Consider the following 71,007-nt stretch of genomic DNA (forward strand, 5'->3'; position numbering starts at 1 on the left):
CTAAGGGTGCCATTTTTTCAGGAGCCTCAACTATACCTTCTCATCCCTGAGTGTTACATCCCTGGCCAGCTCTTCTTTGTAAAGATGAAGTCCCACAGGGCACTTCACCTCACGGGTTTCTCAGTCACCCTTATCAGGCAGATGTTCCAAATGTGCTCCAAAACCTGCCTGCATGGCTTGCACCTCACTGTATTGCTTTTAATGCTTGCATGCAGCTGGTTCATCTTGACTGGGGCGTCTCTCACAAGAGAACAGTACGAGGAGTTGCAGGGCACTGCCAATACCCCTCCTGGAGGAACTGTGGCTTCTTGGGGGTCTGGTACTGATAAAGCCGTAGGTCTGGACCCAGAGGGGAAGCAGCCCTTTGGGAGGGAGCTGCAGGAACGCATTTAGCTCTGCCTGGGGATGGACAATGAGTCATCTGGGAGCTGAGGGGTCAACGGGAGAAGGGCGAACATCATAGGACACCACTGCGGTGGGTGGATGTCTGCTACAGATCTCCTGATCAGGAAGAGGAAGTAGATGAGGCCTTCTTCAGACACCTCCTCTCTGCTGACATCCCACCTGATCCGTGCAGCAGTCAAGTCTCATTGCCAGCCCTTCCCACCCTGGGAGCTTGGGAGGTATTGTACAGTAGTCATGCTCTTGGCATTGCTCATCCCCATAGAATACTACCCCAGGAAGAGTCCTGAGCAATGTGAGAGGGACAGGATCTCCCATCCCAGGGTCTGGAGGTCAGCAATTTGCCCTTTCTCTTAACATAACACATCCATGTTCACACAGAATCTCTTCCTTTCAATGGCATTTGTCTACCGGTCATAATTTTCTCCAGTTTTCTGCTGTAACCAGCCCCTGGGGAGCTTTTGTCAGTAGCATCCTCAGTGGGAGCCATTAACAGTGCAGGAAACTTTGGAGTTTGTATCTGATACTGACTCCTTGAAACGTTTCATCACCTACCTCTCAGTGCCTGAGGTTCATGGAGTTGGCACCAAACCCTCCTGAGGGGTCATTAAAGTGCCTTGGGCTGTTGCTGTGGTGCTGAGCTGGGCCGGGCTCCTGGGCCGGAGGGAGCTCCTGGCAAGTGGGCAGCGCTGCAGAGAGACAGCTCTGCCCAGGAGCAGCTCCTCTGCAAAGCGCAGCAGGGCTGGGGGCACTGCCTGCAGGCACCCAGGGCAGAGCAGCGAGGCACACACAGCTTCAAGGCAGCCTGGGCTGGGAGGCTGCTGAGAGCTCCGAGGAGGAGAAAGCGTCAGGGCCCTGGCCACAGTAAGTCTGGGGGTGCAGGGCAATGCAGCTGCAGCTCGGGGAGGGATCTGGGGAAGGCGGCAGAGCCACCAGGAATCTGCCTCCTGCCTAGAGGAGGAGGAGGAGGAGGAGGAGGAGGATCTGCTCCCGAGCAGGGCTTCCCTGGTTGCCCCCTGCGAGGGCCAGGGCATGAGGGCTGCCTTCTGGCGGGGCCGGCTGCAGGGGTGTGCAGCCGGGTGTGCAGGCAGGGGTGCCCAGGGCTGTCCTTCCCAGCAGGGTCCCTGCACCCCAGGGGGCTGTGTGCTGGGGCAGGGACTCTGCCACCTGCCAGGGTCAGCACTCAGCCTGCCCGGGGAGCTCCCCATGGCACTGTGGGGAGAAGGAGAGACCCCCACCAGGGCAGGCTCCTTCTGCTCTCCAGAGGCTACTGCTTGGATCACGGATGCTCACAGCTCCAGATTACGTCTAGGACATTGGCATTTCAGGAGGAAGTTCAAAGCAGGGACCACCTTAAAAATGTGGTCTTTTCTAGGCTCTATGATCTCATGTTTCTTCTAAGAAAAAGTAGAAGGAGGTTGTGAAATTTTAATATGTCACTGAGACCTCTGAACTGTTAAACTGGGGGATCAGCGGATTTGTCAGAAACTTCATAAAGTGCATTCACCCACTCCTCTACTTACATACACAACACCGTCACCTTTGTTTGAAGGTTCTGGTTTTTCCTTCTGTTCTCCTTTGAATCTGGAAGTAGGGAATGCGCCTGGGCAGTGCCTTATTGCCAGTAGGGGTCTGCAGGGCAGAGCTGAGCACACAGAGGGTGGGGTGGGGGGGCTGGAAACACTGTCAGGGCAGTGACATGGGGACACAGAAATGGCTTCTAGCAGAAAACAACTCGAGGGAGCAGAGAGCCAGCACTTCCTCCAGTATTTTCTGGACTCTGTACTAGGGAGGAAGGAGCCATTTTTTGTGAAAGATGAGAATTTCTGCCCCTTCAAATAATGTCTCCTCAGCAACATCACTAATCTGAGCTCATAATAAGGAATGGAATATATTTTCCCCAAAGAAAGAGAAATAATTTTGAGGAGACTTTTTGGGAAACAGCATAAGATTGAATAAAAGAAGTCTGTCTTAACTTGTCAATGTCTTCTAGTTCAACCTCCCTGACTGCAGTGAACAAATGTCCAACGGCAGCTCCATCACTGAGTTCCTCCTCCTGGCATTTGCAGACAGACGGGAGCTGCAGCTCCTGCACTTCTGGCTCTTCCTGGGCATCTACCTGGCTGCCCTCCTGGGCAACGGCCTCATCATCACCGCCATCGCCTGCAACCACCACCTCCACACCCCCATGTATTTCTTCCTCCTCAACCTCTCCCTCCTCGACCTGGGCTCCATCTCCACCATTCTCCCCAAAGCCATGGCAAATTCCCTCTGGGACACCAGGGGCATTTCCTATGCAGGCTGTGCTGCCCAGATCTTTTTATTTATTTTCTTCATTGCAGCAGAGTTTTCTCTTCTCACCATCATGGCCTATGACCGCTACGTTGCCATCTGCCAACCCCTGCACTACGGGACCCTCCTGGGCAGCAGAGCTTGTGTCCACATGGCAGCAGCTGCCTGGGGCACTGGGTTGCTCAATTCTCTCCTGCACACTGCCAACACATTTTCCCTACCCCTCTGCCAAAGCAATGCTGTGGACCAGTTCTTCTGTGAAATCCCCAAGATCCTCAAGCTCTCCTGCTCTGACTCCTACCACAGGGAAGCTGAGCTTCTTGTGTTTAGTGCCTGTTTAGCACTTGGATGTTTTGTTTTCATAGTGCTGTCTTATGTGGAGATCTTCAGGGCCGTGCTGAGGATCCCTTCTAAGCAGGGACAGCACAAATCTTTTTCTACGTGCCTCCCTCACCTGACCGTGGTCTTCCTGTTAATCAGCACTTCATTTTTTGCTTACCTGAAACCCCCCTCCATCTCCTCCCCATCCCTGGACCTGGTGGTGTCCGTTCTGTACTCGGTGGTGCCTCCAGCAGTGAACCCCCTCATCTACAGCATGAGGAACCAGGAGATCAAGGATGCACTCAAGAAACTGATTCAGTCAATTGGCTTTCATCAGAAATGAGCTGCCCATGTCTCTTCAGAAGACGTTTGCAACACTTATTTAAAACCTTGTCTCCTCAAAATAATTTCAAATTTTTCTCTGAATACTTCTTTGTATTCAGCATTTTGTCTGTGAAAATCTCGTTTCTTCCAAACTGTCTGCATCCACTCCTCTTCCTCAGAGACATGAACCAGCCTCTCTGACCCAGAGCCCTTTCTACATGTGTCTGGTAGGACAGTACAGCTGGCCTCCCATGCCGCACATCTGTAATAAACAGGTTTTCTCTGTGCTGATATCTGGAGGTTGGTCTGTTCTTCCCAAGCTGAGGTCAGGAAAAGGCTGAAGGAGTTGCCCCTCTGAGCGTGCTGCTGTGCTGGGGTTCTCCAGGGGTTCAGGGCAGGAGGGCATGGGGGGATGTGTTAGGGAATAGGCCTGTGCTGCCCCTTCACGTGGGGGTGCCCAGTGCAATGGAAATGATGGCTGATCCATGGGGATCTCCCTGGGACCATCTCCCCATGGCTTTCAGCCACCACTGCCCTGCAGAGCAGCACCGCCAGCTCAGGGCCGTGCCTGAGGTGACATCCCGCGACAAGAGCAGACCTATTTCTGGAGGCACCAGTTTGGGCAGCTTTTCTCTGGCTGGCACAGCAGGAGCTGCCTGGGGAGCCCCCAGTGCAGGAGTCTTGTGCTGGGGAGAGGGACGGGCACAGAGGGGCTGCCAGCACTGGGCAATCAGGATCTCTTGGAGAGAAGAGCAGCAGAGAGAGGGAGACGCTGGCCTGCGTCTGCTCATGGCATGGCTGGCGCCAGCCCTGGGGCTGATGGGGAGGCTGAGAGCCCTCTGTGCCCCAGGAGCTGCTGTGACCTTCCGAGGGGCTGGGGCTGTGGGGTGAGTGCCCAGAGCTCTGCAGCACCCTGCGCTGGGCAATGTCATGGGGACAGCCAAGACTGGGCTGTTGTGCTGGGATGGGCTGGGGAGGGTGTGGTGGGCATGGGGAGTTCTGGGAAGGTGCTGGGCTGGGTTGTAAACTGTCTGGGAGAGAAAACGCCATTGCACAGCTTATACTTAGTGAGCATGCAGTGAGAGCACTCGTGCTAGTGGTTGCAATTATGAATAGCAGTTATCTACACAAAGCGGATAAGCAGTCACTTCTTTATTCCAGCACTCAGGAACATGGGGGATAGATCCACCAAAGACATGTTCACCAACAGGTACAAGGCACAATACATTTATACACTTTTTTAGCAGAGTCATGGTTACTGTTGTGATTTGAGCCTGGTCGGCAGCCAACCACCCCACAGCTGCTCACCCACCCTTCCCGCCAACCTGGGAATGGGGGAGGGAATTGGAGAGGGAAAGGGAGACTCACAGGTTGAGATAGAAACAGTTTAATAATGCTAATAAAACAAAAACAGTGTCAGTAATAGAAAATATAAACAAGCAATGCACAATGCAATTGCTCACCACCTGCTGACCAATACCCAGCCCGTTCCTGGCTAGCGATCCCGAAATACCAAGATCCTGCAATCACAATCATGGAAGCGAGACGGAGAGAATCCCTTCCCGACTGCCCCTCCTCTATATAGTGAGCATGACGTTCCATGATATGAAATATGTCATTGGCCAATTTGGGTCTGGTGCTCTGGCTGTGCTCCCTCCCTGCTTCTTGTGCACTCGTACACGGGCAGGACTTGGGGAGTTGGAGAGTCCTTGAAATCTCAGCAGCAGCTGAAAACATCAGTGTGCTATCAGCATTCTTCTCATACCAAACCCAATGCTGAATCTAAAACACAGCACTATTCTAGTTACCAAAAGGAAATATTAACTCTATTCCAGCCCAAATCAGGACAGTTACATAGCATCAACAAAATTCATAAAGTTTAATTTAACCTCTATAATGATTGGCTTTCAGTTACCTCACCTTACCTCTATTTCTATTCTACAGAAATCATTGGTCATCTTTAGTGATTGACTGGAATAGAATGAGGGGAGGGTAATGATTAGCATATTCATGTTATTCCTGGAAATAATTGTCATATGCTAATGTCTCTAATGCATACGTAGTTATGTTGGATGGGGGTGCTCTAGTAGTCATCGATATTCTTCATCACTGTGTCTGATGATTGAATTCCATCCCTGTGCATGCTTATTTCTTCTTTGGCTGATCTTCCCAACCAAAACCAGCATCTTCTGGTACTTATTGTTTTGACTCAAGGTCCATAACCAGTACCCATTGTTTTAATTCACAGTCCATAACGATTCTCACAGTGATCAAGGCACACGCCATACTAGCTACCTATTCCTAAGGGCCTTAACATGCTTTATATTCTCATAGCTGCTATAAGTCCATTTTAAAATCAAAATCATATTCTAAACTAAAATCAAAATACTAATCTAGGATTCAAGCTATTTTATTAGGGTAACTGCAACATTTCCCTCTTTTGAAAAGCTTGATAATCGTACTCAATACTTTCACATATTCAAATTGTGGTCTCATTGAGTGCCAAATTGTCATATGATGGTGGATCTTTTAATGACTTGTCTCGTTGCTTCGCCTCTGCTTTTCAATTAAACTCTGCTCTATGGGTCAATTCATGTTTCAAACAATTGTATGTCAGACCAAGCCCTACGAACACCATTGGTCACCAGTGTCAGTCCTGATAATGATTTATTTTTCCTTCATCCATGTGTCCACCATCATACACTATAAAATTTACAGGAAAAAAAAAAAAAAAAAAAAAAAAAAAAAGAATCAGATACTTAATCATGCTTCAGAGTCAATTGTTAAGGTTTCTGGATCTCCAGTTTGTAGACGATGGCTTCTTCATTCTGATATAATGGATCCAGGCATCTGATTCAGCAATCTTGATTGTGGTGAATGTAGTTAGCAGCACTTGGCAAGGTCCCTTCCACTTCTCTTGTAGGGGCTCCGCTGTACAGGTCTTTATGTAGACATAGTCCCCAGGTTGGCAGTCTTATACGGGATTCCACACCACCACACTCCAGAGTCTAACTAAACTTTTTCCAAGGGAAAGTAAGTAATTATACACTTTTATTTTCTTGGTACATGCATATTTGTATTGGTTTCCAGTGTCTCATATGGTTTTCCGTAAAGTAATTCATAGGGGCTGGCTGACATCTCACTCCTCAGCTGTATTCTAATATGCAGTAATGCCAGTGGGAGTGCTCGAGGCCATTTCAAGTTAGCCTCTTGACATCTTTTGCTAATTTGTCTCTTGAAAGTCTAATTCACTCTTTCTACTTTTCCACTGGATTGTGGTCTCCAGGGAGCATGCAAAACCCAGGTCATCCCTAGAGCTTTGCTCATGTCCCGAACCACAGTTCCTATAAAATGCGGACTCCTATCTGATGTTATTCCTATAGGCACCGTGAAATTTTGGGATTATTTCTTATAAAAGCCACTTAACTGTTTCCTTAGCTTGATTTGTGTGACTGGGAAGGGCTTCTGGCCATCCATAAAAAAGTATCCACCCCATCCAGAACATACCGATAACCTTTGCATTTGGGTAATTCTGTAAAACCAATCTGCCAGTAGTCACCAGGTTCTACTCCTGTTTTAATTTACCCATTTGAACCCTTTTTTGTACCACCGGATTAATTCTTTAAACATACTTTGCACTTTGCAGCAACTGATTTAGCCATTTCTAACATCCTTACTGTTACTATGTGCCTCTTCAGGAATGTCACCAGGGCTTCTACACCCCAATGGCATTCCTGATGTTTTACCTGTTAGTATTGCCCTCATAATTAATGGGGGCACAACCACCTGACCTTCAGAGGTTGTCCACCATCCCTCTGGATTTTCTCTTAGAAGAAGCACTTAGGAACTGAGCTAATTTCTCATCTTCTTTTGAATATGTTGCTGGTTCCTTAGGGAGAATTACAGTTCTAGTAGGAATTACTGCCATTTGTAACCATCACTGTTTAGCTGCATTATTAGCAGCTGGGTCTGCCAATCTATTTCCTTCTGCTACTATTGTATTTCTGGATTGATGTGCTTTACAGATCATGACTGCTATTTGGGCCGGTTCTTGAACCGCCAGTAACAATTGTAAGATTTCCTTTTGATGCTTAATATTTGCCCCCTGGGAGGACAATAGTCCTCGTTCTTTCCATAGAGCTCCATGGACATGGACTACTCTAAAAGCATATTTTGAATCTGTCCATATATTCACTTTCTTTCCTTTGTTTAGTTCCAGAGCTCATGTCGAGACAATCAATTCTGCCTTCTGTGCTGACATAGCGTTGGGCAGTGCATTTGTCTCTGTCACAGTATTTTCAGTATCCTGCGTAGTGAATTCCATTCTGTACAAAGCTACTGCCATCCCTGACCAGGGTCACTCACATTCAGGGTTTTCAAGAGGGACATCCTTCAGGTCTTCTCGGCTGGAATACATGTGCTCAATAGTCGTTATGCAGTCATGCTCGGGTCCTTCTTCTTCCTGTGAAGCACTCAGAAAAACTGCAGGCTTTACAAGGTTAGTTGTTTTTAGGACCACATCATCTTGTTCCGTAAGGATTACCTGATATTTCATCATTCTGCTGGGGATAACCAATACCCCCCTTTTTGTTCCAGCACTGTAACAGCCATATGTGGAATACAAACCGTGAGGATTCTTCCCAAGGTGAGCTTTCTGGCTTTTTGTATCAGTATTCCTGTTGCCGCTACTGCCTGCTGGCAGGAAGGCCATCCTTCGCTCACCGTATCCAGTTCTTTAGAAAAGTACCCCACAGGTCTCTTCCAGCTTCCCATCCTCTGGGTCAGGGCTCCCAGGGCAAGGTGCTGTCCTTCATGGACAAACAACTGGAAGTCTTTAGTTAAATCAGGCAATCCTAAAGCTGGTGCTGACATTAGACCTTGCTTAAGTGTATGAAAGGCCTCTTCTTGTTGTCGGCCCCACATGAAAGGAACAGACCTCTGGGCCTCATATAACGGTTTGGCTACCAAGCCAATATTCATAATTCAGAGATGGCACCACCCAGCCATTCCCAAAAATGCTCTTAATTCCTGCACAGTTCAGGGCTCAGGAATGGCACCGATTGTTTCCTTTCAATCAGTCCCCAACTTCCTCTGTCCCTTTGAAATCTCAAAGCCTAAATATATTACAGTTTGGCTTGATATCTGTGCTTTCTTCTTAGACATCTTATAGCCATTAATTCCCAAAAAGTTTAAGAGTTCAATGGTTAGCTGAATACAGGTCGACTTTTTTTCAGTATCTACCAAAATGTCATCCATGTACTGTAAGAGCAAGTGTTCTGCTCATGTGGTCAGTGTTTTTTTCCTTTGTCCATGGAAAAATAGGAGAGAGCACAACCTCACAGCAAGTGCAGACAGCCCTTCTCTGGGGTCTGGCAGGGTCTGCACCAGGAGAGAGGCCGGGCAGGGCTGGCCGGTCTCCCCATACAGGCACTGAGACCAGAAGGAGGATGGAGATGGTTTAGCAGCAACGCTCACCCATAAACCCAGGTGAGCAGCCAGTGCTGGAAATGACCAGCGAGATAGGCTGGGGGGTGCTGCAGAGCTCTGGGCACTCACCCCACAGCCCCAGCCCCTCGGAAGGTCACAGCAGCTCCTAGGGCACAGAGGGCTCTCAGCCTCCCCATCAGCCCCAGGGCTGGTGCCAGCCATGCCATGAGCAGACGCAGGCCAGCATCTCCTCTCTCTCTGCTGCTCTTCTCTCCAAGAGATCCTGATTGCCCAGTGCTGGCAGCCCCTCTGTGCCCGTCCCTCTCCCCAGCACAAGACTCCTGCACTGGGGGCTCCCCAGGCAGCTCCTGCTGTGCCAGCCAGAGAAAAGCTGCCCAAACTGGTGCCTCCAGAAATAGGTCTGCTCTTGTCGCGGGATGTCACCTCAGGCACGGCCCTGAGCTGGCGGTGCTGCTCTGCAGGGCAGTGGTGGCTGAAAGCCATGGGGAGATGGTCCCAGGGAGATCCCCATGGATCAGCCATCATTGCCATTGCACTGGGCACCCCCACGTGAAGGGGCAGCACAGGCCTATTCCCTAACACATCCCCACATGCCCTCCTGCCCCGAACCCCTGGAGAACCCCAGCACAGCAGCACGCTCAGAGGGGCAATTCCTTCAGCATGTTCCTGACCTCAGCTTTGGAATAAGAGACCAACCTCCAGACATCGGCACTGAGACAAGCCTCTTTTATTGTGGATATGCAACATGGGAGGCCAGCTGTACTGTCTTACCAGACACATGTAGAAAGTGTCCCTGGGTCAGAGATGCTGGTTCATGTCTCTGAGAAAGAGGAGTGGATAGAGACATTTTGGAACAAACAAGAGTTTCACAAATAAAATGCTTACTGCACAGAAGGTTTAAGATAAGAGTTGCAAATCACTTCTGAAGAGACATGGGCATCTTATCCCTGCTGAGACAATTGACTGAATCAGCTTCTTCAGTGCGTCTTTCATCTCCTGGTTCCTCATGCTGTAGATGAGGGGGTTCACTGCTGGAGGCACCACCGCGTACAGAAATGACACCACCAGGTCCAGGGATGGGGAAGAAATGGAGGGGGGTTTCAGGTAAGCAAAAAATGAAGTGCTGATTAACAGAAAGACCACGGTGAGGTGAGGGAGGCACGTGGAAAAGGCTTTGTGCCGTCCCTGCTCAGAGGGGATCCTCAGCACAGCCCTGAAGATCTGCACATAAGACATCAGAATGAAAACAAAACACCCAAATGCTAAATAGGCACTAACCACAAGGAGCACAACTTCTCTGAGGTGGGAGTCTGAGCAGGAGAGCTTGAGGATCTGGGGGATTTCACAGAAGAACTGGTCCACAGCATTGTCTTGGCAGAGTGGTAGGGAAAATGTGTTGGCAGTGTGCAGGAGAGAATAGAGCAACGCAGTGCCCCAGGCAGCTGCTGCCATGTGGACACAAGCTCTGTTGCCCAGGAGGGTCCCATAGTGCAGGGGTTGGCAGATGGCAACGTAGCGGTCATAGGCCATGATGGTGAGAAGGGAAAATTGTGCTGTTATCAAGAAGACAAAGAAAAAGACCTGTGCAGCACATCCCAAGTAGGAGATGTCCCTGGTGTCCCAGAGGGCATTGGCCATGGCTTTGGGGAGAGTGGTGGAGATGGAGCCCAGGTCGAGGAGGGAGAGGTTGAGGAGGAAGAAGTACATGGGGGTGTGGAGGTGGTGGTCACAGGCGATGGCGGTGATGATGAGGCCGTTGCCCAGGAGGGCAGCCAGGTAGATGCCCAGGAAGAGCCAGAAGTGCAGGAGCTGCAGCTCCCGTCTGTCTGTAAATTCCATGAGCAGGAACTCAGTGATGGAGCTGCTGTTGGACATTTGTTCACTGCAGGCAGGGAGATTGAACTAGAAGACATTGACAAGTTAGGACAGACTTCTTTTATTCAATCTTATGCTGTTTACCAAAAAGTCTCCTCAAAATTATTTCTCTTTCTTTGGGGAAAATATATTCAATTCCTTTACATGAGCTCAGATTTGTGATGTTTCAGAGGGGTCAATCTTTGAAGGGATAGAAATCCTCATCTTTCACATTTCTCTCAGACTGAACACAGGGGAGACCTGAGGGACAAAAAGGCTCCCTGTGCCCTAGAACAGAGTCAAGAGAATGCTGGAGCAAGTCCTGGCTCTCTGCTCCCTGGAGCTGTTTTCTGCCAGGAGCCATTTCTGTGTCCCCATGTCAGCACCCTGACAGTGCTTCCAGCCCCCACCCCACCCTCTGTGTGCTCAGCTCTGCCCTGCAGACCCCTCCTGGAAATAGGGCACTGCCCAGGCTCCTTCCCTACTTCCAGATACAAAGGAGAACAGCAGGACAAAACCAGAACCCTCAAAGGTGATGCTGGTGTGTCTGTAAGTAGAGGAGTAGGTGAAGGCACTTCATAAAGTCTCTGGCAAATGTGTTGATCCCTCAGTTTAACACTTCAGGAGTCTCAGTGACATATTAAAATTTCACCGCCCCTTTCTATGTTTTCTTAGAAGAAACATGAGATCATAGAGCCTAGAAAGGTTCACATTTTTAAGGTGGCCCCTGCTTTGAACTTCCTCTTGAAATGCCAATGTCCTAGAGGTGATCTGGAGCTGTGAGCATCCCTGATCCACGCAGCAGCCTCTGGAGAGCAGAAGGAGCCTGCCCTGGCGGGGGTCTCTCCTTCCCCCCACAGTTTCTCCCCGCAGCACCGTGGGGAGCTCCGCGGGCAGGCTGAGTGCTGACCCTGGCAGGTGGCAGAGTCCCTGCCCCAGCACACAGCCCCCTGGGGTGCAGGGACCCTGCTGGGAAGGACAGCCCTGGGCACCCCTGCCTGCACACTGTGTCTTCACAGCTATTCAAAATTGCCTAAAAAGAGCCCCCTCCTTGCAGATCCCATAATCTGTGGGCTGTTCCAGCTTCAGGAGATGCCTCCAGGAACTACAGACACATCACCCTGCACCCAGAGACTTACTGTGTCAAGGGCTGCAAAGATTTCTCCTCCTTTGAACTCTCAGTCATCCTCCCAGTCCTGACCACCTTTAAACTCTTAATCTCCCTCGCTCATCTCCCTGAGATACCCCAGGAGTACCCTTCATCCTGCTGCGCTTTGCAGAGGAGCTGCTCCTGGGCAGAGCTGTCTCTCTGCAGCACTGCCCGCTTGCCATCAGCTCCCTCTGTCCCAGCAGCTGGGACCAGCTCAGCAGCAGAGGACCAGTCCAAGGCATTTTAATGATCCCTCAGGTGGGCTTGGTGCCCAGTCCATGACCCTGAGAGAAAGCTGATGAAACCTCTCAAGAAGGCAAAGTCAGATGTAAATGCCCAAGTTTCTTGGAGCATTAATGGGTCCCCCAGAGGGACTTTACTGCCAGAGCAAACCTGGGGGCTGGTTAGAGCAGAAAACTGGAGGCAGAGTCAATGTAAAGGTGGCTCTGATGCTGAATAAGCCTGGATGCATTTTATCAAGCCAAAGGGCAGCCCTGGCCCCAGCCCCTGGGAAAGGAGATGCTGTCCTACACCCACGGCTCAGGGCTCTTCCTGGGGCAGAGTTTTGTGGGGATGTGCAATGCCAAGGGCAGGATTGTGGTTGGACACCTGCCAGGCTCTTGGGTGGAGATAAGGGGGCCAAGAGGCCCCAGTGCTGTAAGGATTAGGTGTCTCCTGGTAGGCCTTGGTGACACAGCCAACAGCCAGAGCCAACAGGAGGAAGAGCTCAGCTCTGTTTGGGGCTTTCAACCTTGTCAGCTCCCTTGGCCAACTCCACCACAGGCTCTCCTATGGTGGCCTACGCCTGCACTTGTTTTCTTGAAGTCTCCGGACATCCACCGTGCTTACCAGCCTTGCTCTCACTTGACCATCTTCCTACCCTTACTGATATCTCTCCATCCTCACAGGCTGATGGTTGGAATGCAAAGCTTTGGCTAATCCAGACTCTTTCTGGGTGGCCTATTGTACTGCACTTGGAGGGACGCTTCATGTAACTCAACGTAACACAAAATCCTCACATCCAGTCTCAACTTCCAAAACTTCACTTTGTGCCATTCTTTCTTTCTTATGTTGTTTCTCAATTTAGGGAAAAACCTCCACCATCTCTGAAACCACACTTCATCCAGTCTCAGGATAGTCTGGGTGGCCATGCTCATCCTAGTGCAGACCTGTATGCAGGTGGCCTTGTTTGTGGCCAGCATGCACCGCTGTCTTGTATGGTGTCCCTCATAGTGCCCAGGCCCTTCTCCTCAGGGTCCCTGCTCAGCTACTCAGGTCCAAGCCTGCCGCGAGAAATGAGATTATTCTTCCTCCTAATGCAGGACTGGACACTTCTCCTTGTAAACTTCAAGAGGTTTCTGTTGGCCAGAATCCCAGAGTTTCTCAGGTTTCCCTGGGCTGAAGCTCCACTTGGTCAGCTGTTAGTGACTCTGTGCAGATAGCTCACCTTGATGGTGGTGGTGTCTCTCACATAATAACAGCCCGAGGAGCTGCAGGGCTCTACAGCCCCAGGTAGGAATTACCATCAACACACTCTTCAAAACACCAAATGAGATCACAAAACAAGCAAAGCCAGGGTCAGTGGAGAAAGGGTAAATAAGGGTTGGGCTGTTTGTATGTTAGACCGTGTTAGTGGAAAATATATACCTGTATAGAGATTGAAACAATAAGGATCTCTCCAGAAGCTGGTTTTAGGTCCTCCAGCTGTCTGGGACCTGGATCCAGAATTCCCTCATCCCCCCAGTTCCTCCATACACAGACAAGCACACGCACACTCTCTCTAGCACAGAATCACAGAACCGCTGAGCCTGGAATGCAGTCAGCTTCCACCTCCTCTGTCCTTCCTCTTCATGCTTGGTTTCTGTCAGGAGCTCCTTTTTTATCCATGCCATCCTCCTGACACCTTTTCTTGACTTCCTGCATGTCTGTGTGGACGGTTCTGGAGTGTGAAGTGGAGAACATTAACCATCAATTCTCTGCACCCTTTCATCTTCAGGGCTGTATCCCATGGGATTCTTCCAAGCAGATCCTTCAGCAGGTCAAAGCCTGCTCTCCTGACGTCCTGCCCCTTGCTTTCTTCCCTTCTCTCAGCATCCTACACTCTACTTTCTCACCCTTGATTGTTACAGCCCTGAGCAGCTCTTCCTAGTTTGCAAGTATCAAGTCCTGCTGCAGGGCCCCTCACCTCACTGGCTCCTCAGTCACCCTTGTCAGGAAGATGTCACCAGTGAGCTCCAAAATCCTCCTGGGTGGCTTGCACCTCTTCAGCAGTGGCAATTGGGACAGTTTCAGTCTGCCATGAGGTCCAGGGCCTGCAGGCATGAAGCTCCTTCCAATTGTCTAAAGAAGGCCTCATCTACCTGATCAAGAGGTCTGGAGCAGAAATCCACCCATCCTCCCACAGTGCTGCCCATGTTGTTCTGCCCTCTGATCCTGGCCTATCAGCTCTCAGCTAACTCACTGTCAGTCCCCAGGCAGAGCTCCATGCATTCCTGCTGCTCTCTCACACCAAGGACAACCTCCCCTCCAGGTCCAGACCTGTGGCCTTATCAGTACCTGACTGCAAGAGCCCACATTTTCTCCAGGTGCTGCTTTGGGCCACTTTCTCCCTTGAGCAACCAACTCACAGATACTCTGGGCTCACCAGGGTCTAGTCCAGACATAGGGTCTCTAAATACATGGCTCCCAGGACTCTCCTACTTGCTGGTTAATTTGGTTTGATGTGCATTAGTGGTTCCACCCACTGACATACCCACCAATATGACACACACACAGCTTGATCTCTCCAGTTGCTGACCCTGAAGGTGCATGAGCCCCTTTGACTCGTGCTTCCCACTCCAGGGATGGGCCCTTGGATCTCTATCCGTACCAAGAGCAGACATCTCCTCACCCCAGAAAGTTGTGGAGGATGGAAATTCATAAGAAGACAGGACAGACTTTCAGTTGCATGGTGTGCATAAACAATTATGCTGACCAGCCACACATGACCAGCTCCTTTCATCCCCTTTTCCCCCTGTTTTCCGATGCTTCTTTCTCCCCAAATCACCTTGGTCCTTCCCTTTCCCTGCCTTTGGTTCTTTCCTAGGCATGCCACAGCAAGCCTGGCACAATCCCCAGTGCTCTCTCTGGCATCCCATAAGGACTCTCAGACCCCCAGAGGCAGAAACCCCCACCCTCGGTCGGCAAGGTCACCCTGGGAGGCTCCTCCGATTGACCCACTTGTTAAATGTCACACCCAGATATTTTGTACCTCTCTGTGAACGAGTATTTTTCACTTTGGGTTTTAAATTGTTTCTCTGAAAACAGGGTGATTCCTGTCCTAAGAAATGGAAATTATTTATGTTTGTGGAAGTGTTGGAGATTAGGTCAGATAAATATGTCCATGGAGGTTATATGTGAAACGGAGCACAGTTTGTCTGACCATGACCAAGTCCTGATGACATCGACTCCACGAGGCATTTACTGGCACTGATCACACATGATAAGGACCGTAACATGCATGAAAATACAACAGGCATGGGGAAAGGAGACTGGAGAAATGTGGAAGCTGCTCGATGAGCCCCAGGGCAGGGGGTCTCCTGCTGTCCTGGGCAGCAGGGCTAGTGGGGAGGCAGAGGCGGGACAAAGGCAGCCAGGGCTGAGGGTCACTTGCAGCATGAATGCAGGACAGACAGAGAGTGCCTGGCCTCTGTTTCCTCATGCCCTTTGGACCAGCTGAAGTAGTGGGGACACTGGGGAGGCTGCCATCCCTCTCTGGGTTTTTTCCTCAGTTTTTGCTTAGGTCTTTCTGGTGCTGGTTATTTCTCTCTCTTATCAGTCCCAGGCAGCCCTTTTCACTGAGGGCTACTACATCCACCTCTCCCCTCATCCAAAGGGCCCATCATCTCATTGTAAATGGTATTCAGGTTGGTCAGGCACAATTTGCCCTTGTTCAGTTTTTACTGGCAGTTCCAAATCTCATTCTTGTCCTTCAGGTGCTTGGAAATAGCTTCCAGGAGGATTTGCTCCATCACCTTCCCAGGGACAGATGTGAGGTCGAGCAGCCTGTAGCTCCCTCATCTTCCTTTTTGCTCTTCATGAAGATGGGTGGCATGTTTGACTTTTCCCGGGTGTCAGGAACCTCCCTGACTGCCACGGCCTTTACAGGGTGACAGAAGCAGCCACACACTGACCTTGGCCACCACCCTCAGCACCCTTGGCTGAAACTCACCTCATAGAGGACCCAGAGAAGCATGTATGGCCAACCAGCTTGCTGAAAGTCTCTCCACATGTTCCTGGTCACTAGGCCCACTGCCACACTGAGTTTTGAGATTTGGGCCCACATATTTTTTTTTTTTTAGCCTTGCTGTGGCTGCCAACACCCTTACTGAAGCCTCTTTTGCTACCTTCTTCATCCCTTGTTAGTTCCAGCTTCAGCTCAGCTCTGCTTTTCCTAGCTCCATCCCTGAACACACAGACAAGGTCTTTGTGCTCCCCCAAGGGGATCCTGAACCCCTTCAGCCCTCTGTGCATCTCTACCCTGTCCCACAGGCAGGCTGGTGGCAAGAGGGTGGCATCTGGGGACAGCACAGCAGTGCTGGGAGCAGGAGCACCAAAAAGGAAAGGGGGGGTGTGAGCCATGCCCTGGGCTGCACACAGGGGCACGGGGGGGCTGGTGCCTCGGTGGTTGGCCAGGCTGTATGGGCTTGGGGTGGATGCCAGCTTGAGAGTAGGAGCACTGGCATTTCCATGGAATTCCAGTGAAAATGTGGCTGCAGCGAAAGCAAGTGGGCAGGTTCAGGCACAGGCAACTGCAGTGGCAAGGGTGCACAAGAAAGTGTGCTGGCCTCCTGCCATGGTTGCTCAACTTCATCCATAAAATTCCACGTGGGTTTTGCATTTCAACAGGGTTGGCCTTGAAGTTGAAACAGTTGTCCAAGGCCCCTTTGTTCTACAGGGCAGTTTCCCAAGGAATCCAGCCCAGGAACTTCCTGAACAAGCCAAAAATTTCTCCCTTGTACTCCAAGGCTCTGATTCTGGGGTTTGTCCTGCGCACCTCTCTTGGGAGTTTAAACCCCACCATCTCCTGGTCACTGCAGCCATGTGACACCGACCCTCAGTGGAAAAGCTCACGTGCCCATGGTTACAAGTTCTTGGTGCTCTGTCTCAAATATTTTCTCCAGAATGACACGACAGGCCACATCAAGCCTCTCATCTTGCTGCACCCATTTCTGGAGGAACAGAGAAGTGACAGGGTTTGACTGTCCCATTTTCAGTGCTGAGGCAGGATTTGGGGAAGTGCGGTGCTTCCCCTTGCATCAGCTCCTTCATCTCACTGAGAGGTGGGGCTACAACATCTGCTGGGCAGCCAGCCCAGGTTCTGGATGCCACCAGTCTTCTCTGGGGACATGCTTCTTTTAGCCACCAGCCGTTGCTGGGTCCTGCTCCACCTGCTGCCAACCCAAGGGCAGCTTCATCGCCCTTCTGGCCTTTGGCAACTTCTGCTCCACGTGGCTTCATGCCCCTCCGGGCAGCTCTTCTTGCCTGACTGAGAGCCACTCACAGGTGACCAATAGCCTCCATAACAGTGGCTGTAGGGGAGAGGGAAGGTGGGCATGAAGGGTTGCACTGGCCTTTCACCACCAGGAATTGTCTCCTTTGTATCAGCCCTTAGGAAGCCCTGCCAAAGCATCTCCCAAATTCAGTGCTGGCAGGAGGATCTCCTATAGACACCTCTGGTCTGAGCCTCCTCCAGACGCCTGCACCCCTGGGCTGGATGCTCTGCCTGGCACGGGAGGATCAGGCCACTCTCCTTGTACCCACACCATCTCCACCTTGGGAAAGAAACACCTTAAAGATTTGAAGACACGCTTCAGGCCTGCCCATTGCTCCCACCCCCCACTTCTCTGTATATCCAGAATGACCTGAGGGGTGCTTGGGCTCCTCTTTAAGAGGACACAACCGGAGTCTTCACATTTGTCTCAGGACAACAAATGGCACCATCCAGACCCCAAACTCACCTGCTGCAGGTCCTGTACTGCATGGTGGTGACTGGTGTCAGGACCAACTGCCACTCCCAGCTGTACTACTCAAGGCTGTGGTCACAGATTCTTGTGCCCCCCCTCACTGGCAGCATGGGAAACTGAACAATCCTTGACTTAGGATAAGCCCTGCTCAGCAACAACTAAAACATCCCTGTGTTCTCAACATTGTTCTCACCCTAAACCCAAAGCACAGCACTGCTCCAGCTGCTAGGAAGAAAATTAACTCTGTCCCAGCTGAAATCAGGACTTTGCAGATTGCCTTTCTTGGTAAGCCTGGCTCCTTGCAACCCTTTTTGTCAAATAGGGAAGTTCTTCTGGGCCCCACTGCCCTCTGCATCTGACATGCACACCAGCTGGTTGGGTCATTTGGCCTCTGTGACCAGATGCCGTGGATCATGCTCATTATCCAGGCTGTTTGCAAGCATCATATTCCTTCCTCTTGTTCTTTGCAGTCACGTGAACTAGGATCGGAAATGTCAGGCTGTGCTCTGCCTGTTGTGACAAACTACTCAGCCCTCATCACCATCTACCTTCAACCAAAAAGACTTTTCAGCGTACACAATATTCTTGTCGGGGTGGTTTCTGCATCCGTGCCTCCACTGTCTGCTGGCAGGAGCTTGCTGCAAATCTTAGAAAGCAGCAAATGCTACTTCTTGTCGCTCCTATCCCCAAACTTGACCTTGTCATTGACCAATAAGGTGTGGTACTGACCTTCTGAGGCACATAGATTTAGGTCAACCTCACTGCTCATTGTCTTCCTGTGAAGTTCAGCGTGACTGAGGATGAGCTAACTCATCATTACAGTGGTGCTTTCCACCTTCGTCATCACTTCCATTAAATGAGCATTTCTTTTTCTTACCCATACTGCCATACATCCACTCAAGTTATTGTCTTCTCAGAGGAACCATCTGCACACGTGCCTTAAATGCTGATGTGCTGGAGCTTCAGTGCACAGGGACCTTGAGATACTTGGGTCTTTGGCCAGCAGAAACTTCAAGTTGTACAAGGAGAAGGGGCAAAGTGGGACTGGACCAGCAGAGGAGTGAGTCTGAGGAGAAGGCCCTGGGCACTGTGAGTGATGCCATATGTGCCGCTGGTAAAGGCTCACCATGAATAGAGCCAGCTCCTGCATACGGAGCTGCACTGTAGCATGACCATCGAGACACGGGGAGTTACCATCCCCCTCGACTCAGCACTGGTGTGGCCACACCTGTAACATTCTCTGGGGCTTCCCATTCTGAGGAGCAGGAAGGAATGGGAGAGTGCCTAGAGGATGTCTGCAAAGGTGGGTTTAGAGGGCATGAAGCACATGAAGTGTGTGGAGTGGCTGAGGGACCTGGGCTTCCTTGTCCTGATGGTGTGGAAGGTCAGTGCGGGAGTAAAAGAGTAGCTTGAAATTAGGAGTTTTGGGTATTTTCAGAGATTTTGGACCTTTTCTTTGTAGTGGGAAACCACCTGAGAAAGGAAAAGCATCACAAAGTGCAGTTTGGGAGGTTGAGACTGGACAGGAGGAGAAAGAAATGTCCCTTGAAGGGTAGTGCTGTGATGCCAGAGGTCACCCAGAGCCCATATCAGTGCAGTGCTTTGTGTTCCAAGGGACAGGCAGGGAGGAAGGAGAGATCTCAGGAAAGGCAGGGAGATGCCATAGGTTGGGTGTCCACAGCCTGGGGGTCTCTGTCCCCTTGGTTATGGCAGTTGTCTCTGCTACCAAGGCCTGGAAGGAGACATGATAATCGCATGGAACTGGAGCCTCGTGGCTTCCTTGCAGCCCCCCAGGGAGGCTGGGAGCTGTGGTACCACTGTCCTCCACTCAGCATTGCCCACCCCACAGTGCCCCAGGAAGAGCCCTGAGCCAGTGTGAGGGATGGGATTCCCCTTCTTGGGGCTGACCACTTGCCATGATAAAATATATCAAGTTTTACTCAGCATCAGCTCCCCTTGCACAGTGCCTTTGCCTACCTGTACTCACAGCCTCCAATTTTCTTCTCTAACTAATCCATGGGGACACCTGGTCTGTAATGGGCCTCAGAGGGGCCAATTAACACTCCAAGACACTTTGGCTTTTGCTTCTGACTGTAACCCCTTCAGAGTTTGGTTCAGCTCCTCTCAGTATCTGAGGTTCAAACACCAAATACACCACAAGGCTTCATCAAAGTGCAGAAAAACCAAAGGAGCCACATCTCTTCCATCATTTATTTCAGGACTTCCAGGCTTGTACAGCTAATTGGAGAGGCTTCAGGAGTCAACTTAAGTGGAAGATTTTAATGACAACTTCATAAAAAAACACTTTTTTTTTTTTTTTTTATTCTGAAGGGGTTTTTCATCCTTTTTTAATTTTACAGAAGTGATAGAAGCTTTCTCCAATTCAGAGGGTCTTCTAAGGAGGACAGGAAATGTAGCAACAGCGGTCTCCTCAAGGTCCCCCACTGTATGGGCAACTTTCCTCCCCACCTCCCCAGACCCACCATTTCCCTCAGGGGCTGCCTGGGACTTGCATTCTTCTACATCAGACTTCCTCACTGATGTTCACAGCTGAATGTTACAGCTCCTTTGCACCAATTCCCACCTGATTTACCCTGAGACTTGACTGTAAATAGTCACAGGAATCTTATTAATTTTGAAGAGATGGAAGTAAAACATGATACGAATTATTAAAAAAAAAACAATCAACATTGAAGTCCTCAACTGTATGCCAAGTCCAAGCCTCCACTAAGGTCTACCTTCCTCAAGCGATGACCATAAAATAAATATGCTGGACAAATAGATAGGAAATTATAAATATATGCACAATTAGCGAGTTGACTAAAGAGAGAGTTTGGCAGTTTAAATCCACTTTTCCACCTTCTTGGCCAAATTTCAAGCCCAAAGCCTTGTCACCAGCTCGTGCCTCTAGTGATCTCCCTGCCCATCTTCCTGTGCCTCCTTAGCCCATGCCCACCTCTAGCAAATGAATTTGGGGTGTTGTGGGCAACATTTTACAGTCAACTGAAAAATCATTTGTCAATGTTCAAAGCATTTCTGGGGTATAACTGAGAAAGAAATGAACTTGTGTTACATCATGTAGTTGTTAACATCATTATATTTAGCAAAATCCATCCTTGAAGACAGTCTGTTCTAAAATCCCCCCTGCAACCGGACAGAAATTAAGATGCAAGAATAAACTAATTATAGTTGCTGCACTCTAACAAGCTCCCAGGGGAATGTTTCTGAGTCTGGAGAGCTATGGGAGGAATAAAGAGTCTTTGGGGTTTAGTGGGGTGTGCTGAGGGGTTGGGTGAGGAAGCTCCCTCAGGAGATTGACATGAGCCTCTCTGGGGGCTGATTAGAGCAGAAGAACAGAGGCAAGCGACTTCAGGGTGACAAAGAAAGGAGACAGAGACATCCTGTGTCATGTAGCCCCTTGGATGTGCCCTGCCAAGGGGCTCAGTGCTAATTCCCAGCCCATTTGAATGGTGATGCCTTTGGTCATCAGCAGCTGAGGTTTTCCCCCGGTCACTCTGAGGACAAATACACGCCGAGTGCCACATCCTTGCCCCTCAGGCCTGGCACTTCGCAGCTCCCCCTAAACCTTTGCCTATACCCTAACACCTAACCCTGAAAGGTGAGCTCTCATCCTTAGCCCTGCCCTGATCACTGAAGCTGAAACCCTCACCAGATGCCTGAAATCTAAGCCCTACCTACCTCCCTAATCCTTTCCCTCAACACCCCTCATCTTCAACCTCTCTCCTAAGACTAGCTCATGTTTTCTGGCAGATAGAAGGAGAGCACGGATTGTGAGGTTCTGGAGGGAAAGGTCAGGGAGATGAGAGGTTGGGGGCAGCCAGGTGGAAGAGGAAGGCAAAGGGGAAATGGCTGGTGTGTAGGTTGTCAAAGCTGGGTCCCCTCGGAGAGTCGGCCGTGTAACGACAATCACACCGATGCGGCTACATGTCATCCCCCTTTATTGCCCAAATTGCTTGGTTATATCCTTTGCACAGCAAGCACCCGCTGTTCACGTGACCTGTACCCCTTGATTATTGGTCACAAGCAACTTATCATACGCCCAAAGGGAAACTGTGATAGGCAAGCATCTTGCGGTTTGCTGCATACTTGTGCTTAGCTTAGCCAGATACATAGCTGGGAAAATTCCTAATTTATCTTTACTCAACAGATACAGTTCCTCACAACACAGCCCTTCAAGGTCATTCTCATAACACAGCTGTTGTTAGCAGTCTGATCTCAGGCCTGGATTGTCCAAACCCCGCAACAAAATATCGTGGCCATTCTCCGTCAGAAATGCTCCTACATAGGGTCTCTAAATACCTGGCTCCCAGGACTCTCCTCCTTGCCAGTTAATGCACCAACATGACACATGCACACAGCTTGATCTCTCCAGTTGCTGTCCCTGAAGGTGCATGAGCCCCTTTGACTCATGCTTCCCACTCCAGGGATGGGCCCTTGGACCTCTATCCGTACCAAGAGCAGACATCTCCTCACCCCAGAAAGTTGTGGAGGATGGAATTTCATAAGAAGACAGGACAGACTGGAGTCAACAGTTCCATGGTACGCCTAAACCAGTACACTGACCAGCCACACTGTGACCAGCTCCTTTAATCTCCATTTCCACCTGTTTTCTGATGCTTCTTTCTCCCCAAATCACCTTGGTCCTTCCCTTTCCCTGCCTTTGGTTCTTTCCTAGGCATGCCACAGCAAGCCTGGCACAATCCCCAGTGCTCTCTCTGGCATCCCATAAGGACTCTCAGACCCCCAGAGGCAGAAACCCCCACCCTCGGTCGGCAAGGTCACCCTGGGAGGCTCTTCCGATTGACCCACTTGTTAAATGTCACACCCAGATATTTTGTACCTCTCTGTGAATGAGTGTGTTTCACTTTGGGTTTTAAATATTTCTCTGAAAACAGGGTGATTCCGGTCCTAAGAAATGTCAATTATTTATGTTTGTGGAAGTGTTAGGGATTAGTCAGATACAAATGTCCATGTGGGATATGTGTGAAACAGAGCACAGTTTGTCTGACCGTGTGTCGTAGTTTGAGCCTGGTCAGCAGCGAAACGCCACACAGCCACTCGCTCCCTCTTCTCTTCCAACAATGAGAAGGGACAGATGAGCCAGGCTTGGGGATCAAGATAGGACTGGGATGGGAAAAATCATCACCCTTTATGGTCACAAGCGAAAGACAGACTCATTAGGGGAAGAAGAAAAAAGAGCATACATTTATAACAGACACTAAAAACATGTAACAGAATAGGAGGGTGAGAAGCATTGCCACATCCTGAGAACACCTTCCCCCCACCCCTCCCTTCTTCCCGGGCTCAGTTCTGCTCCCAATATCTCTACCTCCTCCCCCATGCGGTGCAGGGTCAGGGAATGGGGGGGGGTGCAGTCAGTGCCGCTGCTTCTGCCATCTGCGGTGGGGTGAGTTTCTGGAACTTGTTCCCCTGCTCCAGTGTGGTCCCCCTCTCACAGGAGACAGTCCTCCAGAATACTACAGGTACCTAGGCACCTGTATTGGGTTTATGTGGCACAGTTTTTAGGTAGCAGCAGGGATGGGGACATAGAGGGTTGACTTCCGTGACATGATGTCAAAACCTGCTGCATCATGTCAGATGTCGGGTGCATGAGTTGAACTGGATCCTGTTTGAGCCCAAGGGCTTCCAGCTCTGGATGAGATGCCCACATTACCTCAGATGAATTCCTGCCCTGCATAGGGGAAACAAATCCTTTCCTTGTCCTGCTTTGTGTGTCATTTTTTTGTTTTCGGACAGGTAAAGTACATTTTCCAGATATGGACACTGACAGCTTTTGCAGGCAACCACACTCTGCTAGGCTAAACCATGCTGTAACCAGTCTCTTTCTGGTGTTGGGACAGGTACATTGGTGATTACTTCAGTTGACTTCAGAGAATATTCCCCAGGGGTGGCCCTGCTGCCTTTTGGGAGCTGTCAGCCCTCGAGCCCCAGGGATCTCTCAAGGGACAGCAGTGGTGTAGAGAAAGTGGTGCCTTGGGCTGGGCCGGGCTCTGGGGGCAGGAGGAGCTGATGGCAAGCGGGAAGCACTGGAGAGAGACAGCTCTGCCCAGGAGCAGCATCTCTGCGGAGCACGGCAGGGCTGAGGGCACTGCCCACGGGTGACAAGGGGAGAGGAGAGAAGTGAGAGAGATGTAAGACAGTGTGGAGTGGGAGGATGCTGAGAGTTCACTGGGGGACAAATCATCACAGCTCCTAACACGGTAAGTCTCTGGCTGCAGGTGGATACTGGTAGAGTCTCTGGGAGGGTCCTTCTAGAGCTGGCACATGCCAGGGCTGATGCTCTCTGGAGCAGTGATTATCTGCCGAACGGTCGGGGGGACGGGGCATGTCATCTCCCTTTTTCCTGGGCATGGCTGCAGGAGCGTGAAGCTGGGTGTGCAGCCAGGGGCACCCCGGGCTGTCCTTCATCACAATCACCCCTGGTAGGGCAGGGTCATTGTGCTGTTGAGGGGGTGAGGCGTGGGTCAGGGCTGCCCACAGCTCCTGCTGACAGCCTGGACAGCTCTGGGGGGGAAACTTGCAAGAGAGAAAAAAGGGAGGCTTCACCTGCAAGGGAAGGAGCCTGTGCTTTCAGTTTGCTACTCTGGGTTGGCTGGGTGAGCAGTGAGAGATGGGAATGACTCTTACTGGTTTGGAGAAGGTACTGACAATGCAGATCTGTTTCACTGAGAGGTGAATGAGTCTGGGAGCATCAGAGCAATCCCCCATGGCTTAGAGATCACCAGCATCACCAGCAGCAGGCCTGTCAGGTTTTCTCTGCCATATATACCTGAAATTTGAAGAGCAGAGAAGGTCCTGGGCAGTGCCCTGCCCAGGAGGTGTCTTCAGGGCAGAGATGAGCACGCAGCAGCTGGGATGGGGTCTGTGAATGCAGAAGATGGGAACCGAGAAACCAGGCAGCCAGCAGGCACAGCTCCAGGCAGCAGAGACGTGGGCAGGGAGTGAGATTTTTAACAGAAATCCTTTTTCAGGGGATATACTGGCACCTTTGGCCATGCCCTGCAGCGCAGATCCCTTCCTCTGATGTTGGAAAATGGGTGAAGAATAAAAGAGTTGTTTAGGGTCGCATAAGACCTTAAGCAATCAGCCAAACACCTGCAACACATTGCCTGTTGCACAGAGGTCCTTCAGCTAGGCAACTGTGATAAACACCTCGTGGGGAATGCTTAAATGGAGAGGCTTTGTGTGTAAATTGGCAGACTCCTAATGAGAAGCCCTTGTCCTTGGAGATTAAGATGCTCTGAAAAAGAATGAACTAGCTGAAGCTAGGTTGGAGATAACAAAGGGCAGACATAAACCAAAGAAAGGCCAATTACAAATTGTAGAAAAAGTCCAAGAAAGGCTCATCTCCAAACACCACCAGAGACTGCTAGAGTCCACCAATGACCCCCATGGAAGCCCCTCGGGGACACAAACTGCATTCCTAATAGCTATGTATATAAGATCATGAGTTTTAAGAAATTTGATGAATACGTATGTAACAGAGGGATATAAGCTTTGGCTACTGTAATGTACGGTGGACATGTCAGGTGGAATGATTCCCTCATGTCCCCAACCACATAAATAATGCCTGCTCGTTAATGCTAAACCCAGCATGAAGGAGTTTTCATTCCCGATTTCTGTGATACTGACATCTCTCCCCTTCTCTCTCCCACCCAGCAGAGCCTCTGACCTCACAGCCATGGAGTCCAGCCCACCAGCAGCCTTCTCACCCCCCTGAGCGCCAAGAAGAGGTGAAGGGCATCTCTCCTGCCCCGTGCCCGTGCAGCACAGGGGCTGAGGGTGACTGCCCTGCGGTGTCACTGGCTGGGAGGTGGCGGGCAGAGCTGGGACAGGGGAAGGCTGTCCCGAATGCCTGGCTGTCTCTCTGCTGGCCTCTCCCAGCTGGGCCATTCCGACGTGTCTGCTCGTCTCTCCTCGCGCCTGTGCCACTCCTGCTGTGGCTGTCAGGCACTCTGGGGGTGGGAGGTCCAGCTGAAGGGTCAGCACGGAGCTCGTGGGCCCTCCCACGCAGACGTGTCCATGGGAACCCGGTGTCCCAGCTCTCCTCGAAGCTGTGGGGCTCTGGGCCATGCAGCCCATGCGGGTGGGGACTGAGCTGACTTCAGGAGATGCCACCATGAGGACACTTGGTGACTCCTTGGGGTGTCCTCCCAAGCTGGTTGCTGCCCTGCAGATGGCATATCTCTCCTGCATCGTTTGTGTGTAAAACCCATTGGAGAATCCCTGAGATGCTACAAGCAGGATTATGTTGATTTGTTGGAAAAATGAACTCTGTGTCCTTGGCAAGGAGTGGGGTGCTGAGACCTTGTGAAGATTCCTGGTGGCAGGGTGAAATACTTAGTGATCTGCAGTGGATCCCTCTGCTCTCAGTGGGGTCTGATTGCTTCTCTGGGTACCTCAGGAGTGCAATCCCCCTCCATTTCAAGGGGCAGAGACAGGGCAGCCGGGAACAAGACAAACGGACAGACCAGCTCGCTTGCCCCTGCGCTAAGCCACAGCAAATCCTTTTAACTCCCAGGACTTGTGGCTGCTCATCCTGAGCACAGCAGAGATGCTCAGCATTTCTGCCTTCAGAGAAGACTCCCTAAATGAGATGGGGCTGGGGTGGGTGTGGTGGGGTGGTAGGGAAGAGCTTTCTGAAAGAAAAAACACAAACAAAAGCATGAAACTCCTTGATGCAGTCAAGTTTGCTTGGGATTGGGGGTGGAGGTGTTGTCAAGCCCTTTGATGATGAGAGGGAATTCACCTGAGAAAATCTATCAGACCTGGCCCCTACGTGCCCCCTGCTCCCAAGCAGAGCCTAGCCTAGAGCATATACAACACATCTGGGAGCCCACAGGCCCTGCTCTTCACAGCACCCCCAGCCAGCACAAACCAGAGCAACAGCCAGGGAGCTGCACAAAGGTCCTGCCAAGCAGGAGAAAGGGAGGGGGTCTGAGGTGTGGTCACGAATGTGTGAGAGAAGTCTTTGGTTTTACCCAGAGAAGTCTGTCCTCACTTGTCACTGTCTTTTCCCTCTGGTACAGGCCCCTGGGTTCATATGGAGACCATGTCCAACAGCAGCTCCATCACCCAGTTCCTCCTCCTGGCATTTGCAGACAGCACGGGAGCTGCAGCTCCTGCACTTCTGGCTCTTCCTGGGCATCTACCTGGCTGCCCTCCTGGGCAACGGCCTCATCATCACCACCATCACCTGCGACCACCACCTCCACACCCCCATGTACTTCTTCCTCCTCAACCTCTCCCTCCTCGACCTGGGCTCCATCTCCACCACTCTCCCCAGTTCCATGGCCAATTGCCTCCAGGATACCAGGGTCATCTCCTTCTTGGCATGTTATGCCCAGGTCTTTCTCTTTGTATTTTTCCTTGGAGCAGAATATTCCCTTCTCACCGTCATGGCCTACGACCGCTACATTGCCATCTGCCAACCCCTGCACTACAGGACCATCCTGGGCAGCAGAGCTTGTGTCCACATGGCAGCAGCTGCCTGGGGCAGTGGATTCCTCAATGCTCTGCTGCACACTGCCAACACATTTTCCCTACCACTCTGCCATGGCAATGTGGTGGACCAGTTCTTCTGTGAAATCCCCCAGATCCTCAAGCTCTCCTGCTCTGACTCAGGCTATCGCAGGGAATTTGGACTCCTTGTGTTTACTGCATTTATATACTTTGCTTGTTTTGTTTTCATTGTGCTGTCCTATGTGCAGATCTTCAGGGTCGTGCTGAGGATCCCCTCTGAGCACGGACGGCACAAAGCCTTCTCCACGTGCCTCCCTCACCTGGCTGTGGTCTCCCTGTTCATCAGCACTGCATTTTTTGCCTACCTGAAGCCCCTCTCCTTCTCTTCCCCATCCCTGGATCTGGTGGTGGCTGTTCTGTACTCAGTGGTACCTCCAACATTGAACCCCTTCATCTACAGCATGAGGAACAGGGAGCTCAAGGATGCCGTGAAGGAATTGATCCAACGCACCTTGTTCTACCAGCAGTAACCTGCCTCACCTTCTCTGCAGAGTACCCAGAGCTTGGCTTAGGACAAGCCTCTGATTTATTTTTCCCTTCTGATAATTATCATAAGAGGTAACTGCTTGGCTTCATTCCACTTCTCTAGGTGCTTCATCTGTTGTGTCCGACCCTTTCTCAAATGCCTTGAACACTCTACCAGATCCAGCCTCCCTGAGAGCATCTCAGCAATAAAAAGGGTCTCCTGCGTGCAGTGTCTGAAGGCTGGGCTGTCCCAACTAAGCTGCTACCAAGAATAAGCCCAAGGAATTTGACTTTTTAAAATGTCTTTTCTCATTCTTTAATTCCTGCTTTGGGGTGATAAACTTCTGGCAACTGTGTGATCTATTGGAAACCAAGTGGTGCTTTCAAAGACTGTTCCTGGTTTCCAGGGGCGGTGTAGGTGCTGCAGGAGCTCTCCATTACCTCTTTAGGCAGCCACATGTATAGCAGGGCTGATGGCATGTAGTGTTCCCTGCGGAAAGGAGTCTGGAGGGGTCAGGAAAGAAAAGACACTCTCTGTGTGCCCTGGGGTGGGCAGTGAATGGACAATCAGGAGATGAGACACCCCTCAAAGGTGAGGATCACCCAGAGTAAAGCACTAAATCCAGATACCCATAAACCATGACCCTGCATTTTGGTGTGAGCCAGTGAAAATGCAGCAGGCACGGGGAAAGGAGACTGGAGAAATGTGGAAGCTGCCCGAGGATCCCCAGGGCTGGGGGTCTCCTTCTGTCCTGGGCAGCAGGGCTGGTGGGGAGGCAGAAGTGGAAGAAAGGCAGCCAGGGCTGAGGGTCACTTGCAGCATGAATGCAGGACAGACAGAGAGTGCCTGGACTCTGTTTCCTCACACCCTTTGGACCAGCTCAAGTAGTGGGAACACTGGGGAGGCTGCCATCCCTCCCTGGGATGCTCCCTGGGGCTGCTGTGCCCTTCAGAAGGTTTGGTGCTGTGGGGTGAGTGCCCAAGTCCCAGCCCACTCCTGACCTCTCCCCTGGCTCAGTCAGACAGAGCTTTTTGATCAGGTTGTCAGCCGAAGGACAAGGCAAAACATGTAGCACTGACCTGCCCGCCACAATGGTCTTACAGGTAGCTGTGAGATCCCTCACAAGCATGGGGAATTGGATGTCCCCACCACCACCTGAATTTTTGGTGTCACACCTCAAAAAGCAGTTTGCATTTCACAGGCATATTTTCTGTTTCTCCTCCTTCATGTGGTTCTTCCTGGGGATCCCCTTTGGGTCTTTTCCTCTTTGTTCCAACACACATGGCCTTCCCAAGTTGGCATTTTGCCCTGGTTTTCCATTTTTGTAGCCCACATGGACTGTGTCTTCCTGCACAGTTCAAAGCCCAGACTTGGCCCCAGTAACCCTGCATGGCCGGTCTGGGATGTGGGGGCCTCCCAGCCTGGCTCACTGGGCTGGACCCCTCTCTACACATGACAGGATTTGTTATGGGGGCCCCTTGGAGTGTGACACAGTGGCAGTGTCCTCCTCTCTCCTTGCACCTCTGGTCTCTATGTGAAACATTCTAACTCAATTCTAACTCTATTTTCCTTTGTGGGTTTCCTCCATGCAGTAATTAGTAAGGTGAACCTCACCATCAATCTTACTGAACCTTATCAAGCCCCTATCAAAACTTTGTTCAGTTCCATCGCACTTATGGAACTCTGTCAATTTAGTACTTTACCTCAATAAAACATATTGCTGCTTCCCTCTTTTGAATGAGGTGCATTCTGCTCTTCTCCAACACCATGGGGGGCCAAGGTCCTTCTTTTCCACTCTCTCCTAGTAGGACCCCTAGGAGGAAGAACATTTCTCTGTGTTCATTGCTTAAAAGAATGGTGAAGGAAGTTCAGCGAGGTGAACCACGGAGGTGTGTGTTTCTGAGTGTATTAATATTCCCTAAATGTGCTCTGTGCCTTCTGGCAGTTGAGAAATGCCTTCTTCCTGAGGGCAACATTGCTGATGCTTACAGAACCCCTTCTGACTGTGCAGACGAGGTGCTCCACAGGTGTGCTTCTCTCATAGCGTGCATTTGAAGGCAGAGGCCAGGTAGCCAAAAATGAATATCGTACTGGCAATGAGCCTTTCCAAGGTTGTTATGAGCCAGACTGGGAATGCAGGGAAGCATAAAGGTTCTGTGGTCCCCTTGGGTTAAATTAAAGTGAAATGACACCAAATGACTGGTTAAAATGTTTTACTTGCAGTAGAAACAACTTAAACTTGGAAAAGGATAGCAAGCAATGTGGCCTCTTATTAATAAACCTGTAAGGAAGAAAAGAAAGGAAGAAAAGGAAAAGGGAGAGAGAGAAAGAGAGTCAAAAGTATGTGGATCACTACCCCAAGTTCCAGCATTTTCTCAGGTCTGGTAATCTTGAGCGGTAGGTGCACCCCCAGCAAACTTTTCTGTTGCCTTTTAAGTTCACTTTCTCTGCTGATGTTCATACTAAACAAGCAGAGGCAGGTTCTCCTCCAACACATTTCCATGAGAGATGAGGAAAAGGTGGAAGGTGGGTTCTGTGTGTGCATGGAAGGGGGATCGGGTGCCCCTACCCCCTTTGTCAATTGAGTCAGTGGTTGTGCTCGCCCCAACACCATTGATTTTTTCCTCAGTTTTTGCTTAGGTCCTTCTGGTGCTGGTTCTTTCTCTCTCTTATCACTCCTTTAACCTGAACATATGGTTTCACTCAATTTGTTTCCCTTCATTGAGGCTTATCTAAGGAATTTGGCAATACAACCATGAGGGAGTGGAGCTGTGCACCCTTCGATACACTCCATGCTTCCTTGGGTGGTGTTCCATAGACTGATCACAATGGCCAAAGCTTGTCAAATTTTTCTGTGTTTATGACTGTTTGAGGCAACAATTCTTTCATTTTCTTACACATGTCTGCCTGCAAAATCCTACGTTGGGCTCACCTAGGGTCGGGTGGTGGTGAGAGGCTGCCACTGCTGGAGGAAGAACCATGGACGGCTGCCACGGGGTCTGTGCTGGGCAGACATTTCCCCACCCTGAACAACCACCCTGCTCCAAGCAGTGCCTGCACCATGGGGCTGTGGGGCCATGTGGGGCAGCAGGACGTGGCCAGCCCAGCTGAGGAGGTCCTCCCTGCTCTGCCCACTGCCACCCATCGGCACTGCCACAGCCCCTCTGTGCTGGGCGATGAGGTTTCTGTGGGTGCCCTTCTGTGAGCCGCGTGGGCACCCACAGGGTGTGTCTCTGCTTGGAGCTGGTCGCCTTGGCCTGCCTGCACGGTCCTGGCAAGGCTTGGCCTTGGAGATGGGCTGGGATAGTCCTCAGCCCATGGCATGAGTGCCAGACTTAGGAATGACTCCTGCAGAAGAGCTCACACTGTGCTCAGCGCATGGGTGAGCCCTTCAAGATGTTCTCACACCAGGATTCTTCTTGGTACAAAGGGGAACCATGGCAGCCTGAAGCGATTTCTGCTGGATGGAAGCTGTGAGGGTTGCACAAGCACTCACAGGTAGAAGGAAAATTTTTTAAAAGGAAAAATTTATTGGGCTCTAATGATGTCAGTGCAGTGAGGGTGCATACAGGCTCAACTCTGATACCCAACTCCACCACCGTTATGACCAAAGAAGAAAACAGCTTCATACTGACCCTCAGACCTGATGTGCCATAGCTCCTGCCTAAGCTGGTCTCCAAGCCCATACTCAGACAACTTGTGCTAGATCAAGTGCACCAGGACCTTGTCTCCATGAGTTTGGAACATCTCTATTGACCGAGATCCCACCATCTCCCCTGGGCCCTTGCTTGGCTGCTGGTCTCTGAGGGATTTCTCCAAAAAAACCCAACCCTCAAAACCAAACAGCCCACTTAGCCTCTCCTAGTACACAATGTGCTCCAGGCGCCAACCATCTTTCCAGCCTCTGCTGGACTATTCACAGCCTGTCAAGGTCTTTCTTGTGCTGGGGAGACCCACACTGGACACAGCAATCCTACTGGGGTCCATGAATAAGGGAGAAGAGTCACTTCCCTTTCCCTGATGGCTGTGATTTTGCTAATCCAGACATTGATAAGGTTGGCCTGCCTTTTCCCAAGGGCACACTGCTCCCTCCTGTCCCGCTTGTGCACCCAGACTCCCAGGTCCTTTTCTGCAGAGCTGCTGTCCCCATCCTGGCCTCTTGTCTGGAGTTGTCCCAGCACAGTGACAGGATGAACACTGTCATTTGTCTTCAACTTTGTGTGGATCCCAGGCAGACCTTTTCACTGAGGGCTACTGCATCTACCTCTCTCCTTATCCAAAGGGCCCATCATCTCATTGTAAATGGTATTCAGGTTGGTCAGGCAGAATTTGTCTTTATTCAGTTTTTACTGGAAGTTCCAAATCCCCTTCTTCTCCTTCAGGTGCTTGGAAATGGCTTCCAGGAGGATTTGCTCCATCACTTTCCCCGGGACAGACGTGAGGCTGAGCAGCCTGGAGCTCCCTCATCTTCCTTTTTGCTCTTCATGAAGATGGGTGGCATGTTTGCCTTTTCCCAGACACCAGGAACCTCCTTGACTGCCATGGCCTTTCCAGGGTGACAGAAGCAGCCACACACTGACCTTGGCCAGCACCCTCAGCACCCTTGGCTGTAACTCACCCCATAGAGGACCCACAGAATCATGTATGGCCAACCAGCTTGCTGAAAGTCTCTCCACGTGTTCTTGGTCACTAGGTCCACTCCTTCACTGAGTTTTGGGCCCGCTTTTCTTTTTTTAGCTTTGCTGTGGCTGCCAACACCCTTACCGAAGTCCCTTTTGCTACCTTCTGCATCCCTTGCCAGTTTGAGCACCAGTTGAGCTCTGCCTTTCCTAGCTCCATCCTTGCATGTACAGACAAGGTCTCTGTGCTACCCCAGGGCAGCCTGAACCCCTTCAGCCCTCTGTGCATCTCCACCCCGTCCCACAGGCAGGCTGGTGGCAAGAGGGTGGCATCTGGGGACAGCACAGCAGTGCTGGGAGCAGGGGCACCAACAAGGAAAGGGGGTGTGTGAGCCATGCCCTGTGCTGCACACAGGGGCACTAGGTGGTTGGTGCCTCAGTGGTTGGCCAGGCTGCATGGGCTTGGAGTGGATGCCAGCTTGAGAGTAGGAGCGCTGGGATTTCCATGGAATTCCAGTGAAAATGTGGCTGCAGGAAAAGCAAGTGGGCAGGTTCAGGCACAGGCAACTGCAGTGGCAAGTGTGGACAAGAAAGTGTGCTGGCCTCCTGCCATGGTTGCTCAACTTCATCCATGAAAGCCCATACGGTTTTTGTGTTTCAACAGGTTTGGCCTTGAAGATGAAATGGAATTGTCTCCTTTGTATCAGCCCTTAGGAAGCCCTGCCAAAGCATCTCCCAAATTCAGTGCTGGCAGGAGGATCTCCTATAGACACCTCTGGTCTGAGCCTCCTCCAGATGTCTGCACCCCTGGGCTGGATGCTCTGCCTGGCACGGGAGGATCAGGCCACTCTCCCTGTACCCACACCATCTCCACCTTGGGAAAGAAACACCTCTAAGATTTGAAGACAGGCTTCAGGCCTGCCCATTGCTCCCACCCCCCCCCACTTCTCTGGATATCCAGAATGACCTGAGGGGTGCTTGGGCTCCTCTTTAATAGGACATAACCAGAGTCTTCACATTTGTCTCAGGACAACAAATGGCACCATCCAGACCCCAAACTCAACTGCTGCAGGTCCTGTACTACCCAGTGGTGATTGGTGTCAGGACCAACTGCCACTCCCAGCTGTACTGCTCAGGGCTGTGGTCACACCACCGGATGACATTTTGGGCACCAAAAAGGAATATTGTGGTTTACCCCCAGCTGACAGCTAAGCACCATGCAGCCACTCACTCATTATCCCCACATCTCCCCTGGTGGGATGGGGAGGAGAATCAGAAAAAAAAAAATAAAAACAACAAAAAATCCTCATGGGTTGGCATAAGAAGAATTTAATAATTGAAACAAGATGTAGTAATAATAATCATATTAATAATAATAATAGAAATAGTTGCAATAATTGTAATGAAAAGGAAGATAAGAAAAAGAGAGGAATAAAACCAAAGAAAAAGACAAGGGGTGCCCAGTGCAATTGCTCTGTACCCACTGATCCATGCCCAGCTGGTCCCCCCAAGCAGTGATCCACATCTCTTGGCCAACTCACTGCCTTCCTCCCTCTTGTTTATATACAGGGCCTGATGTCCTGTGGTATCAAATAACACTATGGCTAGTTTGGGTCAGATGTCCTGGTCATGCTCCCTCTTAGTTTCTTGTGCCCCCCCTCACTGGCAGCATGGGAAACTGAACAATCCTCGACTTAGGATAAGCCCTACTCAGCAACAACTAAAGCATCCTGGAGTTCTCAACATTGTTCTCACCCTAAACCCAAAGCACAGCACTGCTTCAGCTGCTAGGAAGAAAATTAACTCTGTCCCAGCTGAAATCAGGACTTTGCAGATTGCCTTTCTTGGTAAGCCTGGCTCCCTGCAACCCTTATTGTCAAATAGGCAAGTTCTTATGGGCTCCACTGCCCTCTGCATCTGACATGCACACCAGCTGGTTGGATCATTTGGCCTCTGTGACCAAAGGCCATGGGTCATGGTCATGATCCAGGCCTTTTGCAAGCACCAGTTTCCTTCCTGTTGTTCTTTGCAGTCACGTGAACTAGGATCAGAAATGTCAGGCTGTGCTCTGCCTGTTGTGACAAACTGCTCAGCCCTCGTCACGATCTGCCTTCAACCAAAAAGACTTTTCAGTGTGCAAAACATTCTTGTCAGGGTGGCTTCTGCGTCCGTGCCTCCGCTGCCTGCTGGCAGGAGCTTGATGCAAGTTTTGGAAATCAGCAAATGCTGATTTTTGTCACTTTTATCCCCAAACTTGACGTTGTCATTGCCCAATAAGGTGTGGTACTGACCTTCTGAGGCACATAGATTTAGGTCAACCTCACTGCTCGTTGTCTTCCTGTGAAGTTCAGTGTGACTGAGGATGAGCTAGCTCATCGTTACAGTAGTGCTTTCCACCTTCGTCATCATTTCCATTAAATGAGCATTTCTTTTTCTTACCCATACTGCCATACATCCACTCAAGTTGTTGTCCTCTCAGAGGAACCATCTGCACACATGCCTTAAATGCTGATGTGCTGGAGCTTCAGTGCACAGGGACCTTGAGATACTTGGGGCTTTGGCCAGCAGGAACCTCAAGTTGTACAAGGAGAAGGGGCAAAGTGGGACTGGACTGGCAGAGGAGTGAGTCTGAGGAGAAGGCCCTGGGCACTGTGAGTGATGACATATGTGCTGCTGGTAAAGGCTCACCATGAATAGAGCCAGCTCCTGCATATGGAGCTGCATTGTAGCATGACCATCGAGACACGGGGAGTTATCATCCCCCTCGACTCAGCACTGGTGTGGCCACACCTGTAACATACTCCCGGTCTTCCCATTCTGAGGAGCAGGAAGGAATGGGAGAGTGCCCAGAGGATGTCTGCAAAGGTGGGTTTAGAGGGCATGAAGCACATGAAGTGTGTAGAGTAGCTGAGGGACCTGGGCTTCCTTGTCCTGATGGTGTGGAAGGTCGTGCGGGAGTAAAAAAGTAGCTTGAAATTAGGAGTTTGGGGTGGTTTCAGAGATGGTGGAGCTTTTCTTTGTAGTGGGAAACCACCTGAGAAAGGAAAAGCATCACAAAGTGTAGCTTGGGAGGTTGAGACTGGACAGGAGGAGAAAAAAATGTCCCTTAAAGGGTAATTGCTGTGGTGCCAGAGGTCACCCAGAGCCTGGATCAATGCAGTGCTTTGTGTTCCAAGGAACAGGCAGGGAGGAAGGAGAGATCTCAGGAAAGGCAGGGAGATGCCATAGGTTGGGTGTCCACAGCCTGGGGGTCTCTGTCCCCTTGGTTATGGCAGTTGTCTCTGCTACCAAGGCCTGGAAGGAGACATGATAATCGCATGGAACTGGGGCCTCGTGGCTTCCTTGCAGCCCCCCAGGGAGGCTGGGAGCTGTGGTACCACTGTCCTCCACTCAGCATTGCCCACCCCACCCCACAGTGCCCCAGGAAGAGCCCTGAGCCAGTGTGAGGGATGGGATCCCCCTTCTTGGGGCTGACCACTTGGCATGATAAAATATATCAAGTTTTACTCAGCATCAGCTCCCCTTGCACAGTGCCTTTGCCTACCTGTACTCACAGCCTCCAATTTTCTTCTCTAACTAATCCATGGGGACACCTGGTCTGTAATGGGCCTCAGAGGGGCCAATTAACACTCCAAGACACTTTGGATTTTGCTTCTGACTTTAACCCCTTCAGAGGTTGGTTCAGGTCCTCTCAGTATCTGAGGTTCAAGCACCAAATACACCCCGGGTCTCATTAAAATGCAGAAAACCTGAACGAGCCACATCTCTTCCATCAATTATTTCAGGACTTCCAATCTTGTACAGCTAATTGGAGAGGCTTCAGGAGTCTACTTAAAGTGGAAGATTTTAATGACATCTTCGTAAATATTTTTTTTTCTTTGTTCATTTTGAAGGGGTTTTTAATCCTTTCTTAATTTTACAGAAGTGAGAGAAGCTTTCTCCAATTCTGATGGTCTTCTACAGAGGACAGGAAATGTAACAACAGCGGTCTCCTCATGGTCCCCCACTGTATGGGGAACTTTCCTCCCCACCTCCCCAGCCCCACCATTTCCCTCAGGGGCTGCCTGGGACTTGCATTCTTCTACATCAGACTTCCTCACTGATGTTCACAGCTGAATGTTACAGCTCCTTTGCACCAATTCCCACCTGATTTACCCTGAGACTTGACTGTAAATAGTCACAGGAATCTTATTAATTTTGAAGAAACGGAAGTAAAATATGAGACAAATTATTAAAAAACAAACAAACAAACAAACAACAATGAAGTCCTCAACTGTATGCCAAGTCCAAGCCTCCACTAAGGTCTACCTTCCTCAAGTGATGACCATAGAAGAAATATGCTAGACAAATAGATAGGAAATTATAACTATACGCACAATTAGCAAGTTGGCTAAAAAGAGAGTTTGGCAGTTTAAATCAACTTTTCCACCTTCTTGGCCAAATTTCTAGTCCAGAGCCTTGTTACGACCTCATGCCTCTAGTGATCTCCCTGCCTATCTTCCTGTGCCTCCTTATTCCATGCCCACCTCTAGCAAATTAATTTGGGGTGTTGTGGGTAACATTTTACAGTCAACAGAAAAATCATTTGTCAATGTTCAAAGCATTTCTGAGGTATAACTGAGAAAGAAATGCACTTGTGTTACATCATGTGGTTGTTAACATCATTATATTTAGCAAAACCCATCGTCAAAACAGCCTGTTCTAAAAGCCCCCCTGCGACTGGACAGAAATTAAGATGCAAGAATAAACTAATTAGAGTTGCTGCACTCTAACAAGCTCCCAGGGGAAAGTTACTGAGTCTGGAGAGCTATGGGAGGAATAGAGTCTTTGGCGTTTAGTGGGGCATGCTGAGGGGTTTGGGTGAGGAAGCTCCCTCAGGAGATTGACGTGAGCCTCCCTGGGGGCTGATTAGAGCAGAAGAACAGAGGCAAGTGACTTCAGGGTGACAAAGAAAGGAGACAGAGACATCCTGTGTCGTGTAGCCCCTTGGATGTGCCCTGCCAAGGGGCTCAGTGCTAATTCCCAGCCCATCTGAATGGTGATGCCTTTGGTCATCAGCAGCTGAGGTTTTCCCCTGGTCACTCTGAGGACAAATACACACCGAGTGCCACATCCTTGCCCCTCAGGCCTGGCACTTCGCAGCTCCCCCTAAACCTTTGCCTATAGCCTAACACCTAACCCTGAAAGGTGAGCTCTCATCGTTAGCCCTGCCCTGATCACTGAAGCTGAAACCCTCACCAGATACCTGAAATCTAAGCCCTACCTACCTCCCTAATCCTTTCCCTCAACACCCCTCATCTTCAACCAAGTCCTTCCCTGGGCTGGCCTAACCCTGGGCAACAGCCCTGGGTGGGGTGCAGCTCAGCAGAAAAGGCCCTGGGGGTCATGGTGGACAACAAGCTGCACATGAGTCAGCGGTGACGGCTGGCAACCCAGAAGTCCAACAGCATCCTGGCTGTCTGAAGAGGAGCATGGCCAGGAGATGAGGGGGAGGGATTCTCCCCTTCCATTCAGTGCTTGCTAGACCACATGCCCAGTACTGCACTGAGTTTGGGGCCTCCTGCCCCCCGTACAGGAAGGACATCAATCAACTGGAGCAAGATCAATGAAGAGGCACCAATACAGTCGGGCATGTGTAGACGTACAGGGGGCTGGAGAGCTTCCCACCTGAGGAAAGGCTGAGGGAACACTCTCCAGTATGGAGACGAGAAGGCTTTGGGAAACCTCGTAGGAGCATTTCAGTACCTGTCAGGCAGCTAAGAAAATAGAGCCAGGCTCTTCATCATGGTGGATGGTGGGAAAAGGAGAGGCAAGGGACAAAAATGGAAAGAATATTCAGGCAGGAGATGAGGACCATGAGGTCATAACCATGAGGTCACTTACACACTGGAAGAGGTTATCTTGAGAGGCTCTGCAACCCAGACCCTTGGAGGTTTCCAAGCCTCCTTTCCCCCTACATATGGTCTCCCAATATTGAACAAAAAGCTCTGGCTCAGACAAGAATGAGGCAAAAGCCTATGGCACCAACACGAGCTCTTCCTCCCCTGGCCCTTCACTTCTCTGTGAGAGGTGTCTGCCACCAATCCCACACTTCTTTCTTCCTCAGCCTTTGCAGCTGCATGTGCCTGGCCTGCTCACTTGACTTTGCAACCATCACCTTTGTATTTAAGGCCCAACACATATCTTGTCACGCCCACTGTAAGCTGGCACCCACCCCGCAACTGGAGCCCACCTAGCCACAGGGGCAGGGAGAGGCCAGGCGCACTCTGCTTGAACTGGGCACAGCTTTTTCCTGGGAACGTCCCCAAGGAGCTCTCCTCATGTGTGTCAGGCTGTGGCCTGGCACGGGTGGCACAGGGACAAGGGCTGCTGGGTCAGGGCTGAAGTAGCTCAGCTGGGAGAGCGTTAGACTGAAGATCTAAAGGTCCCTGGTTCAACCATGGGTTTCAGCAATGCTTTTTCTCCCTTAGGGTCTTGCAGAGCCCGTCTGCCTTTGTCCATCCTGCCCTGGCCCTCCTCGCTCCTTCCCCTCTTGCCAGAGCACTGCCCGTGTGCTGTAGCTGCACATCTACAGGTTAGAAGGAGCCTTCCTCTTGCACCACAAGCCCCCAGCCTTCCGCTGGGCAGGACTCTCCACTCAGTGTGTCTTTGGGGTGTTCTCCAGCTGGGTCTCCTTCCCTGCTCCACAGGGATCGGGATCTCTCCACTCAGGGGTCTCTGCAAAGACTGTCTCTCTCCTCATGGTCATTCTCACTGGTGCACAGACTGCTCCCCTCCTCACACACATCCTTCACCTCAACCTCAGTTCCCAGACCAGGGCACACTGCCCACGGGGAGGCCATCATCTCCGCAGTCCCAGGGAGAGGCACTCCTTGCAGCTGAGCAGCACAATTGTCCCATGTTTACTACCACGAAGATACCACCCCTGCATGTGGTCAGGCTCTCAGCCTTGGAGTTAACAGCTGCCCGTGCTCAGCCACCCTGCCACGGAGACCCCAGCCAGTGCTGTCCCAGAGCACTGCTTTGCTGTCAGGACAGGCCTCAGCACTGGAGGAGTGGGGAGGTCCCTGAGCCCAACCCACACCCGCAGCCCCAGGGAGATGGAAGCCTGCTGTCCACCTCACCTCCTGGGATGCTGGTGGGAGGAGTGGTGCAGGGCAAGGCCCAGTGACTAGAGGAGGGGTTATGGGATTTCTGCCCCTGTGTGCCCCCACCACACACCCTGGGATGTCATCAGAGCCTGGGGGCACCTCGCCCTGTTGCACTGCTCCTCCTTGGGAACAGGGAGCCCAAACTCAGAGAAATAAGGCTGCTCTCCCATGGGCTTTCCACATCTGAGCTCTGCCCAGTGTGGGGCAGCGGTGCTGAGGGCTGGGGTCTCACTGCGACCCCCCTCAGGTAGATCCTCAGGAGCTGCAGGAGCAGACACAGATCTGGGGCACAGTGGCAATCCTGCTTTGATGCAGAGAAGGGACCCATCTGGGAGGGCCATCCTGTTAGGTCCCAAAATGCATGAAACAGGTTCTTTCTGCTCAGGGGTGCTGCCCCCTCAAGCACACCCACGCCTGGGGCTTATTTCCTCAAGGAGAAAGAGGCAAACCTCTACCAGGTGCCAGATTATGGGAAAAATATTACACCTGTGGGAGGGCAGAGCTGGTGGGGCAGTCACACCGGACAGGCACTGGGCTCTTCTCCCCAGTTCCCACTTGGGGCACCTGGAGTGTGCAGATCAGTGTCCATACTGTCCAGAGGCCCCCACCATCCCGTGTTCAGAAGATAACACTCCCCTCTTCTTTACTTCACCTTTATACCTTATTTCTCTGAGATGCAGGGCTGGAGCTTATCCCAGTGGGAGTTGTCCAGGCTGTGTTTGCAATGCCCATGGATGTCACGCATCATTGTGGGGGTCTTGCCCTGGGAACACTGCTCTCCCATGGGGGCTGCCAGCAGGAAGGCTCTCAGGTGTGGGGCAGAGGGATGTGTGAACCTCGGCTCCCCCCAGGTGCCCCCAGGGTCAGCCAAGGGGTGGAGGAGCTCCCAGCAGGGAATGGGGCAACACTGCTATAGGAGAAGATGTTGGCAACGTCTGCCTCCTCTCCACTTCTGCTCCAGGGCCAGATCCTGCTGTTTGCAGCACTATGGAGCTGCAGCTACTCCCCACAGGCAATCCTGCCACAGACACCCAACACACCTTCCAGCCTGCAGCAGAGAAGCCCATTGGTGAAGAGCCGGTGGAGTGCGGAGACCCACCAGCGGGAACAGGGAGGGCAGTTGGGCAGTTTGGGCGCCAGGTCCTGCCCAGGTGCCAAACTCTTCTCCCAGCCTGGCTTCTGCACAAGGTTTCTGTGCCGTGGGTGCTGGGGCAGGTGAAACCCCAGCTGAGGGAGAGGGACCGGGACCCTGGCTCAGCTCCCAGCAGCACCTGTTTTAGTGGAGGGACACAAAATCTCCACTGCCATGGAAATGTGCCCACATGAGCATCCTCCCAGATGGGTCCTTCTCCAGGCCAGGGGCTGGAGCACAGGCTTTTGGCTGCCGCACGCGTCTTGTGGGGAAGCTTTCTCCAACCCCCTGGCCCTCTAACAGCGCTGAGGGAACGGTGCCCTCATCCTCGGTGCTCCCAGCCCTCACGTACCTGCCCACAAGTACTGCCCCGCACACAACCCAAACTGACATACCTGGCAAGGCAGCAGGGGGGCAGGGGTGGGAGCTGCAGGGGAGCAGGAGGAGGGTTTCCCAGGGCTGCTCTGGGTCTGCAAGGCAGGAGGAACAGCCCATGGAGACTGGGGTCCTGGCAGAGCATGAGGAGAGAGAATCCCAGCCACGTGTTTCCCAGGAGGTGGCTCTGCACCCTGTGCCAGGGCAGTGGGGAGCAGAGCTGCCTCCCAAGCATTGTGGGAAGTAATCCGCGGGCCATGATCCCACCTGGGGCTGGCTGGGGTTTTCAGGGACCTGCGGTCACCTTAGTGCTCGCTTCTGTGAGACAAAAGCCCAGGGCTCACCCTGACATGGCAGCTCTGTCGTGGCCTCTGCATGGTGGGATCAGTGTGGCCCAGGCAGGGCCTGTGGGAAAGAGCAGCTGGAACCCTTGGGGGAAGAAATGGGTGCTCCCACTGGGGTGCATCATGGGACCTATCAGAGAGTCACTTTGATTAGAAACTGCCTGTGGGCAGCAGGATGGATGTCTCTCTCACCAAGATTATTCCCCAGGGACCATGGCCTCACGCAGCCCCACAGGCTGACCCTGAGCCTGCTGTCCCTGAGACGTGTCCCTTCCTTGCCATGGTGTCTCTGTTCTCTGCTCCCCCTGACCAGCCTCAGGGAGATGCCCTGACACCTGGTAGGGAAGCACCAGCTCTGGGTCAAAGCCCCCAGAGGCTTTTAATAAGCAAATATAAGAATGCACAGCATAAAAATGGGAATAAAAACGGAGGAAACTCCCAGCAGTTTCTGCTGCCCATGGCTCAAGGGAGACAGTCCCCTGGTGCTCGCGGCTCTCCCAGCTGCACAGACCTCTCCTCCCTCCCGGCTGCACCCAGCTGTGCAGCAGGGATGGGCTCTCCTGGCCTGGGGCTCAGGGACTGCTGTGCACCAAGCTCGGGTGTCACAGCCTTTGCGTCCTCACAGGGAAGTGCCACAGGCACCTCTTCAGCATCATCATAGCCCATGCTCCCCGGGGACAGGGACAAGGTGTCTCCTTCAGCTCCAGGGACGTCGGCACTTCTCCAGGAGCGCAGGCTGCCCCCTGCAAGCAGCAAGGTCGGACGTTTCAGTTCACCCCATGGGGTCTGTACACCACCACCCTCCCTGGTCCTCACCACATTCAGCTCCTTCTCCCACCCCCGGGCCTTTCAAAGAAAACTCCCATGCCAGGTTTCCTCTTCCCTGCAGGTTTGGGTGTCAGTAGGGTAGTGACTTGAGGGGCACCAGGGATGGCACCCTAGGAACAGGCAGCGCTCTCTTTCCCTCTCACCTCCAGGTGCAGCCCTGGGCCCTGCTCCCTCCTCTGGCATCCTGGGCATTTCCCACTCTCCCTGCCCAGGCACAGCATCCTCCCCCGCATCAGGAACCTCCCTGGCATCATCGTAGCCATCTGCTGGGTCACCTCCGGGCAGGACAAGGACGTCTGAAAGGAGAGGGGAGTTGGTGACAGTGAGAAGATCCGTCCTGCAGAGCAGAGGATGGGAGGATGTGCAGGGACACAGAGCGCAGACACTGGGCTTGGCAGAACCACAAGAGATGCCCATGTCTTCCCCTTCTCCGATGGTGACACTCAGGGACACCTCTGTCCACCCCATGTCTGCAGGGAGATCAACCCCTTCCTGCCTCCGTTACCTGGTGCTGATCCCAGACCTTTCTCCTCCTCACTGACCCCAGGGTGGGGCTGCAGCTGGGTCAGGGACTCCTCTGAATAGGAGCCTGGAGAGATGCACAGCGGGTGTTATGGAGCAAGCCCCACTGACGTGGTTCACGGTCAGCGCTGCTGGGGAAGGGGGACCCACAGAGCTGGGGCTATGTGGGGAGGAGGTCTGGGAATTCACCCTGCTCCCCCGGGACAAACCCTGTCTCAAAGGAGCTTCCAGAGCTGGCCCAGGACAGCCCCTTCCCTCGCTCCTCGGGTGTCTCATGGGGTGCAGGGGCAGGAAGAGAGGGGCTGTCCAGCTGGGACAGTCAAAGCTGACTGGGAGAAAGCTTCTCTCCTGGGATCAGGACCTGGATGCTCTCCCCACAGCTCCCACAGCCCCAGCGCCACAGGGACCACAGGCTGGGGGTCTTCAGGGGGTCAGCTCTCGGTTGGGGCCAGAGGAAAGGGTCCTGCGGATGTGCCTCCAGGGAAGACCCACACCCACCTGAGCGTTCAAACTTGGCCCGTTTCTCCCACGCTGGGCTGTACCCGATCTCCTCGTACACAGCCTCGGGGAAGGGCTCCTGGGCTCTGCTGGAGCCTGTGGACAGAGACAGGGCTGGCACAGGGACAGGCAGAGGGGCAAAGGGACCCAAACGGTTCCATGTGCCACCTCAGGACTGGTCCAACAGCACAGCCCCACTGCACTGTCCAGGCACAGCTGCCACATCCCCAGTGAGGGCAGCATTGGTGTGAAGATTATCTGGGGCAGCATCACCCTCACATCATCCCTTTGGAGACAGCGCTCATGCCCCTCTGGCCTGTGCACAATGTCCCCCTTGTCTCACCCTGGATATGTTCCCACATTTCCTCGTCACCTGGAGCTTGCCCCTACCTGCCCCTGTCCCACCAGGGGGTGGGCAGGGCTGGGCAGGGGGACAGCCTGGGGGCCTGACACCACGGTGATGGACCCTGCTGCCCCACACTCCTCCTAGCACCTCTCTTGCCCCAGAGCCCCCTCCAGCACTACCGAGAGCACTGCCAGCCTTGGCCATCCCCTCTCTGCCATTTCTCTCCTCACCCCATGGCTAACTGCCCCCACCTCAGGGCTCTCTCCACCCCTTGCTTCTGGTGCCCCACAGCCAGGCACTGAACGGGGAAGCACATGAGGCAGGTAGCAGCACACAGTCTCACCCTCCCGCTCTGCCTGTGCCCCTTGCTGACACCCCCTGCAGCACCCCACAGCCCTGCCAGGAGGTATCTCCCCCCAGCACCTCTGGGCAAGGACCCACCTCTGCGTCCAGCCCTGGCGCTCAGCACTTGTCCAGCCAGGAGGGCCAGGAGCAGGCAGACAAGGGTCCCCAGGATGATGCACATGATGACGGGCACTGAGACTCTCCCGCTGCTGCTCTGATGGCTTTGGGTGGGATCTGCATGGGAGACAACTTCGAAGGGGCAGCACCCAGGCGTGAGTGACAGGGAAGCTTCCACCCTCCTGGGTAAATTACAGCTCTCCCCAGCCCCCTGCCACCACTCCAGTATCTCCTCCAGGCAGTTTCACACCCCAGCTAGGAGCCCCTTCCATCCAGCTGTGGGTCACAGCCTGGCCCCGGGGGTATCCAGCCTGGGGGGAGGACAAGTTACCTGCTCGGGGTGGGGGTGTTGTCGTCCTGGGTGTAGCTGCAGAGGAGGAAAAGGAGAGCTGGGCTTAGACACTGGGTGTGTGGGTATCAGGAAACCTCCTCCCCAACACACCGTGTGTGTGTGTGTGTGTGTGTGTGTGTGTGTGTGTGTGTATCTAGATGTCCCTGACACATCCAACCCAAATTGCCCCTCCTGTAGTGCCAGAAAGGGAGGCCGGGGCAGAGCCCAGCACCTCTGCTCTGGGAGGCAGGCAGGATGGCAGAGGCAGCCCAGGGGATAGCCCTGGCGCTGCAGGGCCCCACGGGCAGTGGCCAGAGCACGGCCAGTTACACCGAGGCTGCTCCCTGCCTGGCACCGGGCTCCTGCACTCCACAGGAACGTTCTTTCTCTCGGGAGGTCGGGGTCCATGCCAGGACTGTGTGGACAAAAGGCCTTCCCTAGCTCCCTGCCAATACCCGAGCAAGGGCTCCCAGCCCTGCCACTCACCTGAGCAGCGCACGGCAGCATCTTCCTTGTGCCGGCAAGCCCCGCTGTCCCCGGGCCGGGCCCAGCAGTCCTGTAGGGATGGCTCCGTCCCCCGGCACTCCACCTGCTCCAGCCAGATGGGGCCCGTCCCCATCCCAAATGCAGCCTCATGCAGGGCAGACACCACAGGGACCACAGCCCAGCTGCCTGCACGCCACCTCGGCATCCTGCATGTCCCACGAGTCGTCGCACACCGTCCCCCAGGAGCCACGGTGCCAGACCTCCACTCTGCCCGAGCACCCGTCCTTGCCCCCCACGGCACGAATCTTCTCCCTGGCTGGAGAAGAGTAAGACCTCCCATGGCACCGGGAGAGCAGGCAGAGCCCTGCCAGACACAGAGGGGAGCTCCCTACCTGTGCAGCTCGTGGAGTTGGGGCACGGCGCCAGCGAGGTTGGAGGCATTTCTGTCTGTCCCCCTGAAGAAGGAAACACTGTGGTGAAGGGGCTGGTTTGGGGGATCATGCAGAAGAGAGCGGGGCTGAGCTCTGCTCGGGCGTCCCTGCACCATCTGGGGCACGGCAGCAACTGAACCCCAGTCATCCATGGGACACATGCAGGACTGTGGGGGGACCCTGATTGCTCAGCCCCAGAAGGTCCCTGGCTCACAGAGCAGCAGTAGCTTGTCTATGGAGGGGAGGCTCTTCTGAAGCCTGTCGGGTCTCTTCTGAGACCTCACCTGGAGATGCCTCTGCTTCCCCAGGCACTGGTGGCAACCTGGGTGGCAACTGCTGCTGGATGTGTGTGGCCGCGGTCACGTTTGTGCCACTGGCAGCGGAAGGGTCTGGCATGGAAAGTAAAAGCCTCTCCAAGCTCTTTCTCTGTGTTTGGCCATGCCCCGTGGGGAGCAGGATCTGGGGTGACACTGGTGCATGGGTGCCTCAGAGTTACCATTGCAGGTGATGTGGATCTCCTCTTCCAGGTATTCACATGACTGTGGATTCCAGGGCGTGGAGGGACACTGCCAGAAAGAGCTGTTTGTCTCCCCACACTGCACGCGATCCAGCCAGGCAGGGCCAGACACCCTGCCAGAGGGCAGGCGTGTTTCCAGGGATCCTCCAGTCCCCGCAGCCCAGCTCCTTGCACGCCAGTGTCACCGTGTTGTCAGTGATGGAGTTAGAGCAAATGCTCCCCCATGTCCCGTTGTAGAAAACCTGCAGGCGCCCGGAGCAGCCGTCGCTGTTCTCCAGCCTCAGGGCCACGAACTCTGGGAAGAAAAGGCCCCAAAGCGGGAACAGGCTGATCTGGGGCTGTGGGAGCCAGGACACCTCTGCACCCCCCCAGGCCCTCAGCCGGGCAGGGGCAAGGCCACCACATCCCCCTTGCACCCAGGGGCAGAGAGAAGTCCCGGATTTACAGCCAAGCCCTGCCCTTCCCGCGAACCCTTGGGGACAGCTGAGCTCCCCAGGGACCCCCCGTGGGACTGAGGGTGTCCGTGCATGGGTGGGCCTTGGGCAGGAGCTCAGAGGCAGCCAGGGGCAGCCTTGGCCATGGCCGGCTCTCCCCGCGTCCTGCCCTCCCCGGGACCAGGCTCCCACCACAGCTCCTGAGGTGGCACAGACCTGAGCAGACGACTCCCGCATCCTCTTTGTGCCCGCAGTCGTGCTGCCCCCAGGGCCCAGCCGGGCAGTCCCAGAGAGCAGCTTCGGCCCCGGAGCAGTTCACACCATCCAGCCAGATCTGCCCGGAGCCTTCCCCGAAGCGAGCGGAGCCGGCTGCCTCCACTGCCTCTCCGCAGCCCAGCTGGTGGCAAACGACGGCGGCATCAGACAGGTCCCAGCCGTCGTCGCAGACAGTCCCCCAGATGCCCTGGGAGTAGATCTCCACTCTCCCCGCGCAGCGCCCGGCCCCGTTCACCAGCCGGACCCGCCGGCTCCCTGCAGCGGGTGGAAACCCCAGTCGCTGTCAGGGCCTGCCCGCCTGCGCAGACCGTCACCTGGGCGCCTGGGCAGTGCCACTCACCCCAGCAAATGACTCCCACGTCCTCCGCAAGCCCTGCTGCCAGCGCACTGCTGGGCAGGGAGGTGTTGCAGAGGGTCAGCTTGGCCTCGTGCCCTGCGCACCAGACCCCTCGCAGCCCCACGGGGCCCGTCCCTCGCTCAGGCTTTGGGGGGTTGTAGGCTGTCCCTGCCTCTCCGCACTGCAGCTGCCGGCACACCACGCTGGCCTCCTGCACGTCCCACTGCTCATCCAGGACTCTGCCCCACGCCCCATCCTGGAAGATCTCCACTCGTCCGTCGCACCGGCTCCCTCCGCCCACCAGCCGCAGGGATCCAAAGCCGGCTGGGCCTGGGGAGAGCAGAAATGCCACGGCCATCGGCGGCACCGGGAGCATGGCACCCTGCAGGGAGCAGGGCAAGGGGGGATTTTCAACCAAACGGGACAAGGTGGAGCCTTGTGCTGACGAGAAGTGAGGGCAAAGCCTGGGCCCTCTCTGCAGCTCACAGCCAGGTCAGCTGCTGCTGGGGGCACCAGCTCCTGCCTGGGTGGGGGGATGAGGCTCTGCAGGGCTCTCTGTGGGGACGGGATGCGGTCGGCTGCAGCCAGAGGGATGGAGCAGAGCCCTGCAGCCCTGTCCTGGGCTCGCTGCACAGTACGAGGAGAGAGGAGCCCGGGCCTGGCGGTGGTGCTGGGGCCTAAGCCACTGCCCTGGGGGCAGATGCCTGCCTCCAGTTCAGTCCTCAGCTCTCCCAAAGTCGAGCGGTCAGTCTGAGCAGGGAAAGCCCTCCAGACAGTTCCTGGGGAAGCCAGGGTTTCCCCAAGGAGAAATTCAGCCTGATACGGCCATGGAACCCCTACTTTTAGTGGCTATGTTGCACACAAGTGACAAATGGAGTTTATGCAGCATTTTTCCAGCACTAACCTGAGCAAAGGACAGCAGCAGCGTTCCCTTGGGAGCACGGCGAGGCGCCCAAGGTGGTCACTGGGCACTGCTGCAGGAGAGCTTCAGTCCCGTCACAGTGGAATGAGTCTCTCCAGACAGGGCCAGTCTCTCTCCCAAAATATTCTCCTCCAGGAATGGACTCAGCAAACCCGCAGTTGAGTTGACGACAGAGAACGTGGGCATCCGAGAGGTCCCAGCGGGAGGCACAGAGGGTCCCCCAGGTCCCCAGCACCTGGACCTCCACCCTCCCCGCACACACTGTGCTGCCAGTTCACCAGTCTGATCCCTGTGTACTCTGGGGACAGATGTGGAGAAAAGAGAGTGGATTCGTGCTCCTGTACCCTCAGTAGCTGGTGGAGGGGCCAGAGGGACCACATGCCTTTGTTCTCCTTCTGCAGTATTGTCATGCTGCAAACAAACCCATCAACCCCTCCTGTCCTCACACCCGGCCCAGCACGGTCCCTGCTCTGTTCCCCAACCCCTACCACAGCCCCGGTGTTCAACAGCCCACCCTGAGTCCTTACCTGTGCAGTTCACAACAGCGCTGTTTGCGTGGGTGCAGGGCTTGTCCCGGGGGGGCCCTCTGGGGCAGGAGGTGAGGAGGGATTCATTCCCCACACACCGCAGCTCTCCATCCCACATGGGACCCACCCCTTCTCCAACGTGACTTCCTCCAGCGACAGGCAGGGCTGCGCCGCACTGCAACTCCCTGCAGAGCACGTCAGCAGCCTTGGGACCAAAGTGGGAATCACAGACACTTTTCCACATGTCCCCGTCACGGATCTCCACACGTCCTGAGCAGAGGTTCTTCCCTTCCACCAGACGGAAAAATCCTGGAAATAAATCAACTGGGAGTTCCCAGAGCCTTGTGGCATTCCCATGCCCACATCCCAGACCATCTCCACGCAAACTGTGACCAAAATCGCTCACTGCACATCTCAGAAGAAGCTATTTAAGGAGTGATGGTGTCACAAAGGCATCCATGTCAAGTTACACACTTTCTCTCCACCATCACAGCACTCAGGGGTGTGTGTCTATTGCAGACCCACAGCAGAGTCTGCAAACCACGTTGGCACCGTTGGGACCAAAGTGTGAGTCACACACCGCTGTCCAAAGGTCCTCCTCATGGATCACTATACGTCCTCAGGAGGACCGGTGCCCTTAGAGCAGCCGGACAGATTCTGGACCAACCAATGACCCCTGAGAGTTCCCACAGCCATCTGGCAATACCCTGACTACATGCCAGCTGATCTCCAAGGTGGCCACAGGCAAAAAAACTCTACGACATCCCCAGCTGCTCTCAGGGGGTGCTGGTGGCACAAACACATCAGCCAAGGGACCTGTGTCTGCTAAGGGGGACAACCGCAAAGTAGCTCCCCATCTCACGCCCTTCCACAGGACGGTGGGTGGCCACAGGAGTCACTTCTGGTGCCTCTGGCATGGGGACAGCTGGCCCTGAGCACTGCCAGACAGCTCCTGGGTGAACAGGAGGAGAAAGATGGCAATCAACAGACCATGCAGGGCAGGGATGGAGGGTTCATCTGCACCAGCTCAGGGACCAGGCACAGTAAGGCACCCTTGGGCAGGTTCCCACTGGCTTTCCCCAGGGACTGGGGACACCAGTAATGACAGTTCCAGCTCAGCAGTGTGACTGGCCACACTGGGCAATGCTCCGATGCCTGACTGTTGCTCCCTGAGGGCACAGCCAGGTTCCTTCCACAATCTGAGCCCCAGAGGTATGGAATAGGTTGTCATCTTACCTGAACACACCACTCCAGCATCATCAAAATGACCACAGTCATGTTCACCCCATCCTCCGTGTGTGCAGTCAGACAGGGCAGATTCGGTGCCATTACAGCCAACATCATCCATCCAAATGGGGCCAGATCCTGGCCCAAAGTGTCCGTACTGAGGAGCTTCAACAGCAGACCCACAGCCCAGCTGTTTACAAACCACTGCTGCATTCTTCATGCTCCAGTAGTGACCACACACGGTCCCCCACTTGCCCTGTTGTTTCACCTCCACTCTCCCAGCACAGCGCCTGCCGCCGTCCGCCAGCCTCACCTCCACAGCACCTTCAAACACTGACACAGGACCAGTCAGGACAGCGCTCAGCCCCAGCACCACGGGTCTGGGGAAGCCCTGTGCAGGTGGAGTCAGAGGCACCAGGGTGGGAGCCCACTCCCCTCCAGGCTGTCCCCAGGGCAGTTCAGGAGTCCCTTCTCTCCTCATGGGCTGTGCAAGACTGGGGGTGCCCAGCTCCAGCCCTGCTGGGTCATTTGTGGCACCACACACTCTGACACTTCCATCCACTCCAACAGCCCCTCGCCCCTGACCTGTGCCCACCCAGGGCTCCTGCTCCTCCCCAGACAGCACCCTGAAAAGGGACCTGTCCCCACCAGGGATCCCCCAGGCTCACACGGCTACTCCTCCCCAGAGCCCCCAGCTCCCCTGGACCACAGCCTGCCCTGGGCCTCCTCCCAACTCACCCTCCTCCCTCAGGACTTTCCGTGTCCCCTGTGGAGCAGAATGATGGTCCCAGTGAGGCCTCCCAACCCATGCTCCCTCCTTGTCCTTGGGCATCAGCCCAGACCTGACCTTGTCTGGGATCCCCGCAGGAAGCTCACCCCTTTGCGAGCCTCTGGGAACAGATACCCCAGTTCCCTTGTCTCCACAAGCACAACCCACCCCCGGTCAGGCCGGGGATCACCCTGACTCCGGGACAAGAGTGAAGAGCCCACACCCCTTCCTGGGTACCCCGGAGGCTGGCTGTGCCTCTGGGATGACAGAACAAAGAGCCACCAGTTAAGGCACCACCAGCTCACAGGGAACAGAGCTGGCAGAGCCAGGGCCCCAGGGACGGTGCCCAAGGATGGCAAATCCACACCCGGGTACCAACGGCCAGAAACGTGGGAGCCCTGGAAGCAGAAAAGCCCTTCTGCCACGCAGAGAAGCACAGGCTCAGTGAACCTGTTCACTTTCTAGCCCTTGTCACATCGACACATGGGAAGAAGCCCCGTTTCCAGAGGGATCCCTGTGCTGCTCCTTGGCCCCAGGGCTTTGTGGCAGGGCAGCAGGCATTTCCCCCTGCACAACTGCACCCAGAGGAGCAGCTACAGTAACTAAGGGGACAGAGGGACTCTGTCCCCATCCTGAACCTTTCGGCAGCCGTGCACCAAATGCAGGAGGACGGAACAGAAGCGAGACATTGGCTTCTGCATCTTTTCCTGCGTAACTGCAGACTGCAGGAGACAACATCACCCCTCCTGTTCTCAGGCCAAGGCCAGCACAGTCCCTGCCCTCCTCCCCTGCCCCCGGCACAGCCCAGGTGTTCAACAGCCCACCCTGAGTCCTTACCTGTGCAGTTCACAGCAGCGCTGTTTGCGTGGGTGCAGGGCTGGTCCCGGGGGGACCCCCTGGGGCAGGAGGCGAGGAGGGATTCATTCCCCACACACCGCAGCTCTCCATCCCACATGGGACCCACCCCTTCTCCAACGTGACTTCCTCCAGCGACAGGCAGGGCTGCGCCGCACTGCAACTCCCTGCAGAGCACGTCAGCAGCCTTGGGACCAAAGTGGGAATCACAGACACTTTTCCACAGGTCCCCGTCACGGATCTCCACACGTCCTGAGCAGCGGCTCTTCCCTTCCACCTAGACGGAAAAATTCTGGAAAAAAATAAAATGAAATCAACTGGGAGTTCCCAGAGCCCTGTGGCATTACAATGTCCACATCCCACACCACCTCTAAGCAAGCTGTGACCAAAATCACTCACTGCACATCTCAGAAGAAGCTGTTGGGGCATTGTTGGTGTCACAAACACATCCAGGCCCCCCTGCACCCCTTCTCTACACTATCAGAAGATCCAAAGATATGTGTCTGTCACAGCACCAGACACTACTCAGACAAGCTGCTGCTGCACAAGGTGCCCTGTGCTTCCTGGCATGGTCCCCCCAGCACCAGTGGTGTGCGCAGTTTGGGTCCAAGGCCAAGGGCTGTGTGCCACCCTGCTCCTCTGTCCAGGCACAGCACTCGTGCTCCCTGAAAAGTACTCATGACTGTGATGGGGAATGACGCACAGGGACCAGCCACCTCATGCTGTTCCTCCAGTGTGTGATGTTCCAAGTAACACCTGCCCTGCTTTCTCCAGCACAGGGTCCTCAGCACTGTTGTCTGGGAACTGGCAGGCTGAGTGGAGTCCAGTGGATACCAGTGGACACACTGGGGCAGGGACAGAGTGTTCATTTGCAGCCTAAGACACTGGCTGAAGAGGGGTTGAGACACTGTGGCAGGGTTAGTTCACCCTGGGGTAGGCTCACTCGGGGCTTTCCCCAGGCACTGGGGTCACCAGTAATGACAGCCCCAGCTCGGCAGTGTGACTGGCCACACTTGAGCAGTGCTCCAGTGTCCGCGCGTTGCTCACTGAGGGCACAGCCAGATCCTTTCCACAATCCCAGCCCCCGAGGTGGGGAATAGGTTGTCCCCTTACCTGAACACACCACTCCAGCATCATAAGCATGAGCACAGTCATGTTCACCCCATCCTCCATGTGTGCAGTCAGACAGGGCAGATTCGGTGCCATTACAGCCAACATCATCCATCCAAATGCGGCCAGATCCTGGCCCAAAGTGTCCGTACTGAGGAGCTCCAACAGCAGACCCACAGCCCAGCTGTTTACAAACCACTGCTGCATCCTTCATGCTCCAGTAGTCACCACACACGGTCCCCCACTCGCCCTGATGTTTCACCTCCACTCTCCCAGCACAGCGCCTGCTGCCGTCCGCCAACCTCACCTCCACAGCACCTTCAAACACCAAGATAGGATGGGTCAGGGGAGCACCGAGCCCCAGACTGTGGGTCTGGGGGAGCCCCCTGCCAGGGTAGAGTCAGAGGCACCAGGGTGGGATCCCACTCCTCTCAAGGCTGTCCCCAGGGCAGTTCAGGGGTCCCTTCTCTCCGCATGGGCTGTGCAAGGCTGAGGGTGCCCATCTCCAGCCCTGCTGGGTCATTCTCCATCCCACCACACAAGGCACCTTTTCCCACCCCAATGGCCACCTGCCTCCTGCCCATGCCCACCCGCACACTGCCCTGCCCTGCACTGGGCACCTGCTCCTCCCCAGCACCCCCTGAACAGCCCCGTGTACCCAGGCCTGCAGCTTCCCATACAACTGCCTGCCCCAGCACCAGCCAAACCCACCCCCATGCCCAGGGCTTTCCATGTTCCCACTGCGACGATCCAGAGGATCCCCCCACCCACATCCCCTTCAGATCCCTGGTGTCAGCCCAGTCCCTGCACTGGGCCAGATCCCCCAGGAAGGGTGTGTCTCTGCTGTAGATGCCCTGGTCCCCATCTCTCCGTGGGGTACAAACTGTCTTCATGGGGTCAGGGCTCCCCTGGAACAAGGGGACAGTGAGCAGCACAAAATCCCTTCGGGACCCCCGAGACATTAGCAGTGTCCAGGGGGGGATCTCTGGGTGCTTCCATCACCAGTGAGGCCACCACCGGCTCCAGAGGCACATTACGAGGGGAGAGGGGGTCCCAAAATGTAACCCAGGACAGGGTGTCTGTGAATCCAGCCAGGCACAGGCTGCCCTAGACACTGAAACCCTGCAAAAGGAGATACTGTCTCCCACCCAGATGGGCCCAGGGAAGGGCACAGGGTCCACGGACTTGAGCACGTTGTGTCCATCATCTCTGTAGCACCTGCAAAGAATCCCCGTTCCCAGACAGATCCCGATGACCACGCTGGTACCCGCTATTCCTGGGCTGTGGGACAAGGGAGCCGGCACTTACCCCTGCACAGCTGTACCCAGAGGAGCAGCCCCAGCACCTGAGGGGACAGCAGTCCCTCTGTGCCCATCCGGAGCCTCCTGTCCCTGCCAGCACATCCCTGCCGTGCCACACTCCTGTCACAGCTCCTGGGGACTCACGGGGACAATGATGATGGGAGGGCAATATAGATCCAGGCCAGCTACGGGAGGAGCCAATCAAAGCAGCAGCACCTTTTTAGACATTACCAGGAGTTATCTCCCCTCCGACACAGCCCAGCCCTCCAATGAACGTCTCCAGTGCCATTCATGACCATATATGAGGGGTGGCTCTGCTGCAGGTGTCACATCACTGTGGCAGTGTGGCGTCACAGGACAGGGCTGGCTGTAGTGGGGGAAATGGGTTTTTCATGCCTTGAACCCTGCTGTGTGGGCCGGGAGCACTGAGCATCTCCTATACTGGGCACATCCAAGAGCCCAAGGTGTGAGTGCCCAGCCATCCCTATGTCATGGGAAGCACAGGGCTGGGCCTGCACTGGGGCTGTGTCTGGAAGGGAAGGAAAGAGCCCCTGCCCCTGCTTCATCCCCCTCTGTGCTGGGAGCAGCAGCGGGGAAAGGGCCTCAGCCCAGGCCAGAGCCCCATCCCAGGAGCACTGGCTCACCCGTCCCTCCCTGGAGAGCCCCATGGAAGGTCCCTTCAAACGAGCTGGGGCTGGGCCATGTCCCTGTCCTGGCAGCAGACAAGCAGCTCAGATGGATCCCTGACTCTCAGCATGTCACCGAGGGGCCGTTATTCCCCGCGGGGGGCTCGGGAGCTGCAGCCTGCAGGTGCACAAACCACAGCCCACGTGGCCTCACAGAGCTCCTCGTGCTCCCCCTTGCAAGCGCCCGGGCAGGAAGTCTGTGGTTTCCTCCTGGAACCGAGCCCAGGCACATCCCCGCGGTGCCCCCGAGCCACCCCCACCCCGACTGCTCCAGCCAGGGCCGCAGGGGCTGCTCCTTCTGACACAGAAATTCACTCAACACTTAGAATCCAGTAGAACTGCTGAGCAGGTATTCTTTATTAGCAGCGCTGGGCAGCACTGGGGATCGCTCCACCACGAGTGCTCCCACAGACAGGTACAATCACAGAGAATATGTGCTGTGAGCTTGTACATATTCTGTGGATTTCTGAGAACTAATCTACATCTACATAAGATTTCCTAGAATTTATCTACATAGTCCGAGCATGTGTGATAAAATTAGGGTTAGGGTCTTTTCCCCCTCTGGTGGTTACTCATAGTCTTCCTCACAGTGTCCGGTGATTGAACTTTGGGATTCCTTTGCCCACATATGGTCATGCAGTTAGCACATCCATTTTTTGGCCCTGGGATGCTCCAAGAAGGTCAGTTTAAACTAATTCCCAGGTGATTATCTTGACAGTGGTGTCTTAGGCCCTTGTTATCAGGGGTACTCAGGAAACTTAATGAACCATCTCAAGGCCTACTTAAATTTCCTGAGGGAGACGTTGCATATTTCAAAACATCTTGATATTAATTCTGCCTAGCAGTTGACTAAACTATGTGAGTGAAAGGAAGAAAATAATATGAGTAGAACATGCTGACCAACTACGGATTCTACCATAAACAACTTCTTTGCTCTAAACAAGAGAAATAGTTTTGGTCTTCTCTCACTTCCTTCTCAAACTTTCAGTCCTTCACTGGGCTCCATCTCCACCACTGTTCCCACATCCTGTAGTCAATTCCCTGCAGGACACTAGGGACATCTCCTGCCAAGGGTGTGTGGCTCAGCTATTTTTCTTTTTTATGTCAGCTGAGAATTCTCACAATCATGGCCTACGACCGCTACGTTGCCATCTGCCAACCCCTGCACTACGGGACCCTCCTGGGCAGCAGAGCTTGTGTCCACATGGCAGCAGCTGCCTGGGGCGGTGGGTTTCTCTATGCTGTGCTGTACACAGCCAATACATTGTCACTACGGCTCCACCAAGGCAATGCTGTTGACCAGTTCTTCTGGGAAATCCCCCAAATCCTCAAGCTTGCCTGCTCAGACTCCTACCTCAGGGAAGTTCAGGCTTATCGTGGTTAGTGTCTTTGTTGCATTTGGCTGCCTTGTTTTCACTGCACTGTGCTAGGCACAAAGCTTGAGGGCCGTGCTGAGGATCCCCTCTGAGCAGGGACGGCACAAAGCCTTCTCCACATCCCTCCCTCACCTGGCCATAATCTCCCTGGTTCTCAGCACTGCCATGTTTGCCTCCCTCAAGCCCCCCTCCATCTCCTCCCCAACCCTGGACCTGGCTGCTGTCCGTTCTGTACTCGGTGGTGCCTCCTGCAGTGAACCCCCTCACCTACAGCATGAGGAACCAGCAGCTCAAGGATGCCCTATGGAAACTGACCCAAGGGATGTAGTTTCACTGACAACAACCTGTCTCAAGTGACTTCACATTTCCCAGAGTTTATCTTAGGCCAGGAGTCTGCTATTTTCCCTGTAATAATCCTACATATAGATAATTTTCTGGACTTACCCTACCTCTCTTGAGGATTTTTCCTGTTGTGTCTTACTCTTGCACCACACTGTGTCAGGTGTGACGTGTCCAATAGCAGCTCTTGAATAAAATGGGATCTCCTGGGTGCAGTGCCTGAAGGCTGGGTTCTTCCTCCAAAGTGGCTGCCAATAAAATGTCTAAGGAATTGGTCTTTTAAAATTCTTTTCTCCTTATGTTCTCCCTGTATTTGGAGTTAAGATCACAGTACCATTGGGTTCCACTGGACAAAAAGTTCTGCTTTTAAAGGCTCTCTTCTTGGTGTAAGATGGTGCATGAGCTCCCCTACTACCTCCTCAGGCTGCTTCATATATGCCAGGACTCATGGCATATAGCTGTCTTTATGGAAAATAATTTGGTCAGGAGAGGAGTAGGGGTCACCACATGCCCTGGGGTGGGAACGAATGGACACACACAAAGTGAAACACCCTCGAAGTTGACATCCCCCAAAAGCAAAGCACTAAATCAAGGTATATGCAAGCAAGGACTCTGCAGTGCCCTGGGGGTCAGTGTGAACGCAGTGGGCATGGGAAAGGGAGACTGGAGAGGTGCAGGAGCTGCCTGAGGAGGCCCAGGGCCAGGACTCTTGTGCTGTGCTGGGGAGCAGGGCTGGTGGGGGAAGGGAAGGGTGTAAATGCAGTTGAGGTTAGGGACAACCTACCAGATGAATGCAGCAGAGCTAGAGACTGACTGGCTTCTGTTTCCTCCTGCCCTTTTGGCCAGCATCAGCCCTGGTGCTTGTGGGAAGGCTGACCCCCCTGTCTGACCTCCAGGAGCTGCTGTGCCCTTCCGAGGAGCTGGAGCTGTGGTTGAGTGCCCAGAGTGCTGCAGCACCCTGTGGTGGGCACTGCCCTGGGGCCAGGGCAGGTGGGGAGAGCTGGGCTGGGGCTGGGCTGGGCTGGAAAAGTCCTGGAAGAGGAAACACCAGTGATACCCAACTCTACCACCATTACTAATAAAAAGGAAACCAGTTTCCTACTGACACTCAGGATGCACCATGTTCCAGAGCTCTTGCCACAGCCGGTCTCTCAGCCAAGCCCCGTCTCAGACAGCTCCAGCTAGATCAGGTGCTCAGTGGGCTTGTCTTGACAAATACTGAAAATATCCATTGAGTGAGATCCCACCAACTGGCCATGGGTCCTTGCTGCAGTAGTTTGGCTCTGAGGGATTTCTCAGAACCCCAGCTCTCTCAGCCACTCCTTGTCCATAATGTGCTCCAGGCCTCAACCATCCTTCTGGCCTCCGCAGGACTCGCTCCAGTCTGTCAGAATCTTTCTTGTGCTGGGGAACCCTGTACTGGACACAGCAGTCCTGATGTGGTCCTGTGGTGGGTTAACTTTGACCAGCAGCCAGACAGCCACCCAGCTGCTCACTCACTCAGCCCACTCAACAGGACAAGAGGGAAAGCTCATGGATCGAGATGTGTGTGGGTCAAAGGAGAAACCAGAAACAATGACACTGTGGTAGGTGTTCAGTTTGGTTTGCCCCAGGCAGCAGCTAAGCACCCACAGAGTCATTTGCTCACTCCCCCTTGCCTCCCACCACCCCAGCAGGGCATGGGAGGGAATTGGAAGTGCAAAAGCAGGAAAATTCATGGGTCAGGACAAAGACTATTTAATAAGTGAAGCAAAATCTGCGTATGCAAGAAAAGCAAAATGGGGAATTTATGCACTATGTCCCATCAGCAGCAGATGTTTAGTCATTCCTAGGAAAGCAGGGCTTCAGAAGACAAATGCCACGACTATGAAAATCTCCCCTTTTTTCTTCTTCCATTGAGTTCTGTTTTATTTTCTTATTTTTCTTTTTTTTTTTTTTTTTTTTTTTTGGGGGGGGGGGGGCGGGTAAGGATGCTTTTGTTTGTTTTGTTTTGTTTTATTATTTCTGAGCCTGACATCATATGCAATGGAAAATCTCTTTGGTCCTTTGGGGTCAGCTGTCCCAGCTGTGCCCCTGACAACTTCTTGTGTACCCCCAGCCTACTTGCTGCAGGGGCAGAGTGGGAAAAAGAGAAAGCCTTCATGCTCTGCAAGGGCTGTTCAGCAACAGCCAAAACACTGTTGTGTTATCAGTGCTGGTTTAGTAACAAATCCAAAGCACATCACCCTATGGGCTGCTATGAAGAAAATCAACTCCATCCCAGCCATTTACAGGTCATACAGCCAGGGTGAGGAGTCAACAATGTCTTAATTGAATGATTGCAGGAAATCAGTGGATCACACAACCTGGCTCTTCCGGAGGACACAGTTTCCTTGGTATTCACTGCTCATGTGGGACAACAGCATGCAAACCACCCAGGACGTTTCTTGTGGAGTTTGTGGAAATATTCTTAGCACAGATGGCAAATATTCCTTTCAGTCTGCTCATCTGGACCTGGTATTCCCAAAAGAGCTGGTCAGGGATGTGAATACCATTGTCAGGGCATGACCATGAAATCCTGGTCTCCCAGATCCCCAGGGACTGTGGGGAAGGAGAGGAGCAGAGCACAGGCCCTGGACTTCAGGGAAGGAGAACTTGGCCTCTCGAGGGCACTGCCAGGGGGGATCCCGTGGGCGCAGTGTCAGGGCACTGAGAGCATCCATAGGCCTCCATCGGCCCTGGCCAGCCCAACCTCGGGTCTGGGCCCACACCTCTGTCCCTGGGCCCAGGAGACCATTGAAGCCCAAGCCAGAGCTTCAACACCAGCTTGATCTACGCAGGAGGTGTACTGGTTTCCAGACCAGCCACGGACACAGCCTTGCCTGTCAATGAACCCTGTGGATTTGGGCTTTCAGTCTCACTTCCCAGCTTAGTTCTTTACAGGGGTGTACAATGTAATGACACTGTGGCCTCCAAGTACCAGACCCCCACTGATTCACAGAGGCCTAGGGCCTTTCTGCTTCCTTTCTTCCCATCACTTGGTCAGGTTTGGGGAGGAGAAGAAGGAAAAGCAGGGCAGGTTCCTGGGTACCAGTGACTGGATGTGGGGAGCAGAGCCTTCACAAGTGAAATGATCAAAAAGATATGTTAGATCAAAACTTTCATTCTGAGCTTCTTTCTTAGAGGCTTAAATCTTCAGCAGCGACATGGAAGCTCTGAGATCCCTCCATCTCCCTCTCTTTTAGTAATTAAGTTGACAGTACCCAAGTCAGACTTCCTTTCTTTTTTTACAGCCTAGAGCACCCCCTGGTCTGGAGATGTGCCAGGAATCTTACAGAAGAATCTTCTGCAGAAGAAGGTGGATGTTCCCAGGAATCTCAGGAGGAATGGCATACTGATAGCTGTGTTCAGGGAGATGGTCAAATGTCTCATCTTCAATTCTGTAATGGTGGCTTAGATGCCTGGCTCATGTGTAAACTCTCTCTGTGAATGTTGACATTTACCGAGCTACCTGGTCTGACCTCAGAGCTGACCCTGCTTTGAGCTGGGCATTGGACTCGAGGCTTCCTGAGCTCCCTTTTACCCTGAATTGTCCTATGACATAGAGGCCCTCACCTCCATCTTAGTCTCCTCTTGTAGGGCATGTTGCAAGGCACAGGCTCATAGAAGGATTGGTGGGGAAGAGACTTCTAGGGGTCTCTTAGTCCAGCTTCCAGGCTGGCTGCGACTTTGTAGAGCTAAAACCCGAAGCGATCCAAAGGTGGAGATCACAGCAATGCTCCTCCTAGTCCATTCTATTTCTCCTGAGGCTCAGCCTAGAGCTCCCCAAAGGTAGTTTGCGACTGGTGCCCCTGTCATATCATTGGCCACTGCAGGAGAGAGCTTGGCTCCACCATCTCTGCAGGTAGCTGTTGGCTTTTATTAGGTTGCCCTGTTGTGGGTAATAGAATGGAAAATTGCCGAGGAAGGATTGTAAATATGCTCAAGTGTCTTGCAGCTGAGGTGCCAAAAAACACATATCACACTAATTGTGGTTTACCTCTGTGTGCTTGACAGGTAGAATGTCTGTGCTTAGATAACAGAGGCCTGTGAGAAACACAGAGGCACCTTATTGAACATCCTTGAGATTCCTGCCCTGCTGTGGGAAAGATCAAAGCACAGTGGAAAAGTAGACCTGTGAAAATCCCAGATATATACAGGCAAAAGCAGCAGGCCCGAGCTCTTTTCTTTTTTGATGTAACCATTCTCCCAATAGATACCATGTGGGGTCTAATGAATTTTTGATGTCTATTTTCCTAATTTTTGTCAATTCACCCACTTTTTTGTTCCAGTTTGTGGCTGGTTTGATGTCATATGGATGAGCTTTCACCCATCCCATCTGAAAGGGTGTTTTTCTGGCTACATCTAATCGTAATCATCAGTCTTCAGTTCTCCAGATTGGCCATCTATTCATCTCCCAGTTTAGGGCTTCCCACTGACAAAGCCACTGTGTGGTTGTCCTGGTTTGAACTCAGAGGGCAACCAACCACCACACAACCACTCAGTCCCCTCATTCCCTCTAGCTCTGGGAAGGAGAAAATTAAACCAAAAAGATTTAGGAACTGAGATATGGACAGGGATAGATAAGTCACCCATTATGGTCACGGGCAGAAGGCAGACTCATTAGGGGAAGAAAAAAAGAACATAAATTTAAAACAGACACTAACAACAGCAACACTTAACAGACAGAGTAGAATAGTGAGAAGCATTGACACATCCTGAGAACACCTTCCCCCCACCCCTCCCTTCTTCCTGGGCTCAGCTCTGCTCCCCATATCTCTACCTCCTCCCCCAGTGGCACAGGGGCAGGGAATGGGGGGTGCAGTCAGTGCTGCCAATTCTGCCATCTTTGGTGGGGGAGTTTCTGGAACTTGTTCCCCCTGCTCCAGCGTGGTCCTCCTCTCACAGGAGACAGTCCTCCACAAAATTTCTCCCACCTGAGTCCCTCCTACAGGCCATAGTGTTTCCCAAGCTGCTCTGGCATGGGACACTCCCACATGCTGCAATCCTCCCAGCACCGAACTACAGCAGCAGGGGCTGTTTCTACCCACTGGGTCCTGGCCTCCTTCATGCATAATCACCTGAAAAGGCAGGGGGCCCTGTCAGACCGTATGTCAGCATCTGCTCCATCACAGACCTCCATGGGTGGCAGTGGGGGGTGGCCCTGCCACCTCACCATGGGATACAGGGGGCTCTGCTCTGGCACACCTCCCCTGCCCTTTCCTCCTCCTTTCTTCCACTGACCTCTCTGATAACATAGATGTCGCAACTCCTCCTCACAACTCCAACTCCTCCTCCCAAGTCCCTTCTTAAATACCTTATCTCAGAGATGCAGCTAATTGGCTCGGCCTTGGTGCAGAGGTGGAGCTGACTTGGAGCTGGAGGAGCTTGGAGAAATTTCTCACAGGAGGCCACCACTGTAACCCCTTCCCCTGCTACCAAAAACCCCACCACTCACTCAATCCCAGGACAGTGGCACCTGCCCAAACAGCATAAGAGTCCACAAATATGGTTTTTGCTTCATTTTGTTTTGCCAAAACAACCGCTCTTAATTCTCCTACTTCAGCACTGCCCTCCCCCACTTCAATAACTTGTTTACCAGTTTGGATTTCTAATGCGACAGGATTATATTGCCATTTAATGTCCACTCTCTTTGCTGAGGCATCGGAAAACCAAATGCCCTCAGCTGGGGTATCTTCGGTGAAGGGGGATGCATCTGGAATTAGTGAAGCTTTAAATGGTTGTTGTAATGCCAGTGGGTCAGGTTTAACACAGCATTTGTAATTCAGAGATTTTTGTATGTCCTTCAGTCAACTGCATTTTGTCTGCTATTCCCATCAAAGAGATATACCATCTCCTGATTGTAGGTTTTGGTGTGACTCCCTCTGGAGGAGCAGTCTCTTTTAGAATTGTGTCTAAAAAATTAAATGGACCTCTAGTCTGAACAGCTTGTTATGTCATATTTTCTCAACTTGTTTAATTGCACAGACTAAAGACAGACGACCTTTTCCCCACTCAGAATACCTCCGTTCTGTCCCTTTAAATGCAGTCCTGCTCAACAGTAAAGGTCTTTTCAGTCCATCAGGGCCAGTTTGAAATAAATTACATTAAGTACCATGCTCTGTAAAACCCCATTCTGCTCTAATAGGGTCATGATGATGGACAAGTCCTAGAGATTGATATGTTTTTAATTCCCGTATTATGGTTTTGAATGTTTCTTCATGTTCTCAGTCCCATTTCCACAGTTTTCCCTTTCGTAGAAGTGAATACAGTAGACAGGCAATGTTGGAGAATCCAGGTACATTTTTTCTCCGGTATCCTAAACTGTCCATTAGTTGCTTTAATTCTTTCCTAGACTGCAGCATTTGTGATTCTTTTATTTTATTTAGAGCACCTGGTGGAATTGCTGCACTTCCAGAACTCCACCAAGTGCCCAGAAATTTCACTTCTTTGCTTGTTCCCTGACATTTTTCAGGTGGAATTTCAATTTTCCCTTCTTCCAGTGTTTGCCAAACTGTTGCTACTGCTTTTCCCACCTTTTTAGGAGATTTTCCTCCAATCAGAATATCATCTATATACTGATATAGTTTTATCTCTTCAGGAAGTAAAACTGTAAGAGTTCAGCAAGCGCAGCACGAGCAGTTGTGGGTGAGTGTTTATATCACTGTGGGAGTCTGTTAAAGGTATATTGGATACCCTCCCATGTAAAACAAATTTTTCTTTTTCCTCCTCCTATAAGGGTACCATGAAGAACATATCTTTCACATCTAGCTCTGCCATCCAAGGATGTGCGGCAGCTTGTAGTGTAGCTGTCAAAGTTGCAATACTGGGGACTGCAGCTGTCAATGGGGCTGTATTGGCATTTAAGCACTGATAATCAATTGTTAAACACCATCTCCCATATGTCTTATGGACTGGCCAAACTGGAGAATTACATGGGGAGTGAATTCTGGAAATAATTTGTAGTTTTTCTAAATCCGCAATTACTTCAGAAATTCCAGTATGTCCTGCAGCAGAAATTGGATAATGCGAGACATTAGTGATTTTTGATTCGGGAAGTACTGGGGCTGCACGGAGTACACACACTGTGGCAGTCTGTTGATTTTTATTAGGGCTAGAGTTGGCATTTGAGCCAAAAGACCACAAACTACCATCTGGCAAACGCCAAGTCTGGCTGCTCAACACATCGAAACCCAGGATATTTTCATGATGCTCTTTGATTGCAAAGCAAAAAGACATTAGATGCTTTTCATCAGGGAGCCATAAATGAACTCTTGCTGTTTGGCACACAGTGCAAGCTCCTGCAACTCCAGTAATTTGAACTTTTTGCCATCCAGGTTGTATGCCTAGCTTATCGGCATCCCGTTGTGTAATTACTGAAATTTGTGCTCTAGTATCAATGAATTCAATCAATTATGTTAATTGTTGCCAAGGACCTACAGGAATTAAAATGTAAGGGCCATTCTCATTTAGCCATTGCGCAACTGCTGTCTGGGCACTATTAGTTTTTTGGCCTTGCGTTTCGTGACTGATCCCCATGAGGGAGGAAAGGGTTATTTCTCTCTCTGGGAGCTGGCAATGGAGGAGTTGGAGTATTCGGAGTGCTACATTTTTGAAATGCTTGAATTTGACTCAGAAGAACCACCGGTAGGTTATCTCTGAATCATGGCTCTAGGAATTCCTAGTACCAGTGCTTTTTTCCATAGTTCGTTTCTCCATTCCAGGCCCTTAAAATTGTCAGTCAGAGGATTTTTGTTCTTGGGAATTGTTCTGATGTGATGGTTTAATTTCCCTAACAGTGCAACCTGTTTTTTTCGTTTCACTGGGAATTTCATCCCATCCCGTTTCTCATGCATGATTTGTAGTTTCATGCATTAACGTTGCCCAAGTGGGTAATTCCCTTTGTTCCAACTCTTTTTCCTCAACATTTCTAACAGCCCATGTTATGTTTACCTGTTGTCATTTGAGCCTACTCAGCAGCTAAACGCCACACAGTTGCTCAACCACACTCCCCCCACTTGGGAATGGGGACGGAATCAGAGGGGCAAAGGGAGACTCGCGGGTTGAGATAAAAACAGTTTAATAATAGTAACAGAATAATACACTGACAGCAGTATCAGCAGGTAATCTACAACACTACAACACAGCTGCTCACCACCCACTGACCGACCGACCGACCGACACCCACCTGCTCCCAGCCAGCAATCCCAAACACAAAGCCACCACAGCAACACTCCCAGAAGTGGCAACCCCTCCCGGCCCACTCTTGACTTTATATAGTGAGCACAATGTCACATGACATGGAATATCAGCCAATCCGGGCCCAGCCCTCCAGCTGTGCTCCCTGCCCCCCCCCCCCCCCCCCACACACAGGTGAGGGCACTAGGACCTGGCATGGGGCATGAGGCACTGTATATATTTCCAGCCATCCGGTAGTTGCTTCTACCATTGTGAGCACATAACGCTTACCATGATGAGTTTGTGGAAGTGTGATGTAATCGATTTGCCAGGCTTCCCCATATCTATACTTTAACCATCTCCCTCCATACCAAAGAGGTTTTAACCACTTGGCCTGCCTGATTGCAACACGTCTCACATTCATGGATACCCTGTGATATAATGTCCATAGTTAGGTCCACCACCTCAGTCACGAGCCCATCTATATGTTGCGTCTCTTCCTTGATGGCCCGAGGAGTCATGGGCCCAACGAGCCATAAATTTTTCGCCCTTATGCTGCCAGTCCAGATCTACTTGGGCCACCTTAATTTTTGCAGCCTGGTCCACCTGGTGGTTGTTTTGATGTTCTTCCGTTGCTCGATTTTTGGGTATTAGAGCATCTCCGTGGTGTACTTCCACAACCAAGTTCTCTATTCGAACAGCAATATCTTGCTACAAATCAGCAGCCCAGATGGGTTTGCCTCTACGCTGCCAGCCACTCTGTTTCCACTGCCGCAACCACCCCCACAGGGCATTTGCCACCATCCACGAATCAGTGTAGAGGTAAAGGACTGGCCATTTTTCTTGATCGGCGATACTTAAGGCCAGCTGGATGGCTTTCACGTCTGCAAATTGACTGGATTCACCCTCTCCTTCAGCAGCTTCTGCGACCTGTCGTGTGGGGCTCCACACAGCAGCCTTCCACTTCCGATGTTTCCCTACAATGCAACAGGACCCATCGGTAAATAAGGCATATCGCTTCTCATTATCTGGTAGATCATTTTATGGAGGTGCCTCTTCAGCTTGGGTCACCTCTTCCTCTGGTGACATTCCAAAGTCTTTGTTCTCTGGCCAATTTGTAATTACTTCTAGTATTCCTGGGCGGTTGGCGTTTCCTATTCGAGCCCGCTGTATGATGAGTGCGACCCACTTACTCCACGTAGCATCAGTTGCATGATGTGTTGAGGGGACCCTCCCTTTGAACATCCAGCCCAGTACTGGCAGTCGGGGTGCCAAGAGGAGCTGTGCTTCTGTACCAATCACTTCTGAAGCAGCTAGAACCCCTTCATATGCTGCCAGTATCTCTTTTTCAGTTGGAGTATAATGGGCTTCAGATCCTCTATAGCCTCAACTCCAGAATCCCAGGGGTTGACCCTGGGTCACCCCTGGTGCTCTCTTGTGGAGCGGTTGGATGTTTGTGGTCCAACAAAAGCATTATCTGCTTGCTGGTCTTTGTCCATGGCCTGTGAAAAGACGAATGAGAATGTACAGAACGGTGTCAAAGTTCCGGCAATGAAATCTTCTTTCATACGGATTACACCAAGGTCAACACTGCAAATGGTTCAACTTTTGCCAAACATCTTCATTCAAGGGTTGATCCAGTTGCCCACAAAGTGGTGACCACTGCCTGCAAGATACACAAAGGTAGATGAAGCCTTGGCATGGGACTGGGAAATGTGTCCCCAGGCTGATGGGAGACTTTCTGGAGCAGAAGCTGGTGGACAGGCAGGGTGAGCCAAAGCATCTCAGTCGAGACAGCTCATTTCTGTCCCTTGAGTAGATGAGGAAGCCTGGACAATTGCACCCAAGCTGCCCCATGTTGGAGGTGAACGAGAAATGAGTGGGTCCAGATGCTGCAGAGCCTACTGGAAGACGTACTTGTAGCCCACATACAGTGGGATGAGTGCAGATATGGCTATTCAAAAGAGGGCATTTCCTTTCTTTTGACTCATTGCATCCCTCTGTGAATTTAGGGAGCTTATAACTTCAGGTGGTATGAGTGACAGTGAGTGATTACAGACAGAGTCTGGGGCAGGGAGTACACTGGGGGCTCTTGGGATCCCTGCTTGATAAAAAATATGTTTTCCTTTGGTGTAAGGGCATATCCACTATAGACACTGGACTTCAGAGCAGTTTAGGTAGACATCATATGCAGAACAGGAGTACTGGATATTATCTTTTTTCTTTTAATTTTTATTATTGAACTGGACCATCATTTGGTTTTGTTTTTTGGTAATTAAGAAACATTCTTCTGTGTCTGTGTGCAGCTCATTTTCCAAGTACGGCAGGTAGGAGTTGGTGTGAATGGGCTGAAACGTGCAGCTACAGACTGTCTGGAGAAAGCTCAGATTGGAACAAAGGTGCTGTAAGTCGCAGGGGGCTGGTGAGAGACATGTGGGGTTGGAGGTAGGGACAAACACTGCCCAGAGAGTGTCTGACATGCAGGGTCTTGACTTCCATCCGTATTCTGATTCAATCAGGAGACGGTCTAGAATCAGTATCAATTGCAGTTACGTGATGTCCCTTAGTGTGTAAGCAGGAAAATAGGAACTAGTGGAAAAAGAAGAGATTGTTTCTTATTAACATTTAATACTGAAAGCTTTTCACTTTGACTACACTTCTGAAACCACTCAAATTCACCACATAGGAACTGAGGAATTCAGTGATACTCAGATACTTGGCTATTGAGGACGTTTTAGCTGCTTCTGAGCCCTCTGGTGTCAAGTTGCTGAACTGCAGATCCTGGAAAGGGATTGATCTGGCCTCTAGAGAAGTAGGAGTCAGCAGATACCCTCCAAGTTCCTGAGGGTGTCAGTGATGGCCACCGAGGGCCATCACTGAAGAGCCCATGGAGGGAATGAGGAGACAAGGTTCCTGTCCCTGGGGGTGGTGAAGCAGGAAGGCAGAGGCACTGCTGCCAGGCTGAAAATCAAATGTTCAGGTGACTGTGAAAGCCCTTGATGTGTTTCCTCACGCAGGATGTTCAAGCCCTGACCCCCATAGCCTGGGAATGGGGATCCTTCCCCTCAGGGGATGCTGAGGGCTCTTCCCGGGGGCAGTGAGATGTAGGGGGGTGTGATGCTGAGTGCAGGACAGCGGGAGGACTCCTCCCAGGATGTGTGGAGGGTAGAGGAGGAGGCAGCAGAGCGCTGTGGCTGTAAGGAACTGGTGTGCTCTCAGGGACCTCAGTGGAAGAGACAGCAGCCATAGTCAGAAGGACAAGGCTTTCAGTTGTGTTGGGGGGTCCCAGCCCCATCGGAGGGGACATTCCCAGCACAGGCTGTCCTATACTATGTCATGGGTCAGACACTTTTCCCATGTAACAAGTGAAAGGAGAGGAGAAAATGGACTCATGTTGCACTAGGGGAGGTTTAGATTGGATACAAGGAAACATTTCTTCATTGGAAGGGTTATCAATTGTTGGAACAGGCTTCCCAGGATAGTGGTTAAATCACCTAGGCTGGAGGTATTTCAAAGACATGTAGATGTGGCACAGAGGGATCTGGTTTAGTGGTGGACTTGGCAGTGTTAGTTTAATGGCTGGGTTCGATGACATTAAGAGTGTTTTCCAACCTAAATGATTCTATAATTCTGTGACTGTCAGGGAAGATGAGGAGTGAGGCATGGCCTGTTTAATGTAGCTCACATATACAGATCTTTACAGCACAGGCCACGTTTTAAGTTCATGCTTGTCATAAAATCACAGAATCACAGAACGGTTTGGATTGGAAGGGACCTTTGCAGGTCATCTGGTTCCAACCTCCCTGCTTTGATGATTATTTTCTATTTGTTCTTTTTATTTTTTTTCAGATTCTTCACTGTTTTTAAGAGTGGTCAGAGAAAAACACCAAGTACACCAAAAGACAAGCTGAGTGAATTGCCAGTGAAAATCAGGTGAGCTACCCCCATGCCTGTGTCTTCCTGGCAAGGAGTTTGTCCTGAGAAGGGGATCCAGCCTCTGCCACTCTCTGGAGAGGGAAATCATCAGTGCCCATGCCTTCTGGGGACACAAAAGGAGACTTTTACAAGAGCACCCTTCATGAGAACTGTTTTAGAAGGGCTGCTTGAGGATGCCTTACATGTCAAATATTGATTTAATTGACATTGCCATCTCCTCCTGAATGTCAGACAGTGCATGGACAACCTGATTCCTCACCTCCCCAGCCCTGCCACTTCTCTCACAGTCCCCCTGGCACTTGCAGCACTTCTCCTTCCTTCAGCTTTCTCCACCCAAGCCCACAGCTGGACATTACAGCTCCGCTGCACCAGCTCCCACTGGCTTTCCTCAGAGACCTGGCTGCACACATGCACAGCAGAATTTCTCTTCACTACAAACCAACAGAAGGAAAACGTGGTAAAGTTTAAGCAACAATAACCCACACTCCTCAAGTGATGCTAAGGTGAAGCTGCCTCCAATGAGGTTCACCATCCACAGGAGGTAACCTCATGAGCAAAGTTTCAGGCAGATCCAAGGGAAATGAGAGTTCCAACAACAGTGAAGGAGGTGGTTGAAGAGAGAATGAGACTGATGAAAGACAAGGGCAGGCTTCTAATTCCCTGAAGCTCAGAGCTTCAACCTGGGGTGTTGAGAGGAATCTGACTGAGCAAAGAGTAATGGGAAAGGAAGACTAGAGACCAGTGGAAACCACATAGGTCCAGTGAGTGTGCTGAGAAGATGGCTTTAGAGCTGGACAGGTGGGAAAATTACAAACGTTAAATGCTCAATATCCTGGACAGAGTCCTGGCAATGACAGCACCGGAGAAGGAGCATATGTCTTCTTCTCCTGAAATTAATACCCTTCTTAGAAATTCCCATCAGGTCATGGTGGAAAAACATCACCACTTTATTAAAAGTTTTCTATCATCTCAGCTGACAAGAAAGTGCTCAGGTGTTTTTTAAAAGTGGCAGGCAGTTCTTGCTCTTTCCAGGCGGAGCTCAGCTGTCTGACCATGGACATCGAGTGCCCCTTGCAGACACCCCGGTGTGTCTGACGTATTTCCCTGGGACTGGCTGCTGTCACACAGGACAGAAGGTCTGCAGGAGACCACAGCCCCTGGGGAGATGCTGACAGAGGCCAGGCAGAGGGGCCCAGGACACCTGCAATGGCACCAGACATCTCTTTCCCTGTGACTTAAGGCATCTCTATCACTGCAGTTACACCCCACCCTGATTCTGGAAATAATTTATTCTTTCAATGCAGCAATTAAAAAAAATGACATGAAATCCCCCAAAGACTAATATATCAAAATGAAGTTAAATTCAACTAGGAGGAAAGATGCACAAAGAATTTTTAAAGACTTGGAAATTTCATTTAAAATATCTCTTTGCATTTCATCATTCCTCATTTCTTCTTCTTTTAATTTTTATTGACACTTTCTAAACATTTCTATCATACTGAGGCGAGCAACATGAAAGAAAGATATTTCTATGGCTTGCAGAGATCCCAGCCCACTAAAACCCCTCCCCCCCCAGGAGCATCCATGACACTGCTCACTGGCTGCACAAAGAGAGTCACCCATGAAGGTGACAGTATCTGTCACCTGATAGGGGGGATCTGGGTGACAAACTGCAGTGAAACACACTGAGTTTGGGTGCCAGATTTGCGCTTGTCTGAACACATCTGTGTTATCTGTGAAGAAAGGGAGGAGACTGGTCTCCCACCATTAGACACCTCCGTGCAGATGTCTATGTCAAATCAAGTTTCCTAGACTTCCCTTTCTAGTCAATGCAGAGACAGGAGTTGTCTCAACTGAAGTGTCTCGAGATCCTTTTCCTGGTGACAAGGGAATGCTCCAGAAGGGTTCCCATAGGTCCCAGGTCACCCTTCCAAACACCCCATGGGTACTTCAGCTACCCCGGTACATCCCAGAGAGCAAGAGCTGATGGATGTGGGCAAAGGAACTACTTGAATGAATTTGCTCCATCACCTTCCCAGGGACTGAGATGTGTCTGACCAGCCTGTAGTTCCATGGATGCTTGTTCTTGCCCTGCATGAAAATGGGTGCACTGCCTGCCTTTGCCCAGTCACCAGAGAACTCCCTGTTTGCTCTGACATTTCAAAAGTGACCAGGAGCAGCCTTGCAATGACACCAGCCAGCTCTCCCAGCACCCTTGGGCACATCCTCTCTGGTCCCATGGACCTGTGTGTGCCCAAGTGCTGTGAGTGCTCCCCAGGCACATCTTCCTCTGCCAGGGGGGCAGCCCTGCTAGCACAGGTGTTGGAAAGATATTCATGGACAAGGGTTGTCAGGGGACAGACCTTACCAGGATGGGATGGGAAAAGAATGAGTTCCTCAGCCTTCTCCTGGTCTTTTCCACTACATCTGCTGCTCCACTGAGCCATGACACCTTATTTTCCTCAGCTGACTCCTATACAGCCAGTGAACCCACAGAAGGCCTGCTACTTCTAGACTGTCCCAAGTCTCTACTCCACTTATCCCAGGATGTTCATAACCTCTGTATTGGGCATGTGCTTGAGGCCTCCAGACTCCATCTTGGGAGATGTCTGGGCACATTAAAAGGTGTTTGGAGATGAAAAATATCATACTCATAGGGCAAGAAACATGGAGTGAGCCTTTTTACAAGGGACTGCAGTGGCAGGACAAGCAGCAATGATGTTAAACTGAAAGAGGGTAGTTTGAGATTTGATATAAGGAAGAAATATTTTAGGATGTGGGTGTTGAGATACTGGAACAGGTTGCCTAGAGAAGTTCCAGGGAGGGGCAATTCACCACTTCTCTGAGC

General features: G+C 52.3%; 2 protein-coding genes across 2 annotated transcripts; one reads left to right on the forward strand and one right to left on the reverse strand.

Annotated features, from left to right (window-relative positions):
- The first annotated feature begins 27,236 nt into the window (after positions 1–27,236).
- Positions 27,237–27,830, forward strand: LOC122153037 (olfactory receptor 14J1-like). Its single transcript, XM_042789160.1, has one exon. The coding sequence runs from the start codon at positions 27,237–27,239 to the stop codon at positions 27,828–27,830; it is 594 nt and encodes a 197-aa protein (XP_042645094.1).
- A 15,286-nt stretch (positions 27,831–43,116) lies between these two features.
- On the reverse strand, positions 43,117–48,247 carry LOC122153038 (antigen WC1.1-like). The gene is given in 11 exon segments (XM_042789161.1): positions 43,117–43,391; positions 44,083–44,220; positions 44,921–45,089; positions 45,091–45,236; positions 45,313–45,375; positions 45,848–46,016; positions 46,018–46,163; positions 46,519–46,833; positions 46,919–47,239; positions 47,820–48,108; positions 48,110–48,247. Coding segments are annotated over 11 exon segments (2,169 nt in total).
- Positions 48,248–71,007: the final 22,760 nt, after the last annotated feature.

Source organism: Tyto alba, unplaced genomic scaffold, assembly GCF_018691265.1.
Source record: "Tyto alba isolate M040663 unplaced genomic scaffold, T.alba_DEE_v4.0 Super-Scaffold_15, whole genome shotgun sequence".
Classification (NCBI taxonomy): Eukaryota; Metazoa; Chordata; class Aves; order Strigiformes; family Tytonidae; genus Tyto; species Tyto alba.

What these genes read in the sequence shown, in the direction of transcription:
- LOC122153037 (XM_042789160.1), top strand. Translation starts at nt 27,237, where the DNA reads ATGGCCTACGACCGCTACATTGCCATCTGCCAACCCCTGCACTACAGG.